General features: G+C 46.2%; 1 protein-coding gene across 1 annotated transcript; it reads left to right on the forward strand.

Annotated features, from left to right (window-relative positions):
• The first annotated feature begins 14,382 nt into the window (after window positions 1–14,382).
• On the forward strand, window positions 14,383–56,676 carry NUP214 (nucleoporin 214). Its single transcript, XM_056538693.1, has 37 exons — window positions 14,383–14,537; window positions 19,045–19,240; window positions 19,719–19,870; window positions 21,436–21,634; window positions 21,716–21,786; window positions 22,752–22,812; window positions 23,009–23,112; window positions 23,261–23,367; window positions 23,460–23,526; window positions 24,775–24,901; window positions 26,310–26,468; window positions 31,265–32,564; window positions 34,334–34,500; window positions 34,633–34,730; window positions 35,380–35,451; window positions 35,529–35,678; window positions 36,254–36,412; window positions 36,490–36,593; window positions 37,175–37,348; window positions 37,536–37,615; window positions 38,034–38,117; window positions 39,016–39,300; window positions 39,390–39,548; window positions 39,627–39,726; window positions 40,895–40,970; window positions 42,470–42,557; window positions 44,085–44,145; window positions 45,781–45,851; window positions 46,127–46,321; window positions 46,919–48,466; window positions 48,547–48,620; window positions 49,103–49,259; window positions 49,341–49,493; window positions 51,812–51,983; window positions 55,908–56,071; window positions 56,152–56,176; window positions 56,438–56,676. The coding sequence occupies exons 1-37, from the start codon at window positions 14,496–14,498 to the stop codon at window positions 56,469–56,471; spliced, it is 7,035 nt and encodes a 2,344-aa protein (XP_056394668.1). The 5' UTR covers window positions 14,383–14,495; the 3' UTR covers window positions 56,472–56,676.
• The last annotated feature ends 10,194 nt before the right edge of the window (window positions 56,677–66,870 follow it).

Raw genomic sequence — 66,870 nt, forward strand, 5'->3', positions numbered from 1 at the left:
ATGCTGGGGATACCTCGGGCCTCCGGCTTCAGGGGATTGAAAGGGTCACGGTTCCAATTAGAGGAGGTAATCTAAAACATAAGATCCTAGACCGTGAGATCTTTTGGATCCTGAAGCTGGGGACTAGATATCCTCACGGTTTGAATAAAAGAATGGACACGATCCTACATTACTGATATAATTTCTTGATTTTTTTTTTTTGCATTTTTTGAGTTTATTACTTTTTTGAGTATTTTTGAGTTTTCTTTTTCCCTCTTTTTCTTTCCTCTTCTCTGGGTCACTCCCCCTTCCCACATTAACCTTTCCCTCCTTCTCCCTTCCCCTCCCCCCCCTGTCCCCCCCCCCCCCTTTTTTTTCCCACTTCCCTCTTTTCCCCCCCCTTCTTATCTGTTTATTCTTCAATGACTATCATGGTTCTAGCTGTTCCACTTTTGTAGTGCGATAGCATAATTCCGCAACACACTCATTTATATAAACCATGAGTGTGAATGCTTCATGGATATGCGGTTTTTCTTTTATTACTATGAGAAATAGATTTCTGTATCTTACAAATGATGTTGATATCTTTCTTCTCTTTTATATTTAAGATATTTTTGTAATAAAGAAATTGCCATATTTATGTATGTTAATATATTATAAGATATTTTAATACTGTTTTCATGTAAAAGCGTCCATATTTGATAAATCTTAGATAAAAAATTATTTTGGTTTATGTTTTGCATGTCTTGCAGTGGCGGTTGCCATTGGTTTCTACATGTGGGTGGTTATACCATCTTGTGTAGGTGTGGCCTTGACGTCACGTCCACCTGTCAGTACAGGTGTGCCTTTACGTCACATCCGCCCACCCACATGTATAAAACCCGGTCTTTTTGTAGTACAATTTGTGTATGACTAAGGCTTTGTTGTAAAGCCGAAACGCGTCACTGTACCCTGTGTTCCTGTATGACCATCTGGTGAATAAATATTTTCCTCCGAGTTTCTGGACGCTGGACTCCTTTTTCTTCTCATATATATATATATATATAGATCTCCTCTCCTCTGTATATATATATAGATCTACTCTCCTCTGTATATATATATATATATATATATAGATCTTCTCTCCTCTGTATATATATATATATATATATATATATAGATCTCCTCTCCTCTGTATATATATATATAGATCTCCTCTCCTCTGTATATATATATATATAGATCTACTCTCCTCTGTATATATATATATATATATATATATATATATAGATCTCCTCTCCTCTGTATATATATATATATATATATATATATATATATATATATAGATCTCCTCTCCTCTGTATATATATATATATATTGCAGTAACACAGGTTTTGCTATACACATGTTTATTCCCTTTGTGTATATATATATATACCGTAGATCTCCTCTCCTCTGTATATATATATATATATATATATATATATATAGATCTCCTCTCCTCTGTATATATATATATATATATATATATATAGATCTCCTCTCCTCTGTATATATATATATTGCAGTAACACAGGTTTTGCTATACACATGTTTATTCCCTTTGTGTATATATATATATATAGATCTCCTCTCCTCTGTATATATATATATATAGATCTCCTCTCCTCTGTATATATATATATATATATATTGCAGTAACACAGGTTTTGCTATACACATGTTTATTCCCTTTGTGTATATATATATATAGATCTCCTCTCCTCTGTATATATATATATATATATATATATATATATATATTGCAGTAACACAGGTTTTGCTATACACATGTTTATTCCCTTTGTGTATATATATATATAGATCTCCTCTCCTCTGTAATATATATATATATATATATATATATATAGATCTCCTCTCCTCTGTATATATATATATAGATCTACTCTCCTCTGTATATATATATATATATATAGATCTCCTCTCCTCTGTATATATATATATTGCAGTAACACAGGTTTTGCTATACACATGTTTATTCCCTTTGTGTATATATATATATATATATATAGATCTCCTCTCCTCTGTATATATATATATATATAGATCTACTCTCCTCTGTATATATATATATATATATAGATCTCCTCTCCTCTGTATATATATATATATATAGATCTACTCTCCTCTGTGTATATATATATATATATATATAGATCTCCTCTCCTCTGTATATATATATATATATAGATCTACTCTCCTCTGTGTATATATATATATATATATATAGATCTCCTCTCCTCTGTATATATATATATATATAGATCTCCTCTCCTCTGTATATATATATATATATTGCAGTAACACAGGTTTTGCTATACACATGTTTATTCCCTTTGTGTATATATATATATATATATATATATAGATCTCCTCTCCTCTGTGTATATATATATATATATATATATATATATATATATATAGAGAGAGAGAGATCTCCTCTCCTCTGTATATATATATATATATAGATCTCCTCTCCTCTGTATATATATATATATATAGATCTCCTCTCCTCTGTATATATATATATATATATAGATCTCCTCTCCTCTGTATATATATATATATAGATCTCCTCTCCTCTGTATATATATATATATTGCAGTAACACAGGTTTTGCTATACACATGTTTATTCCCTTTGTGTGTATATATATATATAGATCTCCTCTCCTCTGTATATATATATATATATTGCAGTAACACAGGTTTTGCTATACACATGTTTATTCCCTTTGTGTATATATATATATAGATCTCCTCTCCTCTGTGTATATATATATATATATATATATATATATATATATATAGATCTCCTCTCCTCTGTATATATATATATAGATCTACTCTCCTCTGTATATATATATATATAGATCTCCTCTCCTCTGTATATATATATATATCTCCTCTCCTCTGTATATATATAGATCTCCTCTCCTCTCTATATATATATAGATCTCCTCTCCTGTGTGTGTATATATATATATATATAGATCTCCTCTCCTCTGTATATATATATATATATATATATATAGATCTCCTCTCCTCTGTATATATATATATATAGATCTCCTCTCCTCTGTATATATATTGCAGTAACACAGGTTTTGCTATACACATGTTTATTCCCTTTGTGTGTATATATATATATATATATATATATAGATCTCCTCTCCTCTGTATATATATATATATATAGATCTACTCTCCTCTGTATATATATATATATATATAGATCTCCTCTCCTCTGTATATATATATATATAGATCTACTCTCCTCTGTATATATATATATATATATATATAGATCTCCTCTCCTCTGTATATATATATATATATAGATCTACTCTCCTCTGTATATATATATATATATATATATATATAGATCTTCTCTCCTCTGTATATATATATATATATATATAGATCTCCTCTCCTCTGTATATATATATATAGATCTCCTCTCCTCTGTATATATATATATATAGATCTCCTCTCCTCTGTATATATATATATATATATATAGATCTCCTCTCCTCTGTATATATATATATATAGATCTCCTCTCCTCTGTATATATATATATATATTGCAGTAACACAGGTTTTGCTATACACATGTTTATTCCCTTTGTGTATATATATATATATAGATCTCCTCTCCTCTGTATATATATATATATATATATAGATCTCCTCTCCTCTGTATATATATATATAGATCTCCTCTCCTCTGTATATATATATATATAGATCTACTCTCCTCTGTATATATATATATATATATAGATCTCCTCTCCTCTGTATATATATATATATATATATATATATATATATAGATCTCCTCTCCTCTGTATATATATATATATATATATTGCAGTAACACAGGTTTTGCTATACACATGTTTATTCCCTTTGTGTATATATATATATATATATATAGATCTCCTCTCCTCTGTGTATATATATATATATATATATATATATATATATAGAGAGAGATCTCCTCTCCTCTGTATATATATATATATATATAGATCTCCTCTCCTCTGTATATATATATATATAGATCTCCTCTCCTCTGTATATATATATATATATCTCCTCTCCTCTGTATATATATATATATATATATATATATATATATAGATCTCCTCTCTCCTCTCCTCTGTATATATATATATATATATATATATATAGATCTCCTCTCCTCTGTATATATATATATATAGATCTCCTCTCCTCTGTATATATATATATATATATATATATAGATCTCCTCTCCTCTGTGTATATATATATATATATAGATCTCCTCTCCTCTGTATATATATATATATATAGATCTCCTCTCCTCTGTATATATATATATAGATCTCCTCTCCTCTGTATATATATATATATATATATATATATATCTCCTCTCCTCTGTATATATATATATATATATATATATATATATATCTCCTCTCCTCTGTATATATATATATATATATATCTCCTCTCCTCTGTATATATATTGCAGTAACACAGGTTTTGCTATACACATGTTTATTCCCTTTGTGTGTATTGGAACTAAACCAAAAAAGGAGGAAAAAAAGCTAATTGGACATAATGTCACCAAACTCCAAAAATGGTCCGGACACAATTATTGTCCCCTTAACTTAATATTTGGTTGCACACCCTTTGGAAGAAATAAGTGAAATCAGTGGCTTCCTATAAGCATCAATAAGCTTCTTACACCTCTCAGCCGGAATGTTGGACCACTCTTCCTATAAGCATCAATAAGCTTCTTACACCTCTCAGCCGGAATGTTGGACCACTCTTCCTATAAGCATCAATAAGCTTCTTACACCTCTCAGCCGGAATGTTGGACCACTCTTCCTATAACCATCAATAAGCTTCTTACACCTCTCAGCCGGAATGTTGGACCACTCTTCCTATAACCATCAATAAGCTTCTTACACCTCTCAGCCGGATTGTTGGACCACTCTTCCTATAAGCATCAATAAGCTTCTTACACCTCTCAGCCGGAATGTTGGACCACTCTTCCTTTACAAACTGCTCCCGGTCTCTTATTGGACGGCGCCTTTTCCCAACAGTAATTATAAGATCTCTCCACAGGTGATCAATGGGATTTAGATCTGGACTCATTGCTGACACTTCAGAACTCTCCAGCGCTTTGTTGTCATCCATTTCTGGGGCTTTTTGACGAATGTTTGTGGTCATTGTCCTGCTGGAAGACCCAAGATCTCGGACACAAACCCAGCTTTCTGACACTGGGCTGTACAGTGCGACCCAAAATCCATTGGTAATCCTCAGATTTCATGATGTCTTGTACACATTCAAGGCCCCCAGTGCCAGAGGCAGCAAAACAACCCAAAACATCACTGACCTCCCCCATATGTCACTGTAGGTTCTGTGTTCTTTTCTTTGTAGGCCTCATTACGTTTTCGGTAAACAGTAGAATGATGGGCTTTACCAAAAAGATCTATCTTGGTCTCATCTGTCCACAAGACGTTTTCCCAGAAGGATTTTGGTTACTCAAGTTCATTTTGGTAAAATGTAGTCTTGCTTTTTTATGTCTCTGTGTCAGCAGTGGGGTCCTCCTGGGTCTCCTCCATAGTGGGGTCCTCCTGGGTCTCCTCCATAGTGGGGTCCTCCTGGGTCTCCTCCATAGTGGGGTCCTCCTGGGTCTCCTCCATAGTGGGGTCCTCCTGGGTCTCCTCCATAGTGGGGGTCCTCCTGGGTCTCCTCCATAGTGGGGTCCTCCTGGGTCTCCTCCATAGTGGGGTCCTCCTGGGTCTCCTCCATAGTGGGGGTCCTCCTGGGTCTCCTCCATAGTGGGGGTCCTCCTGGGTCTCCTCCATAGTGGGGGTCCTCCTGGGTCTCCTCCATAGTGGGGGTCCTCCTGGGTCTCCTCCATAGTGGGGGTCCTCCTGGGTCTCCTCCATAGTGGGGGTCCTCCTGGGTCTCCTCCATAGTGGGGTCCTCCTGGGTCTCCTCCATAGTGGGGTCCTCCTGGGTCTCCTCCATAGTGGGGTCCTCCTGGGTCTCCTCCATAGTGGGGTCCTCTTGGGTCTCCTCCATAGTGAGGTCCTCCGGGGTCTCCTCCATAGTGGGGTCCTCCGGGGTCTCCTCCATAGTGGGGTCCTCCTGGGTCTCCTCCATAGTGGGGTCCTCCTGGGTCTCCTCCATAGTGGGGTCCTCCTGGGTCTCCTCCATAGTGGGGTCCTCCTGGGTCTCCTCCATAGTGGGGTCCTCCTGGGTCTCCTCCATAGTGGGGTCCTACTGGGTCTCCTCCATACTGGGGTCCTCCTGGGTCTCCTCCATAGTGGGGTCCTCCTGGGTCTCCTCCATAGTGGGGTCCTCCTGGATCTCCTCCATAGTGGGGTCCTCCTGGGTCTCCTCCATAGTGGGGTCCTCCTGGGTCTCCTCCATAGCGTTTCATTTCATATAAATGTGGACGGATAGTTCGCGCTGACACTGATGCTCCCTGAGCCTGCAGGACAGCTTGAATATCTTTGGAACTTGTTTGGGGCTGCTTTTCCACCATCCGGACTATCCTGCGGTGACACCTTTCACCAGTTTTTCTCTTCCGTCCACGCCCAGGGAGATTATCTACAGTTCCATGGGTTGTAAACTTCTTGATAATGTTCCTCACTGTGGACAAAGACAAATCTAGATCTCTGGAGATGGACTTGTAACCTGGAGATTGTTGATATTTTTCCACAGTTTTGGTTCTCAAGTCTTGTGTCCTGCAGAACATCGCGCTGACTCTAGAGCTAAGTTCATGTAAAGGGGAAGTGGGATGTTGAGTAACTGGTCACTTCTCCAATCTTATTATTATTATTGCTGACAGGACGACCAGAGCAGGAAGGGGGGGGGGGGGGGGGACACTCACATTTATAGCCTTGACCAGCATTTCCCAACCAGCTGTTGCAAAACTACAACTCCCAGCATGCCCTCACAGACCTACATACACATTAGGGCAGTGATTCCCAACCTGTGTGCCTCCAGCTGTTGCGTAACTGCAACTCCCAGTATGCATGGACAGCCAAAGGCTGTTCAGGTATGCTGGGATTTGTAGTTTTGCAACAGCTGGAAGCACACAGGTTGAGAAACACTGCTCTAGGAATTACACTGCTCAAAAACATAAAGGGAACATAAAGGGAACACAATGTAACTCCAAGTCACTGACACTTGTGTGAGATCCCACTGTCCACTCAGGAAGAACACTGATTGACAATCAATTTCACATGGAACAGACAACACGTGGCAATTAGCAAGACACCCCCAATAAAGGAGTGGTTCTGCAGGTTGTGACCACAGACCACTTCTCTGTTCCTATGCTTCCTGGCTGACGTTTTGGTCACTTTTGAATGCTGGCGGTGCTTTCACTCTAGTGGTAGCATGAGACGGAGTCTACAACCCACACAAGTGGCTCAGGTAGTGCAGCTCATCCAGGATGGCACATCAATGCGAGCTGTGGTAAGAAGGTTTGCTGTGTCTGTCAGCGTAGTGTCCAGAGCATGGAGGCACTACCAGGAGACAGGCCAGTACATCAGGAGACGTGGAGGAGGCCATAGGAGGGCAACAACCCAGCAGCAGGACCACTACCTCCACCTTTATGCAAGGAGGAGCAGGAGAACTGCCAGAGCCCTGCAAAATGACCTCCAGCAGGCCACAAATGTGCATGTGTCCACTCAAATGGTCAGAAACAGCCTCCATGAGGGTGGTATGAGGGCCCGACGCCCACAGGTGTGGGTTGTGCTTACAGCCCAACACCGTGCAGGACGTTTGGCATTTGCCAGAGAACACCAAGATTGGCAAATTCACCACTGGTGCCCTGTGCTCTTCACAGATGAAAGCAGGTTCACACTGGGCACATGTGACAGACGTGACAGTCTGGAGACGCCGGGGAGAACGTTCTGCTGCCTGCAACATCCTCCAGCATGACCGGTTTGGCGGTGGGTCAGTAATGGTGTGGGGGGGCATTTGTTTGGGGGGCCGCACAGCCCTCCATGTGCTTGCCAGAGGTAGCCTGACTGCCATTAGGTACCGAGATGAGATCCTCAGACCCCTTGTGAGACCATATGCTGGTGCGGTTGGGTTCCTCCTAATACAAGACAATGCTAGACCTCATGTGGCTGGAGTGTGTCAGCAGTTCCTACAAGAGGAAGGCATTGATGCTATGGACTGGCCGCCCGTTCCCCTGAATCCAATTGAGCACATCTGGGACGTCTCGCTCCATCCACCACAGACTGTCCAGGAGTTGGCGGATGCTTTAGTCCAGGTCTGGGAGGACATCCCTCAGGAGACCATCCTCCACCTCATCAGGATCATGCCGAGGCGTTGTAGGGAGGTCATACGGGCACGTGGAGGCCACACACACTACTGAGCCTCATTGGGACTTGTATTAAAGGGGTACTCCTGCGCTTAGACATCTTATCCCCTATCCAAAGGACAGCTGTCACGCCCCCTACTATAGGCTTGCATGGAGGGGGCGGAGCGTGACGTCACAATGCTCCGGCCCCGTGATCGACAGTAATCAGACCCGGAGCGAACGCGCTCCAGGGACTGATTTTAAATGGGGTGCGGCGTGCAAGATACCGGGGTGCGGTGGTGGGACCCCCGCAATCAGGCATCTTTTCCCTATCCTTTGGATAAGGGATAAGATGTCTAAGCGCTGGAGTACCCCTTTAAGGACATTACATAAAGTTGGATCAGCCTGTAGTGGGGTTTTCCACTGTGATTTTGAGTGACTCCATATCCAGACCTCCAGGGGTTAATGATTTCCATTGATAATTTTTACCTTTATTCTTTTGTGTATATTGGTATTGCTGAGCATCATGTCTTATACTCCAGTCCCCTCCAGGGCTCCAATCTTCCACACCCAGTATATTAGATTGAGGGAGACTTTTTGTCATTTATAATAAATTGTTCCATTTTATGGTTTCGCCTTTTTTTGCAGAAACTTTTAAAAGCCGTCTAATAAGGTGTAAAATGTCGCTAAGAAGACAAATTTACTACACAGCAGATTCTATCGTTTTATGGCGCATTAATATTTCTCCTCCGTGTAACAACTATAATAAACCAATGAATGGAACAAACTCAGCTCTGCCCAGGAGCGCCATCTGGTGGCAGCAGTGGAGAATTACAGGCTCTAGATGACTGCACTGATTGAGATAGATCATCATAATAATAATAATACTGTATATAACAACACAGAGTGACTATAATAATACTGTATATAACAACACAGAGTGACTATAATAATACTGTATATAACAACACAGAGTGACTATAATAATACTGTATATAACAACACAGAGTGACTATAATAATACTGTATATAACAAGACCCCACAACTATAATAATAATACTGTATATAACAACACAGAGTGACTATAATAATACTGTATATAACAACACAGAGTGACTATAATAATACTGTATATAACAACACAGAGTGACTATAATAATACTGTATATAACAACACAGAGTGACTATAATAATACTGTATATAACAAGACCCCACAACTATAATAATAATACTGTATATAACAAGACAGAGTGACTATAATAATAATACTGTATATAACAAGACAGAGTGACTATAATAATAATACTGTATATAACAACACAGAGTGACTATAATAATACTGTATATAACAAGACCCCGCAACTATAATAATAATAATACTGTATATAACAACACAGAGTGACTATAATAATACTGTATATAACAACACAGAGTGACTATAATAATACTGTATATAACAACACAGAGTGACTATAATAATACTGTATATAACAACACAGAGTGACTATAATAATACTGTATATAACAAGACCCCACAACTATAATAATAATACTGTATATAACAAGACCCCACAACTATAATAATAATACTGTATATAACAAGACAGAGTGACTATAATAATAATACTGTATATAACAACACAGAGTGACTATAATAATACTGTATATAACAAGACCCCACAACTATAATAATAATACTGTATATAACAAGACAGAGTGACTATAATAATAATACTGTATATAACAACACAGAGTGACTATAATAATAATACTGTATATAACAACACAGAGTGACTATAATAATACTGTATATAACAAGACAGAGTGACTATAATAATAATACTGTATATAACAAGACAGAGTGACTATAATAATAATACTGTATATAACAAGACAGAGTGACTATAATAATAATACTGTATATAACAACACAGAGTGACTATAATAATACTGTATATAACAAGACCCCACAACTATAATAATAATACTGTATATAACAAGACAGAGTGACTATAATAATAATACTGAATATAACAACACAGAGTGACTATAATAATAATACTGTATATAACAACACAGAGTGACTATAATAATACTGTATATAACAACACAGAGTGACTATAATAATACTGTATATAACAAGACCCCACAACTATAATAATAATAATACTGTATATAACAAGACCTCTGACTATAATAATAATACTGTATATAACAAGACCCCTGACTATAATAATAATACTGTATATAACAAGACCCCTGACTATAATAATAATAATAATAATACTGTATATAACAAGACCCCACGACTATAATAATAATAATACTGTATATAACAAGACCCCTGACTATAATAATAATAATACTGTATATAACAAGACCCCTGACTATAATAATAATACTGTATATAACAAGACCCCTGACTATAATAATAATAATACTGTATATAACAAGACCCCTGACTATAATAATAATACTGTATATAACAAGACCCCTGACTATAATAATAATAATACTGTATATAACAAGACCTCTAACTATAATAATAATACTGTATATAACAAGACCTCTGACTATAATAATAATACTGTATATAACAAGACCCCTGACTATAATAATACTGTATATAACAAGACCTCTAACTATAATAATAATACTGTATATAACAAGACCCCACAACTATAATAATAATACTGTATATAACAAGACCCCTGACTATAATAATAATAATACTGTATATAACAAGACCCCTGACTATAATAATAATACTGTATATAACAAGACCTCTAACTATAATAATAATACTGTATATAACAAGACCTCTGACTATAATAATAATACTGTATATAACAAGACCCCTGACTATAATAATAATACTGTATATAACAAGACCTCTGACTATAATAATAATACTGTATATAACAAGACCCCTGACTATAATAATAATAATACTGTATATAACAAGACCCCTGACTATAATAATAATAATACTGTATATAACAAGACCCCTGACTATAATAATAATAATACTGTATATAACAAGACCCCTGACTATAATAATAATACTGTATATAACAAGACCCCTGACTATAATAATAATACTGTATATAACAAGACCCCTGACTATAATAATAATAATACTGTATATAACAAGACCCCTGACTATAATAATAATACTGTATATAACAAGACCCCTGACTATAATAATAATAATACTGTATATAACAAGACCCCTGACTATAATAATAATACTGTATATAACAAGACCCCTGACTATAATAATAATACTGTATATAACAAGACCCCTGACTATAATAATAATACTGTATATAACAAGACCCCTGACTATAATAATATTACTGTATATAACAAGACCCCTGACTATAATAATAATACTGTATATAACAAGACCCCACAACTATAATAATAATACTGTATATAACAAGACCCCTGACTATAATAATAATAATACTGTATATAACAAGACCCCTGACTATAATAATAATACTGTATATAACAAGACCTCTGACTATAATAATAATACTGTATATAACAAGACCCCTGACTATAATAATAATAATACTGTATATAACAAGACCCCTGACTATAATAATAATACTGTATATAACAAGACCCCTGACTATAATAATAATACTGTATATAACAAGACCCCTGACTATAATAATAATACTGTATATAACAAGACCTCTGACTATAATAATAATACTGTATATAACAAGACCCCTGACTATAATAATAATACTGTATATAACAAGACCCCTGACTATAATAATAATACTGTATATAACAAGACCCCTGACTATAATAATAATACTGTATATAACAAGACCCCTGACTATAATAATAATACTGTATATAACAAGACCTCTGACTATAATAATAATACTGTATATAACAAGACCTCTGACTATAATAATAATACTGTATATAACAAGACCCCTGACTATAATAATAATACTGTATATAACAAGACCCCTGACTATAATAATAATACTGTATATAACAAGACCCCTGACTATAATAATAATACTGTATATAACAAGACCCCACAACTATAATAATAATACTGTATATAACAAGACCCCTGACTATAATAATAATAATACTGTATATAACAAGACCCCTGACTATAATACTAATACTGTATATAACAAGACCTCTGACTATAATAATAATACTGTATATAACAAGACCCCTGACTATAATAATAATACTGTATATAACAAGACCCCTGACTATAATAATAATACTGTATATAACAAGACCCCACAACTATAATAATAATACTGTATATAACAAGACCTCTGACTATAATAATAATACTGTATATAACAAGACCCCTGACTATAATAAAACTAATTTTGTTTGACATTTTTTGCACACATAGTATTAGTTTTGGTGTTTTTTTTCTATGACATTTTCTCAGTACAAGTCATGTGATTCTGTGCAAATGCTCAAAAACACCACTGCGCCTCCAGCTGTTGCAATACTACAACTCCCAGTATGCCCGGACAGCCAACGGCCAGCGAAGTGATCTCCAGGTCGTAACCGCTGGCAACGGTCTATAAACATTACACTTACTACTGAGGGATTATATAGGCTGGTATTTCCCCACCAGTGTAGGTGGATATAAAAGTAGATCCGGCACGGCTTGGTGCGAAGGCTCCATTACACTATATACTCCATTATACTGCAGGTAGCTGTATTCATGGGTCAAGACTTCAAATTAAAGGGGTTATCCAGGAAAAAACTCAACTGGCTCCAGAAAGTTAAACAGATTTGTAAATTACTTCTATTAAAACATCTTAATCCTTTCAGTACTTATGAGCTGCTGAAGTTGAGTTGTTCTTTTCTGTCTAAGTGCTCTCTGATGACACGTGTCTCGGGAACTGTCCAGAGTAGAAGCAAATCCCCATAGCAAACCTCTTCTACTCTGTGCAGTTCCCGAGACAGACAGAGGTGCCAGCAGAGAGCATTGTGGTCAGACAGAAAAGAACAACTCAACTTCAGCAGCTGATAATTATTGGAAGGATTAATATTTTTTTTTATAGAAATAATTTACGAATCTATTTAACTTTCTGGAGCCAGTTAACAAAAAAAAAAAAAGTTTTTTTCCTGGAATACCCCTTTAAATGTAGAAGTGCAGATAATGATGAAAGAGAATATGAAGTCGCACTCACCCGAATATTTTTTCAGCATCTCAGAAACTTTAATTTCTTAAACATAGCAGTGAAGTAGATGAAGACAAAGTTCCATAGCGGTCAGACGTGGGGTACACCTGACCCCTCACTGGCGCGCCCCACTTCTGAGAACTTGCCGGCTCTCGCTCCCCGCTATAGAAACGTTGTCTTCATATACTTCACTGCTATGTTTAAGAAATTAAAGTTTCTAAGATGCTGAAGAAATATTTGGGTGGGTGCGACTTCATTCATTTTCTCTTTTGTCATTTGCCCACAAGGGTGCCTCCAGCTGTTGCAAAACTACAAATCCCAGCATGCCTGGACAGCCTAGACTAGCGCTTTCCAAACTCTGGATCTCCCAGCTGTTGCAAAACTACAACTCCCATCATGCACGGACAGCCAAAGGCTGTCCGTGCATGCTGGGAGTTGTAGTTTTGCAACAGCTGGAGGTCCACAGTTATCTATGATGTCTCGGCATGCTGGGATTTGTAGTTTTGCAACAGCTGGAGGCACATTGGTTGAGGAAACGCTGATATAGTGTGTAAACTACTGAAAATATTTCATTCCTTTACATTGAGGATTTTTTCTTTTGTAGAAAAACATCCAAGCCTCTCCTCGGTTCTGCCTGCAGCCACCACCAGAGGGCGCTCACTGTATACGGATTTACACAGGCTGCATCATTAATACCCACACATTGGGGTCGGGGCGGCTGTGAAGCTCCAGCAGGGCCCCGGCCTCACCCCTCACACCCCGTTTATTTCCCCGGAGCTCTATACCCGGGAGCCGCTTCTCTCGCCGCAGCAGCCGGCCGCCATGTTTCCGGAGTCCGCACAGCGAGGTCACGTGACGCGGCGCAGTGTGATGACGTCCCCCTCCTTGGCCCCGCCCTCCCATTGATGGCGCTGTCTGGCGGGCGGTGAAGATCACTGTGACTATTCACCAGAGTCCGGAGAATGGAGGACGATACTGACGTGCCGCAGGAGAGGGAAACCAAGGTAACCGGGCGACCCCCGCCATCTCTACCGGCGTCACGTGACCTGCTGGGCTGATATCAGCCTGTAATAGTCTCCTGTCCGCCATGTGTCACATCAGGCCCCTTCACATAACTACTACCCCCATTATCTCTGCTGGCTGTAAGTGAATAGAACACATTGTTTACATCCATACTGACCTAATAGCTCTTACAGCTGAGGGTTCGTTACAGTTGCGCTCTGTTTACACAATCCTCAGCAGCAGCAGCAGCAGCAGCAGTCTCCTTTAGGTTCTCATCGGCCTCCTTCACATATATCAGATGTCTGGCAGCGTCTACCTCCAGCGGGCATCCGAGGAAACTGATTGTAGAACTGATCCCCGGACCAGAAACAATGGACGTCCCCGGACCAGAAACGGTGGACGTCCCCGGACCAGAAACGGCGGACGTCCCCGGACCAGAAACAATGGACGTCCCCGGACCAGAAACGGCGGACGTCCCCGGACCAGAAACGGCGGACGTCCCCGGACCAGAAACGGCGGACGTCCCCGGACCAGAAACGGCGGACGTCCCCGGACCAGGAACGGCGGACGTCCCCGGACCAGGAACGGCGGACGTCCCCGGACCAGGAACGGCGGACGTCCCCGGACCAGGAACGGCGGACGTCCCCGGACCAGGAACGGCGGACGTCCCCGGACCAGAAACGGCGGACGTCCCCGGACCAGAAACGGCGGACGTCCCCGGACCAGAAACGGCGGACGTCCCCGGACCAGAAACGGCGGACGTCCCCGGACCAGAAACGGTGGACGTCCCCAGACATCACTGGACAGAAACAATGGACACCGGACGTCACCGGACCATGAACAATGGACGCCGGATGCTTATAGGAGATATCGGGCTAAAATAAACTCCTCCCCTATCCACAGGACAGGGGATAAGTAGCTGATCACCAGCTCTCAGTGTGGGGCTCATTACATTCTTATGAAAAAGTCCCGAATACAGCTCTCGGGCATCACTGGCGCTCCCATAGAAATGAATGGAGGGCGTGCAGACTACCGGTGGACAACACTCTCCTCTCACAAGAGCCGGGGTCCTGTCCCGGAAATTGGGGAGATCCCGGCGCTCGGACACCTCCCGGGATCAGCTACGTTTAGTTTTGCTGGAGTTCTTTAACAACTGATGTTACCTGATAAATTTTGTCATCAGTAGCGTTGAGATTTAGGCTGAGTTTACCAGCGCCGGACATATGTGAACACAGCCTTACAATGGCGCAGTGTGTCTGTCAGGATAGTTTGGCGCAGGGTGTGGGTCAGGATAGTTTGGCGCAGGGTATGGGTCAGGATAGTTTGGCGCAGTGTATGGGTCAGGATAGTTTGGCGCAGGGTATGGGTCAGGATAGTTTGGCGCAGGGTATGGGTCAGGATAGTTTGGCGCAGGGTATGGGTCAGGATAGTTTGGCGCAGGGTATGGGTCAGGATAGTTTGGCGCAGGGTATGGGTCAGGATAGTTTGGCGCAGTGTATGGGTCAGGATAGTTTGGCGCAGTGTATGGGTCAGGATAGTTTGGCGCAGGGTATGGGTCAGGATAGTTTGGCGCAGGGTATGGGTCAGGATAGTTTGGCGCAGGGTATGGGTCAGGATAGTTTGGCGCAGGGTATGGGTCAGGATAGTTTGGCGCAGGGTATGGGTCAGGATAGTTTGGCGCAGGGTATGGGTCAGGATAGTTTGGCGCAGTGTACGGGTCAGGATAGTTTGGCGCAGGGTATGGGTCAGGATAGTTTGGCGCAGGGTATGGGTCAGGATAGTTTGGCGCAGTGTATGGGTCAGGATAGTTTGGCGCAGTGTATGGGTCAGGATAGTTTGGCGCAGGGTATGGGTCAGGATAGTTTGGCGCAGTGTATGGGTCTGGATAGTTTGGCGCAGGGTATGGGTCAGGATAGTTTGGCGCAGGGTATGGGTCAGGATAGTTTGGCGCAGGGTGTGGGTCAGGATAGTTTGGCGCAGGGTGTGGGTCTGGATAGTTTGGCGCAGGGTATGGGTCTGGATAGTTTGGCGCAGGGTATGGGTCTGGATAGTTTGGCGCAGGGTATGGGTCTGGATAGTTTGGCGCAGGGTATGGGTCAGGATAGTTTGGCGCAGTGTATGGGTCAGGATAGTTTGGCGCAGTGTACGGGTCAGGATAGTTTGGCGCAGGCTATGGGTCTGGATAGTTTGGCGCAGGGTATGGGTCTGGATAGTTTGGCGCAGTGTACGGGTCAGGATAGTTTGGCGCAGGGTATGGGTCAGGATAGTTTGGCGCAGGCTATGGGTCTGGATAGTTTGGCGCAGGGTATGGGTCTGGATAGTTTGGCGCAGGGTATGGGTCAGGATAGTTTGGCGCAGTGTATGGGTCAGGATAGTTTGGCGCAGGGTATGGGTCTGGATAGTTTGGCGCAGGGTATGGGTCAGGATAGTTTGGCGCAGTGTATGGGTCAGGATAGTTTGGCGCAGTGTACGGGTCAGGATAGTTTGGCGCAGGCTATGGGTCAGGATAGTTTGGCGCAGGGTATGGGTCTGGATAGTTTGGCGCAGGGTATGGGTCTGGATAGTTTGGCGCAGGGTATGGGTCTGGATAGTTTGGCGCAGGGTATGGGTCAGGATAGTTTGGCGCAGGGTATGGGTCAGGATAGTTTGGCGCAGGGTATGGGTCAGGATAGTTTGGCGCAGGGTATGGGTCAGGATAGTTTCAAACAAACCGGAAAGGGAAAGACTTACACCAGTCACGCGCACCCGACTATAGAAATTATTGTAACAATAAATCTTTATTAACCCCTTAAATTAGATATATCATGGGGGGAAAAACTCATCCCATATTTAAAGCATAGGGGATAAGTTTTAGATCATGGGGGGTCTGACTGCTGGGACCCCCCACAATCTCTTGTACTGGGCCCCGGCTCTCCAGGGAGCGGCGCACCTCCAGGTGTTGCAAAACTACAACTCCCAGCGTGCCTGGACAGCCGAAGAAGAGTTGTAGTTTTGCAACATCTGGAGGCCCCCTGATTTTGAAACACTGGGATAGAGGATGCATTTTTCCTCATGATACGTTTTTTTGTTTTATACTCCTAGTTTGGTACAGTGTGTCGCTCTCCCTAGTTTGGTGGTACAGTGTGTTGCTCTCCCTAGTTTGGTACAGTGTGTCGCTCTCCCTAGTTTGGTACAGTGTGTTGCTCTCCCTAGTTTGGTACAGTGTGTTGCTCTCCCTAGTTTGGTACAGTGTGTCGCTCTCCCTAGTTTGGTACAGTGTGTTGCTCTCCCTAGTTTGGTACAGTGTGTTGCTCTCCCTAGTTTGGTACAGTGTGTCGCTCTCCCTAGTTTGGTACAGTGTGTCGCTCTCCCTAGTTTGGTACAGTGTGTCGCTCTCCCTAGTTTGGTACAGTGTGTCGCTCTCCCTAGTTTGGTGGTACAGTGTGTCGCTCTCCCTAGTTTGGTGGTACAGTGCGTCGCTCTCCCTAGTTTGGTGGTACAGTGCGTCGCTCTCCCTAGTTTGGTGGTACAGTGTGTCGCTCTCCCTAGTTTGGTACAGTGCGTCGCTCTCCCTAGTTTGGTGGTACAGTGTGTCGCTCTCCCTAGTTTGGTGGTACAGTGCGTCGCTCTCCCTAGTTTGGTGGTACAGTGCGTCGCTCTCCCTAGTTTGGTGGTACAGTGCGTCGCTCTCCCTAGTTTGGTGGTACAGTGCGTCGCTCTCCCTCGTTTGGTGGTACAGTGCGTCGCTCTCCCTAGTTTGGTGGTACAGTGCGTCGCTCTCCCTAGTTTGGTGGTACAGTGCGTCGCTCTCCCTAGTTTGGTGGTACAGTGCGTCGCTCTCCCTAGTTTGGTGGTACAGTGCGTCGCTCTCCCTAGTTTGGTGGTACAGTGCGTCGCTCTCCCTCGTTTGGTGGTACAGTGCGTCGCTCTCCCTAGTTTGGTGGTACAGTGCGTCGCTCTCCCTAGTTTGGTGGTACAGTGCGTCGCTCTCCCTAGTTTGGTGGTACAGTGCGTCGCTCTCCCTAGTTTGGTGGTACAGTGCGTCGCTCTCCCTAGTTTGGTGGTACAGTGCGTCGCTCTCCCTAGTTTGGTGGTACAGTGCGTCGCTCTCCCTAGTTTGGTGGTACAGTGCGTCGCTCTCCCTAGTTTGGTGGTACAGTGTGTCGCTCTCCCTAGTTTGGTGGTACAGTGTGTCGCTCTCCCTCGTTTGGTGGTACAGTGCGTCGCTCTCCCTAGTTTGGTGGTACAGTGCGTCGCTCTCCCTAGTTTGGTGGTACAGTGCGTCGCTCTCCCTAGTTTGGTGGTACAGTGCGTCGCTCTCCCTAGTTTGGTGGTACAGTGCGTCGCTCTCCCTCGTTTGGTGGTACAGTGCGTCGCTCTCCCTAGTTTGGTGGTACAGTGCGTCGCTCTCCCTCGTTTGGTGGTACAGTGCGTCGCTCTCCCTCGTTTGGTGGTACAGTGTGTCGCTCTCCCTAGTTTGGTACAGTGTGTCGGCCTTGACCTGACTGAACTCTTATTACCATTTTACAGGATTTCCAGTTCCGACAGCTGAAAAAGAATCGGATATTCACACCGCCAGCTGATCTCCCCAAGGAGCGTTCAAATCTTCTTGCCGTGTCCAACAAATATGGCTTCCTGGTGGCCGGCGGCCCGGCGGGGCTGAAGATTTTCCGAACTGATGACGTTCTGGTCCCTATAAAACCCGGGGAGGACCCCAATAATATACGTAGGTTGATGAACGTGCGATTGGGGTCTTAAAAGGACAGTAAAAAGACTGCTGCAAAACTGCAACTCCCAGCCGTTGGTTGTTCGGGCATGCTGGGAGTTGTAGTTTTGCAATATTTGGAGGACTACAGTTGGCTACCACTGCTGTAGGCCATGCCGAAAGTTTTTAATTATTTGTAAATGTATTCATTTTATTTATTTATTTTTTGCTTGTGTTTTTTATTTTATTTTATTTTTTTTTTTTTTTTATAAAGCGACAGTTACACTTAGAATTGAAGAAGGATTCGGGGGCCCTTTCAGTGCTTGCAAAAGCAGGTGCTGATATTTTCCTCTAGGGGGCAGTCACTGTGATGGTCTCATTGCTGTTTTGTCTTATCATTGTATAGTGTAGCTTTATACAGAGCCTTTGTTATTACAGTTTGCTCCTTTGGACAGGTTGATTGTTATTGTTAGTTAATAAAGTTTTTCTTGTTGTGCAGAGCCGGGTCCTCCAGGGATCGATGTACCAACAAAGTATCCTGTGCACCATGTGGCGCTGAGCTCAGACAGCCTCACCCTGTCTGTCTGCATGTCATCCAGCTCACAGGGCTCCATCATCTCCTTCTATGATGTCCGGACCCTCGTGGGTGAGGTACGGTTTACGCCCCATTGATAAGAGGAATAGACACCCCCTAAAGGGCCTGACCAAACCTTCATCTAGGGCCGGGCGGGTGCGCATAGTACTGGTGTAGAAGAGTCACATGACACGTTCCTTGTGATCTCCTAAAACAGTGTTTCCCAACGATGGTGCCTCCAGAGGTTGCAAAACTACAACTCCCAGCATGTCCGGACAGCCTTTGGCTGTCCGGGCATGCTGGGAGTTGTAGTTTTGAAACAGCTGGAGTCACCCTAGTTGGGGACTACAACTCCCACCGTTCCTGGACTGCCTTTAGCTGTCCGTGCATGCTGGGAGTTGTAGTTTTGAAACAGCTGGAGTCACCCTGGTTGGGAAGCTACAACTCCCACCATTCCTGGACTGTCTTTGGCTGTCTGGGCATGCTGGGTGTTGTAGTTTTTTCAACTGCTGGGGACACCCTGGTTGGGAAACACTGTTATTGACAAACGGAGAAAAACTTGTAATATTAATATTCTTTAACCCCTTAACGACCAAGGACGTAAATTTACGTCCTGGTGCGGCGGTACTTGGCGTACCAGGACGTATAATTACTTCCTGTACATGGCCGCGAGCATCAGACGATGCTCGGATCATGCGCTGCTGATCGCAGCCAGGGACCCGCCGGTAATGGGCGACATACATGATCGCGCGCATGTCTGCCATTAACCCCTCAGATGCCGTTATCAATACAGATCACAGCATCTGCGGCAGTGCGGTCAGAAATATGGATGATCGGATGCCCGCAGTGCTGCCGCGGCGATCCGGTCGTCCAGAACGGCAGCCGGAGGTCCCCTCACCTTCCTCCGCCGCCTTCCACGGGTCTTCTGCTCTGGTCTGAGATCGAGCAGACCAGAGCAGCCAATGACAGATAACACTGATCAGTGCTATGTCCTATGTATTAGTATTAGTCCCTATGGGGACTATTAAATTGTGAAAATAAAAGTAAAAAAAGTTTTAAAAAATATGAAAAATCCTCTCCCCCAATAAAAATGTAAAATGTCCTTTTTTCCCATTTTACCCCCATAAAGTGTAAAAATAACAATGAAAATAATGAATACACATATTTGGTATCGCTGCGTGCGTAAATGTCCGAACTATTAAAATATAATGTTATTGATCCCGTACGGTGAACGTAACAAAAAACAAACAAACTCGAAAGTGCTGTTTTCTTTGTCACATTTTATTTAAAAAAAAAATTTATAAAAAAAAAATGTATAAAAGTTTTACATACACAAATGAGGTATCAATAAAAAGTACAGATCATAGCGCCAAAAATTACTCTAATGGTCTGTGGATGAAAATATAAGAGTTACGATTTTTAGAAGAGGAGTAGGGGGAAAAAAAATGCAAAAATAAAATTGGCCTGGTCCTTAAGGGGTTATTATCGCCAACTTGTGCCTCTTTAGCCATTGCAGAACTCCATTCGTTCTCTGACAGCATGCTGGGATGTGCAGTTTCTCCCCAGTTCTGGAGCCACAGGATGGGGAGCACTGATGATCTTTTTGGTAATGGAGTTTCTCTCTCTCTCTCTCTCTTTGCAGTCCAGACAACCTAAAGAAGCCTTCTCCTCCCAGCTGCTCTCCAGGGAGGCCGACAGCTTTGTCACCGATCTGAAGTGGAACCCTGTGATGTTCAATCTGGTGGCCGTGTGCCTCAGTAATGGCGGCATCTATGTCTTCAAGGTGACAGACAGCGTGGACCTGTATGCCAACCTACCCCCCTCCCTGGGTGTGACGTGTGGTGAGTGATCATGAAGCTGCGTCCGGTCATATACTGGAGCCATAGAAACCTGCGACTAATGTAATCACCTTGTTACTGTAGTGTGCTGGAGCCCGAAGGGGAAGCAACTGGCTGTAGGCAAACAGAATGGGACAGTGGTGCAGTACATCCCGGTAAGTCCTGTACAACAGCGTTTACTATACTCCAGAGCTGTACTCACTGTTCTGCTGGTGAGATCACTGTGTACATACATTACATTACTTATCCTGTACTGATCCTGAGTTATATCCTGTATTATACTCCAGAGCTGTACTCACTATTCTGCTGGTGAGGTCACTGTGTACATACATTACATTACTTATCCTGTACTGATCCTGAGTTATATCCTGTATTATACTCCAGAGCTGTACTCACTATTCTGCTGGTGAGGTCACTGTGTACATACATTACATTACTTATCCTGTACTGATCCTGAGTTATATCCTGTATTATACTCCAGAGCTGTACTCACTATTCTGCTGGTGAGGTCACTGTGTACATACATTACATTACTTATCCTGTACTGATCCTGAGTTATATCCTGTATTATACTCCAGAGCTGTACTCACTATTCTGCTGGTGAGGTCACTGTGTACATACATTACATTACTTATCCTGTACTGATCCTGAGTTATATCCTGTATTATACTCCAGAGCTGTACTCACTATTCTGCTGGTGAGGTCACTGTGTACATACATTACATTACTTATCCTGTACTGATCCTGAGTTATATCCTGTAGTATACTCCAGAGCTGTACTCACTATTCTGCTGGTGAGGTCACTGTGTACATACATTACATTACTTATCCTGTACTGATCCTGAGTTATATCCTGTATTATACTCCAGAGCTGTACTCACTATTCTGCTGGTGAGATCACTGTGTAGATACATTACATTACTTATCCTGTACTGATCCTGAGTTATATCCTGTATTATACTCCAGAGCTGTACTCACTATTCTGCTGGTGAGATCACTGTGTACATACATTACATTACTTATCCTGTACTGATCCTTAGTTATATACTGTATTATACTCCAGAGCTGTACTCAGTATTCTGCTGGTAGTCACTGTGTGTTCTTTCTTTGCTTTTTGCAGACCCTGGAGGAAAGGAAAGTGATCCCCTGTCCCTCGTTCTATGAATCTGACCCTGTGAAAGGTAAATCTCGTTTCTTCTATTCTTGCAGTGCATTGTGGGTAGGCAATAGATCAGTGATATCTCATAGGTTGTTACATTGTTGCACTAAGGCCATACTTCTTAATCCATGGCATCCTCTGACCTTATATATCTCACAGCTGGGGGTTTGTTACAGTTGTCTCCAGTGCTTAGTTTTACTGTCTTTTTGTGGTTTCAGTGCTGGACATCCTTTGGGTCAGCACCTATGTCTTCGCCGTCGTGTACGCGGCGGCCGATGGATCTTTGGAGACCTCCCCGCAGCTTGTCATGGTCTTGATTCCGGTGAGTTCATTGGCAGATTGGCGCTTAGAGGAGCATCATGGCCGCCTTCACTCCAGTGATTTCACAGGACAGACTGCTGTGTACTGGGCTACAGCGCCCCCTGTGGTTTTGATCTGCACATAACCATATTTGTCTTTTTATGACCCAGAAAAAGGAAGAGAAGCGAGGAGAACGCTTCCTGAACTTCACGGAGACCTGCTACAGCAGCTGCAACGAGAGGCAACATCACTTCTTCATGAACTACATCGAAGACTGGTAAGATGCCAGTGTTATACCCCAGGCTGCCCGCTGCTCAACTGGGCATGAGATTGGCACCAGAAGTCTTCACAATCTCTTCCTTCTCTTAGGGATCTTCTCCTTGGGGCATCAGCAGCCTCCATAGAAGTCAGTGTGATTGCCAGGCCTCCTGATCAGGTAAGTGTCCTACGGCATGGATGTGCCCAGTGAGCGCCCCCCTGCTGAACATATAGTGCCAGCCTAGGGAATGTTGGGAAATAGAAGCAGTGGGGCGTTCGTTGGCATCTAGCTTCCAACTTAGGTAACCCTTTAGAACAGCAGTCTCTAACTTGTAACCTTTGAAGCCGGTGAAAAACGTCAGCTGCTGGGATTTGTAGTTTCCCAACCAGGGTGCCTCCAGCTGTTGCAAAACTACATCTCCCAGCATGTTGACATAACATTGGCTGTCCAGGCATGCTGGGAATTGTAGTTTCAAAACTGGGGTTCCTCCAGCTGTTGCAAAAGTACAACTCGCAGCATGCCCGGACAGCCAACTGGGGTTCCTCCAGCTGTTGCAAAAGTACAACTCCCAGCATGGCCAGACAGCCAACTGGGGTTCCTCCAGCTGTTGCAAAAGTACAACTCCCAGTATGCCCAGACAGCCAACTGGGGTTCCTCCAGCTGTTGCAAAAGTACAACTCCCAGCATGCCCGGACAGCCAGTCATCTTCTGCTCTGGTCTGTGGGAAGGCAGATCAGAGCAGAAGACTCCCAGAAGGCAGCGATCCGATCATCCTGTTAAGTGACCGCGATGCTGCAGATGCCGTGATCTGTATTGATCACGGCACCTGAGGGGTTAATGGCGGACATCCGCGGGATCGCGAGTGTCCGCCATTACCGGCGGGTCCCTGGCTGCGATCCACAGCCGGGACCTGCCGCACATGATGCCGGCATCGCTCCAATGCCTGTGGTTATGCTCAGGACGTAAATGTACGTCCTGGTGCGTTAAGTACCACATCACCAAGACGTACATTTACGTCCTGCGTCGTTAAGGGGTTAGATCTTGGTTGTACCCCTTTCGGTGATGTCCTGTCTGCAGTGCCTGTGCTGAGCGATGTGTCTCCTTGGTCACTACTATGTGCATAGTCGGATCCCGCAGTCATGGGAGCTGAGGACACAAAGTGGATTTTATTATTTTTTCATTTATTTTACTTAGTTAGTTAATTTATTAAAAAAAATGTATTTATCTTTTATTCCTTAAGACTTTTTGCAAAAGTTAAATTTTCTATTCATTGGAGCAATGTCCAGGAAATCAAGTTTTAAAACAATGGTAGAGGGTGTGCAGTGACCCCCCCCCCTGTCATGTGACATCTCGATGGGCGGGGGGGGGGGGGGGGCAGCCATGTGTTGAGATCACTTTGTGTTTCATATATTGTTTCCCCCTCAGAGCCTGTGGGAGTTATGGCTGCTGGAAGACTCGAGCCGAGCAGAGCTGCCGGTGACTGATAACAGCGAGGACACGCTGCCCATGGGGGTTGTGGTCTCCTTCACCAGCCAGCTGAATGTGTTTATCAGTACGTACCATCCATGTGTGCGCTATCCACTGTGTCACAACGCTGCTTATGTAATGGCTAGAAATTAAAGGGGTTGTCTGGGATTAGAAAAATGCAGCTTATATCCTGCAAAAACAGCACCACTCATGTCTACAGGTTGTCTGTGGTATCGCAGCTTGGCTCCATTGCAGGGAATGGGATTGAGCTGCAGTACTGCACACAAACTATGGAAAGGGGTGGCGCTGTTTTTGCAAAATAAGAAGAGGGATGTTCTGATATTGTAGGTGGTTAAACTGAGGGCTGCATAGTGGTAGGAGCAGAATCCCAGCAGTACAGAGTATTTCAGGAGAGGAGTGTGCTGGTCATGTGGAGGTCACAGGGTGAGAGTTATACAGTGGAGGAGCCGGGTCCACAGCAGTACAGAGTATTTCAGGAGAGGAGTGTACTGATCCTGTGGAGGTCACAGGGTCAGAGTTATATAGTGGAGGAGCCGGGTCCACAGCAGTACAGAGTATTTCAGGAGAGGAGTGTACTGATCATGTGGAGGAGCAGGGTCCACAGCAGTACAGAATATTTCAGGAGAGGCTGTACTGATCATGTGGAGGTCACAGGATGAGAGTTATATAGTGGAGGAGCAGGGTCCACAGCAGTACAGAGTATTTCAGGAGAGGAATGTGCTGATAATGTGGAGGTCACAGGGTGAGAGTTATATAGTGGAGGAGCAGGGTCCACAGCAGTACAGAGTATTTCAGGAGAGGAGTGTGCTGATCATGTGGGAGGTCACAGGGTGAGAGTTATATAGTGGAGGAGCAGGGTCCACAGCAGTACAGAGTATTTCAGAAGAGGAGTGCGCTGATCATGTGGAGGTCACAGGGTGAGAGTTAGATAGTGGAGGAGCAGGGTCCACAGCAGTACAGAGTATTTCAGAAGAGGAGTGCGCTGATCATGTGGAGGTCACAGGGTGAGAGTTATATAGTGGAGGAGCAGGGTCCACAGCAGTACAGAGTATTTTAGGAGAGTCGTGTGCTGATCATGTTGGGGGGGGGGGGGGGGTAATTACGTAAAGAAAGGAGCTGGGTTCCCAGCAGACATTCAGGTTAGGAGAGGGCTGATCATGTTGGGGGTTACAAACTGAGTGTTACATAGTGGAGGGATCAGCAGCGCAGAGTATTTCAGGGGAGGGGAGTGCTGATCATGTTGGGGGTTACAGACTGAGTGTTACATAGTGGAGGGATCAGCAGCGCAGAGTATTTCAGGGGAGGGGAGTGCTGATCATGTTGGGGGTTACCTAGTGGAAGGATCAGGATCTCAGCGGCAGAGAAGTGCCACAGTTTTTGTCCCATCTCCATTATACTGCAGCGGCGGCTCTTGTCCCTGACTGACCTCTCCTCCTCTTCGCCATTAACCTCCGTGTCTTTTGCTCCTACAGGTGAAGAGAAGATTCTGCCTCCCACTCCGGTACTGCTGCTGCTCTCCACCGATGGCGTCCTCTGCCCCTTTCACATGATCAACTCAAACCCTGTCAAATCTCTGACCGTGAAACCGGAGCGGCTCCCTATGGAAGGAGAACGGCAGATTAAAACTGCAGGTATCTGTGTGTTCTCTCTTACATACTGTAGTGCCCCCCTCACCCTGAGACAGTGGTCTCAAACTGTGGCCCTTCAGATGTTGCAAAACTACAAATCCCAGCATGCTTTCAGAGAACGTATGGAGTATTGCAATGGCTAAATAGGTACAGTATGGCTATATTAAAGGGGTACTCCGGTGGAAAACTTGCTATTTCTCCTGCTCTGGACAGTTCCTAAAATTGACAGCAGAGGTCAGCAGAGAGCACTGTGGTCGTGACAGAAGAGAAATCCAAAAAGAAAAGCATTTCCTCTGTAGTATACAGCCCCAAAAATGTACTGGAAGGATTAAGATTTTTTAATAGAAGTGATTTACAAATCTGTTTAATTTTCTGACACCAGTTGATTTTAAAAGGAAAAAAAAAGCTTTCCACAGGTGTACCCCTTTAACCCCTTAACGACAAAGGACGTAAATGTACGTCCTGGTGAGGTGGCACTTATTGCACCAGGACGTACATTTACGTCCTATGCATAACCGTGAGCATTGGAGCGATTCTCACGTCATGCACGACAGGTCCCGGATGCAGCCAGGAACCCGCCCGTAATGGCGAAAATCCGCGATCGCGCGGATGTCCGCCATTAACCCCTCAGATGCCGTGATCAATACAGATCACGGCATCTGCAGCATCGCGGTCACTAAAATGGATGATCGGATCGCCCGCAGTGCTGCCGCGGCGATCCGATCATCCAGCATGGCGGCCGGAGGTCCCCTCACCTTGCTGCAGCCGTCTTGTGCTCTGGTCTGCGATTGAGCGAACAGTAATAGAAAAGTATATTTTCATGGGTATCATTTTAATCGTATTGACCCAAAGAATAAAGAACACGTCATTTTTACAGTAAATTGTACGGCGTGAAAAAGAAACCTTCCAAAATTTGCTAAATTGCGGTTTTCTTTTTAATTTCCCCACACAAATAGTATTTTTTTTGCGCCGTACATTTTATGGTAAAGTGAGTGATGGCATTACAACGGACAACTGGTCGCGCAAAAAACAAGCCCTCATACTAGTCTGTGGATGAAAATATAAGAGTTATTTTTTGAAGGCGAGGAGGGAAAAACGAAAACATAAAAATAAAATTGTCTGAGTCCTTAAGGCCCAAATGGGCTGCTTCCTTAAAGGGGTACTCCGGTGAAAACCTTTTTTCTTTTAAATCAACTGGTGGCAGAAAGTTAAACATATTTGTAATTACTTTTATTTAAAAAAATCTTAATCCTTCCTGTACTTATTAGCTGCTGAATACTACAGAGGAAATTCTTTTCTTTTCGGAATGCTCTCTGATGACATCACGAACACAGTTCTCTCTGCTGACGTTATTATAATAAGAATAATAACGCTTTATTTATTGTTGTCCTTAGTGGGATTTGAACCCAAGTCCCCAGCACTGCAAGGCAGCAGTGCTAACCACTGAGCCACCATGCTTCCCTTAGCGTACATCTGCTATGCATGGTTGCTAAAATGGACAGAGATGTCAGCAGAGAGCATTGTGCTCGTGATGTCATTAGTGTTCCAAAAAGATTTGGAACACTAATGCAGCTAATAAGTAGTGGAAGGATTAAGATTTTTTAATAGAAGTAATTTACAAATATGTTTAACTTTCTGCCACCAGTTGATTTAAAAGAAAAAAGGTTTTCACCGGAGTACCCCTTTAAGGGGTTAAATATTGTTATTGGTAGTTTTTCTCTGTCAAGAACAGTGTTTCCCAACCAGCATGCCTCCAGCTGTTGCAAAACTACAACTCCCAGCATGCCCGGACAGCCAAAGGCAGTCTAGGAAAGGTGGGAGTTGTAGTTTCCCAACCAGGGTGTCGCCAGCTGTTGCAAAACTACAACTCCCAGCATGCCCGGACAGCCAACGGCAGTCTAGGAAAGGTGTGAATTGTAGTTTCCCAACCAGGGTGGCACCAGCTGTTGCATAACTACAACTCCCAGCATGCCCAGACAGCCAAAGGCAGTCTAGGAAAGGTGGGAGTTGTAGTTTCCCAACCAGGGTGTCGCCAGCTGTTGCAAAACTACAACTCCCAGCATGCCCGGACAGCCAACGGCAGTCTAGGAAAGGTGTGAATTGTAGTTTCCCAACCAGGGTGGCACCAGCTGTTGCATAACTACAACTCCCAGCATGCCCAGACAGCCAAAGGCAGTCTAGGAAAGGTGGGAGTTGTAGTTTCCCAACCAGGGTGTCGCCAGCGGTTGCAAAACTACAACTCCCAGCATGCCCGGACAGCCAACGGCTGTCCGGGCATGCTGGGAGTTGAAGTTTTGCAACATCTGGAGGGCCACAGTGTGAGACCACTGCCCTAAGACACTTTAGACTTCTGCCCTGATGGGCTGACCCCATAATAAAACAGGCCCTGTATGTAAATAGAGCAGCCATGGGGCCATATTAGAGAAACCACAACCCACAATAGGATCACAAGACCAATCAGTCAGCCATAGTAATAACGTAGATCACCTGTTTGTGTCACCTCAATGCTTGGACTCAAGATGAGCGAATTTACAGTAAATTCGATTCGTCACGAACTTCTCGGCTCGGCAGTTGATGACTTTTCCTGCATAAATTAGTTCAGCTTTCAGGTGCTCCCGTGGGCTAGAAAAGGTGGATACAGTCCTAAGAGACTCTTTCCTAGGAATGTATCCACCTTTTCCAGCCCACCGGAGCACCTGAAAGCTGAACTAATTTATGCAGGATAAGTCATCAACTGCCGAGCCGAGAAGTTCGTGACGAATCGAATTTACTGTAAATTCGCTCATCTCTAGCTTGGACCTTGGATACATGAAGAGGAGCTGCACCAGGATGCTGCAAAAATTAAAATCCAGTGTTTTATTGGTGGAAAATGTAAAGGTCCGTGGTAGAAACCAATGCAAATCGGTTATGATTGAGACATAGTGTAGTGATATCCTGTGTCCTTATAAAGGAGACAAACAAGATGACATCCTCCATCCAAAGGTTAAAGGGGATATCCAGGAAAAAACTTTATATATATATATATATATATATATATATATATATATATATATATATATATATATATCAACTGGCTCCAAAAAGTTAAACAGATTTGTAAATTACTTCTATTAAAAAATCTTAATCCTTTCAGTACTTATGAGCTTCTGAAGTTAAGGTTGTTCTTTTCTGTCTAAGTGCTCTCTGATGACACCTGTCTCGGGAACCGCCCAGTTTAGAAGCAAATCCCCATAGCAAACCTCTTCTAAACTGGGCGTTTCCCGAGACAGGTGTCATCAGAGAGCACTTAGACAGAAAAGAACAACCTTAACTTCAGAAGCTCATAAGTACTGAAAGGATTAAGATTTTTTAATAGAAGTAATTTACAAATCTGTTTAACTTTCTGGAGCCAGTTGATATATAAAAAAAGTTTTTTTTTCCTGGAATACCCCTTTAACCCTTACTCACCCCCATTTGCCAGGGGCGAGGTTTTTGTTTAAAGTCCCATACAAGTCAATGGGAAATATATGTTACTGCATAACTTCCAAACGGCTGGAGATATTTCCATAATACTTGGTCACATGTTACTTATATGTCCAGTTAAAATATAGGATAGTTAATTTAACCCTTAACTACCCCCATTTGTGAGGGTCGGGGTTTTTGTTTAACGTCCCATGCAAATCAATGGGAAATGTATGTTCCCACATAACTTCCGTACGGCTGGAGATATTTCAATACCTGGTCACATATTACGGGTCAGGATGGGAGGTCGGGATGACCGGGCATGCTGGGGGTTTGTAGTTCTGCAATATCTGCAGGCACCCTGGTTGGGAAACACTGCCCTAATGTGTATGGAGGTCTGTCTGGGCATGCTGGAAGTTGTAGTTTTGCAACAGCTGGAGGCACCCTGGTTGGGAAACACTGATCTGTGGACCTCCCAGTTGTTGCAAAACTACAACTTCCTGTATGGCCACACAGCCAAAATCTGTCCCGGCATGCTAAGTTTCAATGTAATCTTCTGTTCTGAAACAGGGATATTGTTTTGCCCATAAGCAAATATGGTTGCCCCCCCCCCCCCCCCCCTCCCCATATAGATACAGTGGGTTTTGTACCATGGATGCTCAATGATACTCACATGTCCCTGCCGCTCCCGCCCGTCATTTCGCCGCTCTGCTGCCGCCCTGCGCCATCGCTCTCCATCGCCGCTCATGCCGCCCCTATTGGACAACAGGCCGGAGCGGCGGGGACATGTATCATTGAGCAGGGCACATGGGTCGCATTAAACTGAAGCAGTCAGCGCTGCCGGAAGCCGTTTTTGCAATGGCCCCGACACACAGAAGCATCGAATGTTGAAACGATTGTATGTCGGGGGATCACTGTACTCATAACCTATATTACAGACATTAAAGGGGATACTACAGTGTGGGACAATTTATATCCTATCCAAAGTATAGCAAAGGATAGGATGGATGGGTCTGACCGCTGGGACCGCCTGTGATTTTCAGCACGGCGACCAGTTCTTCTCGTGCATGGAGCAATCTCCACTCCGTGCAAGGAGACTATGGACGAAGCTGTGGTCAACACTCCCCATCCATCCGGGAGATACATGAACACTGTATCCCATAGAGATGCATGGATAGGGGCATGTGCTGGGGTGCCGAGCCTGAGATCACGGCGGGTCCCCTTGGATAAAGAATTGGCAGACACTGCAGTACTCCTTTAAGTGTTTGCGGGGCTCCCTTTAAATTTTGCTGCAATAAACATTGGATTTAATCTTTCTTGTTGTCACCTAATCCTTTGTTTCCTTGTTGTGTTTGCAGCGCCCGTTGCTACCACCGCAGGACCTGCCGCTTCTTTCGCTAGCCCTCCTCAATATGGTGCAGTTAACAGCAGCGTTACTAACACGCCCCCTACTGGTTTCACTGGGAAAGTGTCTGCTCCAGCCTTCGGTCTCCCAACGTCGTCTCCTGCTGCTGCTTTCGGCGGCCCTGCAAAACCTCAGACGACCGCTCCTGTGTTCACCCTGCCTCCTGCTAGTGGCCCTGCCAGACCTCAGACGACCGCTCCCCCTGTCTTTACCCAGCCTCCTGCTAGTGGCCTTGCCAAACCTCAGACTTCTGCTTCTCCTGCCTTCACCTTTCCTGGTGCTAATGTGTCTGTAAAACCTCAGACTACAGCTGCTCCAACCTTTGGCATGCCAGCCGCCAGTGTCCCTGCTGTATCTGCTCCAACCTTTGGCATGCCAGCCGCCAGTGTCCCTGCTGTATCTGCTCCAACCTTTGGCATGCCAACCGCCAGTGTCCCTGCTGTATCTGCTCCAACCTTTGGCATGCCAGCCGCCAGTGTCCCTGCTGTATCTGCTCCAACCTTTGGCATGCCAGCCGCCAGTGTCCCTGCTGTATCTGCTCCAACCTTTGGCATGCCAGCCGCCAGTGTCCCTGCTGTATCTGCTCCAACCTTTGGCATGCCAGCCGCCAGTGTCCCTGCTGTATCTGCTCCAACCTTCGGCATGCCAGCCGCCAGTGTCCCTGCGGTATCTGCTCCAACCTTCGGCATGCCAGCCGCCGGTGTCCCTGCGGTATCTGCTCCAGCCTTCGGCATGCCAGCCGCCAGTGTCCCTGCGGTATCTGCTCCAACCTTTGGTATACCATCATCTAGTGTGCCGGCAGCTGCCCCCAATTTCAGCTTTACCTCAGCTTCTCTCTCTGGGAAGCCCCAGCCTAGCCCCGCTTTTAGTTCGTCTTCCTCGAGTGTCCCTGGTAACCCTCCAGCCGCTTCCTTTGGTTTCGGCATGCCTGCTTCAAATTTTCCTCTCGGTCCTCAAGACGGTTCTTCATTTGCAGGCAAACCCCAGCCTTCCCCCGCTTTCAGTGTTCCTTCTACTAGCCTTCCTACAGCAACACAAGCCAGCTCTTTTTCTGCCTTATTTGGTACTTCAGCTGGGGCGGCAAGCTTTACCAAGCCAGCGGGTGCACCAGTATCGTCCTTCACCGCGGAGCCAGCCGGAGGAGGAGCTTTTGAGGCTGCAACACCAAAGCCAGAAATCACCAACAGTTCTAACCAAGCTGCAGATCCCGGTGTCCAAGCAGCGTCCTCCATCAGAGTGAACCTAAAAGACAAGTACGTGTAACTAAAAACACCTTGACCGGCTTGTCACTGGGCACTAACATATCTTAGTGTATGTGGTGGGCAGAGCTCTTACTCCTAGTACATTGGCCAGGGGTGGTGGCGTTGCCACATTCACTTTCTTATACACCAAAATTTGCATCTACTGTTATACTGGTCTTACTGGCTTTACACATAATTTATGCTGGATAATTTGTACTTTTCTGAGTAGAATACACACTTATAGACCACCAGGAAAGCCAGCATCAACTCCTCCACTAGCCTAGACCACCAGGAAAGCCATCATCAACTCCTCCACTAGCCTAGACCACCAGGAAAGCCAGCATCAACTCCTCCACTAGCCTAGACCACCAGGAAAGCCAGCATCAACTCCTCCACTAGCCTAGACCACCAGGGAAGTCAGCATCAACTCCTCCACTAGCCTAGACCACCAGGGAAATCAGCATAATCTCCACTAGCCTAGACAACCAGGGAAGTCGGCATCAACTCCTCCACTAGCCTAGACCACCAGGGAAATCAGCATAATCTACACTAGCCTAGACAACCAGGGAAGTCAGCATCAACTACTCCACTAGCCTAGACCACCAGGGAAGTCAGCATCAATTCCTCCACTAGCCTAGACCACCAGGGAAATCAGCATCAACTACTCCACTAGCCTAGACAACCAGGGAAGCCAACATCAACTCCTCTACTAGCCTAGACCACCAGGGAAGCCAGCATCAACTCCTCCACTAGGTTAGACAACCAGGGAAGCCAGCATCAACTCCTCCACTAGCCTAGACCACCAGAGAAGCCAGCATCAACTCCTATACTAGCCTAGACCACCAGGGAAGTCAGCATCAACTCCTCCACTAGCCTAGACCACCAGGGAAATCAGCATCAACTCCTCCACTAGCCTAGACCACCAGGGAAGTCAGCATCAACTCTACTAGCCTAGACAACCAGGGAAGTCAACATCAACTCCTCCACTAGCCTAGACCACCAGGGAAGTCGGCATCAACTCCTCCACTAGCCTAGACCACCAGGGAAGTCGGCATCAACTCCTCCACTAGCCTAGACCACCAGGAAAGCCAGCATCAATTCCTCCACTAGCCTAGACCACCTGGGAAGTCAGCATCAACTCATCCACTAGCCTAGACCACCAGGGAAATCAGCATAATCTCCACTAGCCTAGACAACCAGGGAAGACAGCACCAAATCCTCCACTAGCCTAGACCACCAGGGAAGTCAGCATCAACTCCTCCACTAGCCTAGACCACCAGGGAAGTCAGCATCAACTCCTCCACTAGCCTAGACCACCAGGAAAGCCAGCATCAACTCCTTCACTAGCCTAGACCACCTGGGAAGTCAGCATCAACTCCTCCACTAGCCTAGACCACCAGGGAAATCAGCATAATCTACACTAGCCTAGACAACCAGGGAAGTCAGCATCAACTCCTCCACTAGCCTAGACCACCAGGGAAGTCAGCATCAACTCTTCCACTAGCCTAGACCACCAGGGAAATCAGCATAATCTACACTAGCCTAGACAACCAGGGAAGTCAGCATCAACTACTCCACTAGCCTAGCACTAGCCTAGACCACCAGGAAAGCCAGCATTAACTCCTCCACTAGCCTAGACCACCAGGAAAGCCAGCATTAACTCCTCCACTAGCCTAGACCACCAGGGAATGGGCCTCAGACTGCCAGGAATGTTTATTCATCTGTAGTTTTGCTCTTCCGTGTTCATGTATAAGTTGACTGTTCTTTCATTTCACTCTCAGGTTTGGTGCCGTGGACACTCCTCAGCCTAAGCCCGGCTTCACCGTAAGCGCTCCAGGTTTTTCTTTCGCACCTCCAGCCAAGACCACAACCCCAGCCCCTCCTGGCACCATTGCCATGACCTCTCCATCCCAGCCCATGGGGACGCCCAGCAGACCGTTCTCTGATGGTAATTCTAGCTGATATATAGCTGTATCTCCAGCTGAAGCACCTGTTGTGCCATTATAGGGTCTGTTCTATATATATTACAGCCCATGTACAGTACTCGTATTGTTAATAACCCTTCTTATTGTCCTTGCAGTTTCACAATCCTCGCAGAGCGTTCTCCCGTCCCCAGCTGTGGCCCAGAAGGCGGCCCGTGTCTTACCAGCAGTAGCTAAGCAGGTGGCGCCTCCTCAGGTATTGTCCCCCTTTCTTTTTGGGCTGGAAAACCACAGTGAGCTTAAAGCGGTACTCCGATGCAAAACATCTTATCTCCGGGCCGGCTGCAGCGGTTTCGGAACACGGAAACGTGGAGCTCCCGTGTTCGTGACATCACACCACACCCCTTCCATTCATGTCTGTGGGAGGGGGCGTGACGGCTAGTACGTAGCCTTCACGCCTCCTCCCATAGATCTGAAAGGAGGGGGCGTGGCGGCTGCGGAGCGGAGTTCACTCAATGCACAGATGACCGGGGTTCCGTGGTGGGATCCCTGTGATCTAACATCTTATCCCCTATACCAGTGGTCATCAACCCGCGGACCTCCAGATGTTTCAAAACTACAACTCCCAGCATGCCCGGACAGCCGTTGGCTGTCCGGGCATGCTGGGAGTTGTAGTTTTGCAACATCTAGAGGTCCGCAGGTTGAAGACCACTGCCCTATACATTTGATAGGGGATAAGATGTTTTGCACCGGAGTACCCCTTTAAAGGGGTACTCTGCCCCTAGAGACGTTATCCCCTATCCTTTTGGATAGGGGATAAGATGTCTAGGGACGGAGTACTCCTTTAAAATGGCTGATAACAGAGAACAAAATCCTCATTGTCATCTCCATTTTGTTTTCTGCAGCCTGTAGCAAGTGGAGCATATGACAGAACTGCGGACAACAAAGATCCTATCCACAATGGAATAAAGGAGGAGGTGCGCGAGCTGGAGAAGTAATAGTTAATGTCTCTAGTCTGTGCTGCGCATTTACCTTCTGTCTTTTTTGGCGGCAGATCGCTCATTTTCAGAAGGAGTTGGACGACCTGAAGGAGCGGACGGCTAAGGCTCATTATACTGTAGGAACGGAGGAGGAGATGAGAAAGCTGAGGAAAGACTCTGATGATCTGCAGACATTTGTTCTGGATATCCAGGATACTACAAAGGTAGCGAAGGATATAAAGGAGTGTCAGCTCCGGGGGTTTGGGCGCCGTGTCCCGTGCCCGGTACACATAATACATTCTCCCTGCGGGTTTATTATCAGAGTCGCCTTGTCACGCAAGGGCAGCAGTTCCCATAAGATAAAGTGCAGTGTTTTCCAACCCATGTGTCTCCAACTGTGGCAAAACCATCATGGGGGGGCCCGCCGCTGGGAACCCCACAATCTCGCCTGCCCCACCCCAAACATCTGGCACACGGAGTGAACTTCGCTCCGTGCCAGGTGACTGGTGATGCGGGGCTGAGGCTCGTGATGCCCCCTCCCATAGACTTGCATTGAGGGGGTGTGACCGTGACCTCACGAGATTGTGGGGTTCCCAGCGGCGGGCCCCCCTTGATCAGACATCTTATCCTCCTATCTTTTGGATAGCGATAAGATGTCTAGGGGCAGAGTACCCCTTTAACTCTGTGAGGGCCCCATTGACTTACTAATGTTCAGTCATGTAGTGTCAGACGTTGGTTGACCGTACTCTTCTTTACCTGCACCGACTCTCGTTGACCCCTATATTTCTTTTCGGTTTAGTCGCTCCACGGAGATATTTGCTCCCTGAAAACCCTGATCATGGAAGGCGTGGCCAATGCCGATAACACGCGAGAACAGAAGCAGCGACTTAGTGACCACGCGTATCGCCGTCTCCTGTATAAGAAGCCGCTGGACCCCAGGAGCGAGGCGCAGATGCAGGTAAGACTGGAGGGGTTAACCAGCCGTCACAATACTGCCCCCTGCTGCCCATGTGCTCAGCTCTCATCCTTCTGCAGGAGATCCGCAGACTGGACCAGTACGTAAGGTCGGAGGTTCAGGGGGTCAGCGACGTCCTGGACCTGGAGTGGGACCGCTTCGTGGAGGCCAAGAAAAAACAGAGGTAAGAACTGAGCATCCGGATCATTGCGGACCAGATCTGTGCGGACATTTCTAGATTTTCAATGTCGTGGAAAGTTTTGATGACACCATTATTATTGTTCACTCCTGTATAGAACGGAAATTATTATGGTATTAGTCAGTGGGGAGGGGGGGGTCAGCACCCTCTTTTATTAGACTAGTAAGAGTGTCTCTAGGGTGCCGGACATGTCCCTGCGTTACACTCAGCTCGTTCATATGAATGGACACCGTGTAGTGCTTTATTTCTCCTGTGGTGGCGCTACAGGGAAATTAAAGACGCTGCTCAGTTCCCTTTAGGAAGCACTCCTCCTTACCCTGCACAATCACTATTCCTACAGCACCATTTGTTTTACTCCAGCACAGCTCCAACCATGCGGTTCATTTCTGTGACTGGGTCATGTGATCACCAGTCTAATCACAGAAAATTGTGTAACTTAAAATGTGTCATTTATAAGGCGATTTTGGAAAAACGCATCAAAAACAGGGTGAAATCTTGTTAAACCTTTACGTTATTATCTAAATAATAAAAAAAAAAATCCTAAATCTCTGTTACTGTCTCTATAGGGGATACGCTGTTTCGGACCGCGAGACGCTGTTTAATACCCTCGCCAATAACCAAGAGATCATCAACCAGCAGAGGCAGCGTATTAAACAGTTGATGGACAGCCTGTCCCAGCTGCGGCTCTACAATTGCACTTCGCAGTGGAGCGTGATAGGCGAAGAGTTCAGCAGCCGCAGGTGAGGGGAGCCGAAAACTGCGACAAAAACCTCTAGGACCAAACGCAAGTCTGGTGGTGGTGGGGGGGGGGGGGGGGGCAGGAAATCCTACTTGTGCTAATAAGTTGCTGTTTTTATATAATTATTTATTTTATTTATGGATTGATTTATTGATTTGTTTATTCATTTTATTTTATTTTTTTGTCAGTAATGCTCTGGAGGACCTGCAGGACAATTTGTCAAAGATGATAATAGATACCACAATAAAGCCAACACCAAAGCTTCCACGTAAGTGCAATGCGGCTCCTTGTCAGTGTGAAGAGTTTTTACTGTCCATTTAAAAAAGAAATAAATAAATAAAAAGTTTGACCTGTCCTAGAGAAGGGTTTAAAAGTTTTGATTTGTCAGTGTCTTAATTTTTCATCCCCCCAACCGATAGCTTCATTGAGTGGGGAGAGAAGCATATGTCTAAATGCTTCTCTCCTTGCTCTCTGTGTCGGTGACTGAGACAATCCCATAAACCACGGTTTCCCAACCAGTTTGCCTTCTACTGTTGCAAAACTACAACTCCCAGCCATTGGCTTTCCGGGCATGCAGGGAATTGTCGTTTTGAAACAGCTGGAGGGACCCTGATTGGGAAACACTACCATAGACTTGTGGTCGCACATCGTTGACCTTTATACTAATATTTTATCCTGTTTTGCAGCCAAGTTATCGCCGGTGAAGCAGAATCAGCTAAGAAATTTCCTATCTAAGCGCAAGACCCCACCAGTTAGATCTCTCGCTCCAGGTAACTGACTACATTGACTATGGCACGGTTTCCCAACTAAGGTGCCTCCAGCTGTTGCAAAACTACAACTCCCAGCATGCCTGGATGGATAAAGACAGTCCCCAGAGTGCCAATATTATTGTCATTGTTAATAGTGTTTACAGGGGAGGGGGACCTTACCCGTGCACACGCAAGATCTCCTGGAGTGCCATAGTATTTTATTTACACTAGCAAAACTACAACTCCCAGCATGCCCGGACAGCCTTTGGCTGTCCAGGAATGCTGGGAGTTGTAGTTTTGCAACCGCTGGAGACACCCTGGTTCGGAAAGAATAGTTTATATTGTGTCCTGAGGGTCATTTTGTATGGCAGGGTTGAGGATGGACTAGTGTTTCCCAACCAAGGTGCCTCCAGCTGTTGCAAAACTACAACTCCCAGCATGCCTGGATGGATAAAGACAGTGCCCAGAGTGCCAATATTAATATTATCATTGTTAATATTGTGTTTACGGGGGGGTGCCATAGTATTTTATTTACATTTGCAAAACTACAACTCCCAGCATGCCCGGACAGGCTTTGGCTTTCCGGGCATGCTGGGAGTGGTAGTTTTGCAACCGCTGGAGACATGTTGGTTGGGAAAGACTAGCTTATATTTTGTCCTGAGGGTCATTTTGTATGGCAGGGTTGAGGATGGACAGGTGTTTCCCAACCAGGGTGCCTGCAGCTGTTGCAAAACTACAAGGCCCAGCATGCTCGGACAGCCTTTGGCTGTCTGGTAATGCTGGAAGTTGTAGTTTTGCAACAGCTGCAGGCACCCTGGTTGGCACCCCCTGGCCTATGGTCTGTCCCGGATGATAACATTGGGCGTCTTCTGTTCTTCTCTAGTTTGTGTCTATTTGTTGTGTTTGTATTTTTTTTTAGCCAATCTCTCCCGATCCTCGTTCCTGAATCCGAGTTACATAGAAGACCTGGATGATGTCAGTTCTTCGTCTTCTCTGTCGGAAGCAGCGGATATTCAAGGGAGGCTGTCGGAAGCGCAGCAAGGGGGTCCGGTCAGACAAGAGACCCCACCCCCGGAGCCGTCCCCTGTTCGCCCTGTGCGCCACGTTCCCGTAACCCGCACAGTGTCCATGCAGCCAGGCTTTGGCTCCCCGGCTCCTCCATTTGGAAAGGTTCCGCCCGGCTCTAGACCCATCACCAGCACCCGTAAGTCTTCCCTGCTGACGTAAGCATTGGCCTAATAAATAATACAACCTGCAGACTTACCAAGTGCCGCCTCTCACTCCTGTATCCAGCCGCTGTATCCATGCCGCCAGTGCGGGTGATCCCACCGGGAGCTGACAGCACCATGTTGGCCACCAAGACCGTAAAGCACGGAGCTCCGACCGTCCCTGCAACGCAAGCCGCTGCCGCCGCCGCCGTGAGGAGACAGCAGATCACCACCCTGGCACCAGGTAACCGGAGCCCCGTCTACATACACGCTCACATGTAGCTTCCGCTTTATTGCTGATACCATTTTGCTTCTTTCACAGCCCCGCTTACCGAATCCACTCTGCAAACTGTACCCAAAGTGGTGAACGTGAAAGAGCTGAAGGGAAATGGACCCGGACCGAACATTCACCTAGTCATGGGGTAAGTAACAATTACCATTCCTGCCTCCAGAGGGCAGCACAGCCGTGTCACTGCAACCAGGATTAGATAAGGATCCGGTTCATAGAACATTTCATCCTGTTGTCTATGAAAGCAGCGTTTTCCAAACAGAGTGTCTCCAGCTGTTGCCAACGGCTGTCTGGTCATGCTGGGAGTTTTACTTTTGCGATAGCTAGAGACACTCTGTTCGTAAAACGCTGTATTAAATTTAGCCCATGCCAGCTAGAAATCCTATAAATTACTTGGTTCACCATTTCAAAAACATAGAGCCATCTGTGGCATTATTGGGGCTCAGAGGGACGTATCGGACCACCAGCAGTGTAATTCCAGGGGTCCGATGAGTCCCGCAGGAGATCCCCTCCCTTACCTGCCTTTTGGCTGGCTTCGGTGACCTTTCTTATCTGGTCTGCCCTCTAGCAGACCAGAGAAGATCCTTGAGAATACTGATCTATCAATAGTCCATATGGGAACATAAAAAAAATGTAAAGTAAAAAAAAATATATATATATATGGATTTTATTATTACTATTATAATTATTTATTTATTTTAATAGGCCTTTCCTCAATAAAAATTTAAATTGCCCATTTACAACAAAGGTGTAAAAATAATAAATAATAAACATATTTGATTAAATGTTCAAACTATTTAAATTCATAGTCACCTAAAAGCAAAGGAGGAACCAATATAGATCACAGTGCAAAAAAAAGAAATGAGCCCTCATACTGCCCCGAATAAGTTAAAAATTAGAGTTATATAAGAAAACCTATGTATGTCCGCTCCTTTAATAAGACGTAAATATGGAGTCGGGATCATCTTCTATGGGGCGGGCCGCATGAATATCATCGTTGAACTGCCGGCGCATAAGAGGCCAATCGGGCATCACCGGAGAACCAACCCCCGACACGACACCGGTATCTGGACTAACAGCAGGACAATACAGCACATATACTAGGGGACAGAACCGTTACACCAAACATGGCTTCATGTCCCCCCTGAGCTGCCGGTCAGATATTCACATCGTATCTGTCCTCCGTATCCGAGCAGATCCAGACCCCGTACCCCCAGCCGTCAGCTGTTATGCCCGATCCAGCCTTGTGTACGTTTTATAGTGCCGTTTCTTTTACGTAATTTCTTGTTTAACCCTTTCAGGCCCATCTTACAGCAGTCTGCCGCCCAGGCTAATAACCAATCTCTGACCAAAGCGGCTACAGCTCAAGCTAAACAGGTACCGGACGGTGAAATTCTCTTGGGACTTGTATTAAATTAAAATAAATAAAAATATCTGATAAAAAAAAAAAAAGGGGGGTAAGATGTCTGATCGTGGGGTCTCACCGCTGGGACCCATGTGATCTCTGTGCAGCACCCGGCGTTCATTTAGAATGCTGGGTGCAGGGGTCGTGACGTCAAGACCACTCTCCTCGTGACATCAAGCCACGCCCCCTCAATGCAAGTCTATGGGAGGGGGCGTGGCAGCTGCCCCTCTCCCTCCCATAGACTTGCTTTAAGGGTGTGTGACCGTGACGTCATGACCCCTGCCGCCCCCGCTTTTCAGAATGCTGGGGCAGCGGAGTACCCCTTTAACTTATTTTCTACCCGCTGCTATCTCTGTGACGGGACCCCCGGGCGCTCTGTAAGGAGCGTGTGTTGTCTACTGGTGGATGGCATGCGCCCTCCATTCATGGGGGGGGGGTTGGTATCGCAGAGAGGCGACATCGGGGTTTCGCGCTGGATAGTGCTTCAACGGACCTCGTTGATTTGTAAATGACTTCTGTTTAAAAATCTTAATCCTTTCAGAACTTATCAGCTGCTGTATGATCCAGATAAAGTTCTTTTCTTTTTGAATTTCTTTCCAGTCTGACCACAGTGCTCTCTCCTGACACCTCTGTCCATTTTAGGAACTTTCCAGAGCAGGAGCAAATCCCCATAGCAAACCTCTCCTGCCCTGGGCAGTTCCTGATATGGACAGAGGGGTCAGCAGAGAGAGCACTATGGTCAGACTGGAAAGAAATGTTAAAAAGAAAAGAACTTCCTGTGGAGCATACAGCAGTTGATAAGTACTGGAAGGATTAAGATTTTTAATTAGAAATAATTTACGAATCTGTTTAACTTTCTAGAGCCAGTTGATTTAAAAAAATAAAATAAAATTCCAGTGGAGTACCCCTTTAACAGTGACAGCCCGCTCAGCCAATCACCTGCTGAGGTGGGACGCCACTGTGACTATGATTGGCTGAGCGGGCTGTCACTCCCGATACTAGTGCGTCTCGGAAGATGGAGGCCGTAGCGTTTAGTGGGAAGAGACGGGCCCAGTTCTGGAGATAAGCTGACCGTGTGCCGCTTATCTTTCAGGCTGGGTGCATTCTAGCCTAATACCGACATATTTTTCTGTCCATATTACAGCAGAAAGTGACAGTCTTGGCTGTCCCAAATCCGGCTGCGGTAGTATTTCCTAACCAAGGTGCCTGCAGCTGTTGCAAAACTACAACTCCCAGCATCCCCGGACAGCCGTTGGCTGTCCGGGCATGCTGGGAGTTGTAGTTTTGCAAAAGCTAGAGAGCCTCAGTTTGGAGACTACTGCCCTATACCCTAGTGCTTTCCGACCAGGGTGCCCCCAGCTGTTGCAAAACTACAACTCCCAGCATGTCCAGACAGCCAACAGCACACTGCATGGGTAACGCTGATCCAGAGTTTTGATTTCTGGTCCTCACACTTCTGTTTTGCTTCCAGGTTCCTCCTGCTGATGGGTTGAAAGCTGCTCCTGCTCCGACCAGCGCTCCCCAGCCAGGACCAGTGTTGGTGCCCACCATGGGGACAGGTGAGTTGGCAGCGTGCTCCCTATAAAGGTTATTACTCTATTGGGAAATTAATAAATCTCAGGACTCTGTGAGGCTGTTTGTATATCGTACACCTCCCATACACAGTCGTCTGATCCTGCAGCCTTGTATCACTGACCTATAGATAGAAGAAAAGATGGCGGAGGATAGTATACATGTAATCATGGCGGCCATCACTGCACGGGAGCTGTATACAGAACATCCCCAGACTTTCCATAAGGCTATTTACAGAGTAGATTTTAATTATTTTCTATATATATATTTTTTTCTATATATAAATTATATTTAGAGACGGAGGGAGGGAAAGAGACGGAGGGAGGGAAAGAGACGGAGGGAGGGAAAGAGACGGAGGGAGGGAAAGAGACGGAGGGAGGGAGGGAGGGAAAGAGACGGAGGGAGGGAAAGAGACGGAGGGAGGGAGGGAGGGAAAGAGACGGAGGGAGGGAGGGAGGGAAAGAGACGGAGGGAGGGAGGGAGGGAAAGAGACGGAGGGAGGGAGGGAGGGAAAGAGAGGGAGGGAGGGAAAGAGAGGGAGGGAGGGAGGGAAAGAGAGGGAGGAGGGAGGGAAAGAGAGGGAGGGAGGGAGGGAAAGAGAGGGAGGGAGGGAGGGAAAGAGAGGGAGGGAGGGAGGGAAAGAGAGGGAGGGAGGGAAAGAGAGGGAGGGAGGGAGGGAAAGAGAGGGAGGGAGGGAGGGAGGTAGGGAAAGAGACGGAGGGAGGGAGGGAGGGAGGGAGGGAAAGGGACGGAGGGAGGGAGGGAAAGGGACGGAGGGAGGGAGGGAAAGGGACGGAGGGAGGGAGGGAAAGGGACGGAGGGAGGGAGGGAAAGGGACGGAGGGAGGGAGGGAAAGGGACGGAGGGAGGGAGGGAAAGAGAGGGAGGGAGGGAGGGAAAGAGGGAGGGAGGGAGGGAGGGAAAGGGAGGGAGGGAAAGGGAGGGAAAGGGAGGGAAAGGGAGGGAGGGAAAGGGAGGGAGGGAGGGAAAGGGAGGGAGGGAGGGAGGGAGGGAGAGGGAGGGAGGGAGGGAGGGGGAGGGAGGGAGGGAGAGGGAGGGAGGGAAAGAGACGGAGGGAGGGAGGGAAAGAGACGGAGGGAGGGAGGGAAAGAGACGGAGGGAGAGAGACGGAGGGAGGGACGGAGAGAGACGGAGGGAGGGAGGGACGGAGAGAGACGGAGGGAGGGACGGAGGGAGGGACGGAGGGAGGGACGGAGGGAGAGACGGAGGGAGGGAGAGAGAGAGAGACGGACGGACGGAGGGAGAGAGAGACGGACGGAGGGACGGAGAGAGAGACGGACGGAGGGAGGGAGAGAGAGAGAGAGACGGAGGGAGAGAGAGAGAGACGGAGGGAGAGAGAGAGAGACGGAGGGAGAGAGAGAGAGAGAGACAGAGAGAGAGAGAGAGACACACAGAGAGGGAGAGAAAAAGAGTTATGTTGGATTATGGCTGCTGCAGTACACATGACCAGTACGATGACGCTCTGAAGAATCAAACTCTTGTTATTTCTTACAGGTCCAGTCTCCTCTGCGCCCGGTGCTCCGGCCAACAAGGCCTTCCTGTTCTCTTCTCCCAGGTATGACTGAGACCGCCTGCATTTGTGTGTTTAGCTTTTTTTAGGCTGGGTTCACATTACTGAATCAGTCGGAGCTAGAACAGCGCAGTTATTGCCAGTCCCCATAGACCGCAATCTCTTCCGCCAATAGAATGGGTTCCTTCTGAAGTTTCGTCTTGCGCACTGTACAGCGGAATTTCTGAAGGGAGTTCTGCTTGGCAATACCGTACTGTGAACCCGGCCGTACCCTCCAATTGGGAGTTTGGGCAATATGGCTGGAAATAATCACTGATATCTGCTATTGCTAATGGCCGGGGTGCGATCAAGGTCGTGCAGATGATCATTAACAAGTGCCCTGTATAAAGCTCTACTGTTCCCAAAAACTGTCACCCTGATCACCCACACTAAACCCAATACACTGGGTAACCAGGGATCCAAAGAGGGGTCACTTACTACAATCGGTGCTGTGGTTCCCAAAATATTGGCTGGCGAAGTTCCCCTTCTGAATTCAGGGAGTCGCGTGCAGGAGGCGGGGCCCCGCTGGCTGGCCACCCCTGCTTCTTTCCGTTTTCTCTATCAGTCATCCCCTTAGTTATCATATTCTGTAAGTCCACATCCTAGTGACGTGAGTCGCATGTCATGTGAGCGCTGTTCTCTGTTGGTAGAGCGCATGCGCCTGCAACACTGCGGCTCTCGCGTGACTACGTGACTGCGGCTCTCGCGTGACTACGTGACTGCGGCTCTCGCGTGACTACGTGACTGCGGCTCTCGCGTGACTGCGGCTCTCGCGTGACTACGGCTCTCGTGTGACTACGTGACTGCGGCTCTCGCGTGACTACGTGACTGCGGCTCTCGCGTGACTGCATTCAGCAGTCAGAGCTCAGGACATGAGAGCTGTATGTAAACTGCCGGCGCATGCGCTCACATGACATGCAACTCACGTAACTAGGATTGGTTGAGAAGACGGAAAGAAGCAGGGGTGGCCGGCGGAGCCCCGCCTCCTGCACGCAACTTCCTAAATTCAGAAGGGGAACTTCCCCAGCCAATATTTCGGGAACCACAGCACCGATAATAAGTGAGCCCTCTTTGGATTCCTGGTCGCCCAGTGTATTGGGATTATTATGGGTGATCAGGGTGACCGTTTTCCTTTAAATCTTTTCTATCATTATACAAATACATGTTGCAGGGTTTATTGGTCGCGGAGCCAGGTGAAGCGTGCGGCAGTAGCGGGTCTGACTGCAGGTGACTGGCTCCATATACCATAATAGGAGCGGTCACCTGCAGCCTGATGGATTGGCCACCAAGCTGGGGAGTGAAGTGTTCTGCTGCTGCGCTCTTCACCCGACTATATCGAAGAATTAGAGGGGGTCTAAGAACTGAGACCCCGACCGATCAAAACTTTTGAAAGGTTTTGCATAATCATAGTAACGTTTTAATCTTGAGCGGCCCTCCATCTTGGATAAGACCTTTCTATATTCAATTATCCTGATGTTTATGTTTATATATATATATATATATATATATATATATATATATATATATATATATATATAATCTGTATATACTGTGTGTGTGTGTATGTATATATATATATATATCTCCCCCTGTTACTGCCCCATGTATAATGAATACACTGTGGTCCTTTTTGTTTTCTAGTCTTTTTACTGTGAGTCCGGCCTCCACCGCCGCCTCCGCTCCATCACCAACTTTCGGAAGCCTCGTTTCAGGTAACCTGCACGGTGCCAATAGACTTTTCGGTGATGAATCCTTTCTATTTGTCTCTCCTGTGTCCAGTGGTGGCCAAAAGTATTTGAGGCACAATTTTTTTTTAATTTTTTCAGTGTTTTTAGATTTGTGTTCATCTCAAATCATTTGGCCTCTACTGTAAAAATAAGAATGTTTACACGTATTGTCTCTCCTGTACTTCAGATCTGTAGTTGTATAGCGCCCCCTATTGTATGAATGACCGCAGCTTATGGCGTCTCCTCTTTTTTGATTTCAGGAAAGGATTCTCATCCCCCTTCAAGCTTTCTGACTGGTCCTGGAAACAAGGCCCCATTTTCCTCCGCACCTGAAATGTCTGTCCCCTTCGTGTCTTTTATGCCACCATCCTCATCCTCTGGTGACCCCGGCAGCTCTGGTAAACCAACCAGCACCGGTCAGGCACAAGCTGCCCCATCACCAGCCCCTCTGCTGAGTAAGTCCTGGAGAATTACAGGGTCCTATAGACCAGTGTTTCCCAACCAGGGTGCCTGCAACGGTTTTGCAAAACTACAACTTCCAGCATGCCCGGACAGCCGCTGGCTGTCCGGGCATGCTGGGAGTTGTAGTTTTGCAACAGCTGCAGGCTCTCTGGTTGGGAAACAACACTTTAAACTTTGTTAAATTAAACAGATTTCTAAATTACTTCTATATAAAAATCTCAGTCCTACCAGTACTTATCAGCTGCTGAAGTTGAGTTGTTCTTTTCTGTCTGACAACAGTGCTCTCTGCTGACACCTCTGTCTTGTCTCAGGAACTGTCCAGAACAGGAGCAAAACCCCATAACAAACCTCTCCTGCTCTGGACAGTTCCTGAGACAAGACAGAGGTGTCAGCAGAGAGCACTGTGGTCAGACAGAAAAGAACAACTCAACTTCAGCAGCTAAGTACTGGAAGGATTAAGATTTTTTTTTTATATATATATATATATAAGTAATTTAGAAATCTGTTTAACTTTCTGTAGCCAGTACATATGAAAAAAAAAAGTTTTTTTCCTGGAATTCCCCTTTAATGGCTTGTCTTTGTAATTTCAGCCAAGGATTCCAGCCAGCCTGCAAACTTCATGAGCGGCGCCGGAGTAAAGCAGCAGTTTGGCTCTCCGCCGGATATGTCGGCTTCCTTCGTGTATGTTATGCCACCATCTTCTGCCCCTGCCGATTCCACCGCTGGCGCTAAACCTGCTTCAGCTGCGGCAGCGGTGATCACGTCTGCACCCCCAGCCGTCTCCCCTGCAGGGTTTTCTGGTGGGGAAACTCTAGGAAGCTTCTCTGGACTGAGAGTTGGTCAGGTTGAAGACTCATCCAAAGCCGCCGCCGCACTACAAGTTAAGGCACCAAGTGTTAGTTCCTCGGTCAGCGCTTCAAAGCCTGGAGATCCGGCGTCCACCACCTCTGCACCGGTGCAGTTTACTGCTCCATCATTGGCTGGGATATTCACCCCTGGCGCCAAGTCAAGCTTCTCTCCTACACCGGTCTCCTCAGCGCCTCCCGCCGGCGGTCCAGCCATTCCAGCTTCGGCAGCGTTTGGTTTCATGCCTCCTATAACCCAAGCCCCTGCAGCTTCAGTCCCCGTGACCTCCCCAGCTGTGACCCCCATCATGTTTGGATCAGATGTTAAACAACCGGTGGTACCAGAAAAATCTGCTCCCGATTCTACAGCGTCTTCCCAGTTACAGGCACTTCTGGCTCAGGCGGGTGAGGGTAGAGGAGATCCGAGATCAGCCGTTGGCAGCACCATGCCCGCGCCTCTAGCTGCCCCCCCTACAGCCGCCACATCTCCACCTGCTGCAGAAACTAAGACATTGACTTCTCCTATATCCACATTTTCATCCCCCATAAACTTGGGTCAGAATCCAGCCACCACTTCCACCCCGGTAGCGGTCAGCCCGCTAACATCTCCTGCAAACACAAGTTTACCATCTCAGACTCCGGGATCGGTGACCGTGGCTGCGTCAGGACCCCCGAGCACACAGATCACCTCCGGATCCTCTGCTCCGGGTTCTGCTTTTGCCCAGCCCCCGACAGCTACATCTGCAGGCGCAGCAGCTGCTCCTGTTTTCGGTCAGGCTCCTCCGGCTGCTGGTTTAAGTCCTCTTCTTTTTGGCCAGCAGAGCAGCAGCTCGACCAGCACATCTACTGCTCCTACCGCCGCGTTTGGCTCCTCCGGATATGGGGTGACAGAAGGAAGCGGAGGCTTCGGACAGTCCACATTTGGGCAGACGGGGTCTTTCTGGAAGACGTCTCCTGGCTCTGCCGATAACTTTTCCTTCAAACCCTCCGGCTTCGGGTCACAGTCGTTCTTCGGTCAGACTCCGGCCTCTACTGCTGCGGCTAGTAACAGCGCGGGAGGTATATTCGGGAGCTCTGCCAATACCAGCAGTGCCAGCACCTTCTCCTTTGGGCAGCCATCTGTCAGCAGCACCTCCACGGCTGGAGGAGGAGGCCTCTTTGGACAGATCGCTGCTCCCGTGTTTGGTCAGAGCCCCTCCACCTTCGTTCAGGATACTCCGGCCTTTGGCAGTGCCAGCAATGCAGCTACAACTACCACGTCATCATCGGTGTTTGGCTTTGGGCAGTCTGCAGGTGAGAATGCGCTTACACGTCTGCTCCTTCTTCTGTACATACAGGATGACGTTTATCTCTGGGCTTTTTATTGTTTATAGGAGGATTCCCCACCAGTTCTGCTGGGTCCATGTTTGGTCAGTCACAGAACAACGGCTCAAGCATCTTCAGGCAGGTACAGATTCAATCATTTTGTCTGCTTTAAAATCTTATTTCTTATTTATTTTCCCTTGTAAACTGTAATGTAACTGTGGAACATTGTAGAGTGAATCCTCAGCCCCAGTGACCTGCTGGGGCTCCCACTGTAATACATGGTGGGAAGGGGGGACCCCAGAGTGAATATTGAGAGGGGACCCCGGGATGAATATTGAGAGGGGACCCCAGAGTGAATATTAATAGAGGGGGGACCCCAGAGTGAATATTAATAGAGGGGGGACCCCAGAGTGAATATTAATAGAGGGGGGACCCCAGAGTGAATGAGAGGGGACCCCGGGATGAATATTAAGAGGGGGGACCCCAGAATCGATATAGGTAGGTAGGGCATCCTTGTAATATTATTAGTGGCTTCGTCTCGTTTAGCGGTGGCACTTCTGTAGTGTGAACCTGTTTTCTGCCCCTGGAGTATTATAGACAATGACTTGAGTTGTGTCCCCTCAGTCGTCGTCCTCCTCGGGGGGCCTGTTTGGCGCAAGCATCGGTGGTACCAGCAGCGGAGGCATCTTCAGTGGTCTTGGAGGCAAACCCAGCCAAGAAGCGGCCAACAAGAATCCTTTCAGTTCCTCTGGGGCAGCGTTTGGCCCCTCGGGCTCCTCCAGTAAGTACCTGACTTACCTCTGACGCCCTCTGTGGACCATCCACATCTTATAGTCACTGACTGGTTTGCTCCGTCCCGCAGACCCCAGCAGCCTGTTTGGTAACAGTGGGGCCAAGGCATTTGGATTTGGCGGCCCCTCAACATTTGGCGAGCAGAAGCCTTCCGGAACGTTCAGCACAGCTGCAGGAAGTGTCGCCTCCCAGGGATTTGGGTTTTCCAGCCCCAGCAAAACAGGTAATGGCAAGAACCTACAGAAATAACCTGTATGACAGGTCATGTGACCATCGCCGCACTCATCCAGACACACGGGGGAATAGCTGAACATTGATCCATCTGTTCTTAGAAGATTCTAAAACTCTGCACAGTCGCTGCTCATCAGAGGCGCCAATTGTCCGATCCCACTGACACCTGTTATAAAATATTAGCAGAATTTGGATCCATCTACTGGATTGTGTAAGGGCCTGTTGTCTCTCTCCCTGCTTACTAAGAAGGTGGACTTATAGCTGCACCCCCTCCCCTCCCACAGCATGCTGTGTTAAGTACAATGACGGAGAGGTGCTGCAGCTGCATCCCCCTCCCCTCTCTCAGCATACTGTGTAAATTCCAATAATGGAGAGGTGCTGCAGCTGCATCCCCCTCCCCTCTCTCAGCATGCTGTGTAAATTCCAATAATGGAGAGGTGCTGCAGCTGCACCCCCTCCCCTCCCACAGCATGCTGTGTAAAGTACAATGACGGAGAGGTGCTGCAGCTGCATCCCCCTCCCCTCTCTCAGCATACTGTGTAAATTCCAATAATGGAGAGGTGCTGCAGCTGCATCCCCCTCCCCCCCCCCCCCCCCCACAGCATGCTGTGTAAAGTACAATGACGGAGAGGTGCTGCAGCTGCATCCCCCTCCCCTCTCAGCATGCTGTGTAAAGTACATTGACGGAGAGGTGCTGCAGCTGCATCCCCCTCCCCTCTCTCAGCATACTGTGTAAATTCCAATAATGGAGAGGTGCTGCACCTGCACTCCCTCCCCCCCCACAGCATGCTGTGTAAAGTACAATGACGGAGAGGTGCTGCAGCTGCATCCCCCTTCCTCCCTGTACAGGACAGTTATTTATATATATATACACAGTTCTTTTGATCGGAACCCTTTCAGCTTTCCCCATAGAGGTCACAGGTCAGTGTCTCGGCCCCTCATGATGGTTCCAGCTCTGTGCAGACTTTCTTCAGGATGTAAATGTTGGCTCCACAGCAGCGTCCATGTCTCGGATGTCATTGTGTTATCATTGTGAGGCTGCTGAGGGGCGACCATGACATTGTGAGGGGCCACAGACCATGGACATTGGGTTAAATCTCCATGGTGAGGGTCTGCGGTTGGGTGGACGGTTCCTCCCTATTCCCCAGACTGTGGCACCCATGATTGGCTGTTTTTTGGGGGTTACTTTGTTGTCCCCAATCCTCATACTGTGGGGAGGTCTCCCTGTGTGTTTATTGTCTCATCTCTTCTGTTTTCCCTAAAGAGAAAATTCCCCAATTGTATTAAAACTGAATCAGTATCCCTGTGGTATATCAGTGGGGGGGGGATCTCGATGCGTCCCCTTTCCTGTGGTATATCAGTGGGGGGGGGATCTCGATGCGCCCCTTTCCTCCTGTGGTATATCGGGGGGGGAGATGTGGATGTGCCCCCTTTCCCTGCTGTGTATTGGGGGATCTGGGTGCGCCCCCTTTCCCTGCGGTGTATTGGAGGGAGTCTGTGTGCGCCCCCTTTCCCTACGGTGTATTGGGGGGGATCTGGGTGCGCCCTCTTTCCCTGTGGTATTTCGGGGGGGGGGGGGGGTCTGGGTGCGCCTTCATTCCCTGCAGTATATTGGGGGGGAAAGGGGGGGGGGGGTCTGGGTGCGCCTCCTTTCCCTGTGGTGTATTGGGGGGATCTGGGTGCGCCCTCTTTCCCTGTGGCATTTCGGGGGGGGGGGGGGTCTGGGTGCGCCTTCATTCCCTGCAGTATATTGGGGGGGAAAGGGAGGGGGTCTGGGTGCGCCCCCTTTCCCTGTGGTGTATTGGGGGGGGGGTCTGGGTGCGCCCCCTTTCCCTGTGGTGTATTGGGGGGGGTCTGGGTGCGCCCCCTTTCCCTGTGGTATTTAGGGGGGGGTCTGGGTGCGCCCCATTCCCTGCGGTATATCGGGGGTAGGGGGGTCTGGGTGTGCCCCCTTTCCCTGCGGTGTATGGGGGGGGTCTGGGTGCGCCCCCTTTCCCTGCGGTGTATTGGGGGGATCTGGGTGCGCCCCCTTTCCCTGTGGTATATCTGGAGGGTGGGTCTGGGTGCGCCCCCTTTCCCTGCGGTGTATCTGGGGGGTGGGTCTGGGTGCGCCCCATTTCCCTGTGGTGTATTGGGGGGGTCTGGGTGGACCCGGGGGGGAGACCCTCATTCTGTATGATGTATATTCAGTGTTTCGCCTGCATTGTTCTGCTGCTGATTTTCTGCCATTACCTGCATGTGATGTATATTTCCCTTGTCTCTCCTTCTCCTTTTTTTATTTTCTCTTTTTCTTGCCCCTGTTTCGCTCAGGTGGGTTTGGCGCTGCTCCGGTGTTCGGCAGCCCTCCGACCTTTGGGGGATCCCCTGGTTTTGGAGGGGTGCCAACATTCGGCTCAGCCCAAAGCTTTTCTAGCCCTCTGGGCTCCAATAGTGGCAAAGTGTTTGGGGAAGGTACAGCGGCCGCCAACACTGGAGGATTCGGGTAAGAACTGATTTTATTTACTGTTTCACCTTCTAATAAAACTGCGTAGACCATGTGTAGAGTTGTGTGAAGGTCGGGGGTGGGGGGTGATGGAGTCATAATGCAGGGACCACAATCTGCGGTTACTTAGGACTGCCACCCATAGAGCCCGATATAGGGTCACAGTCTGCAGGTAGCTGTGGTGTTACATAGGACTGCCACCCATAAAGCACAATATACAAGCACAGTCTGCAGTTATATGCGGGTTACATAGGACTGCCAACCATAGAAATAGGTTCACAATATGCTGTTATCTCAGGACTGCCACCTATAGAAATAGAATGCAATATAGGGCGGTTTTTCCCAACCAGGGAGCCTCCAGCTGTTGCAAAACTACGACTCCCAGCATGCCCGGACAGCCGTTGGCTGTCTGGGCATGCTGGGAGTTGTAGTTTTGCAACCGCTGGAGGCACCCTGGTTGGGAAACATTGATAAAGGGTCAAAGTCTGCAGCTATCTGTGGTGTTGCATAGGACTGCCATCTATAGAAACAGCGCCCAATATAGGGTCACAGTCTGCAGGTATCTGGTGTTACATAGGACTGCCACCTGTAGAATAGAGTGTAATATAGGGTCACAGTCTGCAGGTATCTGGTGTTACATAGGACTGCCACCTGTAGAATAGAGTGTAATATAGGATCACAGTCTGCAGGTATCTGGTGTTACATAGGACTGCCACCTGTAGAATAGTGTAATATAGGGTCACAGTCTGCAGGTATCTGGTGTTACATAGGACTGCCACCTGTAGAATAGTGTAATATAGGGTCACAGTCTGCAGGTATCTGGTGTTACATAGGACTGCCACCTGTAGAATAGAGTGTAATATAGGGTCACAGTCTGCAGGTATCTGGTGTTACATAGGACTGCCACCTGTAGAATAGTGTAATATAGGGTCACAGTCTGCAGGTATCTGGTGTTACATAGGACTGCCACCTGTAGAATAGAGTGTAATATAGGGTCACAGTCTGCAGGTATCTGGTGTTACATAGGACTGCCACCTGTAGAATAGTGTAATATAGGGTCACAGTCTGCAGGTATCTGGTGTTACATAGGACTGCCACCTGTAGAATAGTGTAATATAGGGTCACAGTCTGCAGGTATCTGGTGTTACATAGGACTGCCACCTGTAGAATAGTGTAATATAGGGTCACAGTCTGCAGGTATCTGGTGTTACATAGGACTGCCACCTGTAGAATAGTGTAATATAGGGTCACAGTCTGCAGGTATCTGGTGTTACATAGGACTGCCACCTGTAGAATAGAGTGTAATATAGGGTCACAGTCTGCAGGTATCTGGTGTTACATAGGACTGCCACCTGTAGAATAGAGTGTAATATAGGGTCACAGTCTGCAGGTATCTGGTGTTACATAGGACTGCCACCTGTAGAATAGAGTGTAATATAGGGTCACAGTCTGCAGGTATCTGGTGTTACATAGGACTGCCACCTGTAGAATAGTGTAATATAGGGTCACAGTCTGCAGGTATCTGGTGTTACATAGGACTGCCACCTGTAGAATAGTGTAATATAGGGTCACAGTCTGCAGGTATCTGGTGTTACATAGGACTGCCACCTGTAGAATAGTGTAATATAGGGTCACAGTCTGCAGGTATCTGGTGTTACATAGGACTGCCACCTGTAGAATAGTGTAATATAGGGTCACAGTCTGCAGGTATCTGGTGTTACATAGGACTGCCACCTGTAGAATAGTGTAATATAGGGTCACAGTCTGCAGGTATCTGGTGTTACATAGGACTGCCACCTGTAGAATAGTGTAATATAGGGTCACAGTCTGCAGGTATCTGGTGTTACATAGGACTGCCACCTGTAGAATAGTGTAATATAGGGTCACAGTCTGCAGGTATCTGGTGTTACATAGGACTGCCACCTGTAGAATAGAGTGTAATATAGGGTCACAGTCTGCAGGTATCTGGTGTTACATAGGACTGCCACCTGTAGAATAGAGTGTAATATAGGGTCACAGTCTGCAGGTATCTGGTGTTACATAGGACTGCCACCTGTAGAATAGAGTGTAATATAGGGTCACAGTCTGCAGGTATCTGGTGTTACATAGGACTGCCACCTGTAGAATAGTGTAATATAGGGTCACAGTCTGCAGGTATCTGGTGTTACATAGGACTGCCACCTGTAGAATAGAGTGTAATATAGGGTCACAGTCTGCAGGTATCTGGTGTTACATAGGACTGCCACCTGTAGAATAGAGTGTAATATAGGGTCACAGTCTGCAGGTATCTGGTGTTACATAGGACTGCCACCTGTAGAATAGAGTGTAATATAGGGTCACAGTCTGCAGATATCTGGTGTTACATAGGACTGCCACCTGTAGAATAGTGTAATATAGGGTCACAGTCTGCAGGTATCTGGTGTTACATAGGACTGCCACCTGTAGAATAGAGTGTAATATAGGGTCACAGTCTGCAGGTATCTGGTGTTACATAGGACTGCCACCTGTAGAATAGTGTAATATAGGGTCACAGTCTGCAGGTATCTGGTGTTACATAGGACTGCCACCTGTAGAATAGAGTGTAATATAGGGTCACAGTCTACAGGTATCTGGTGTTACATAGGACTGCCACCTGTAGAATAGTGTAATATAGGGTCACAGTCTGCAGGTATCTGGTGTTACATAGGACTGCCACCTGTAGAATAGTGTAATATAGGGTCACAGTCTGCAGGTATCTGGTGTTACATAGGACTGCCACCTGTAGAATAGTGTAATATAGGGTCACAGTCTGCAGGTATCTGGTGTTACATAGGACTGCCACCTGTAGAATAGAGTGTAATATAGGGTCACAGTCTGCAGGTATCTGGTGTTACATAGGACTGCCACCTGTAGAATAGAGTGTAATATAGGGTCACAGTCTGCAGGTATCTGGTGTTACATAGGACTGCCACCTGTAGAATAGAGTGTAATATAGGGTCACAGTCTGCAGGTATCTGGTGTTACATAGGACTGCCACCTGTAGAATAGAGTGTAATATAGGGTCACAGTCTGCAGGTATCTGTGGTGTTACATAGGACTGCCACCTGTAGAATAGTGTAATATAGGGTCACAGTCTGCAGGTATCTGTGGTGTTACATAGGACTGCCACCTGTAGAATAGTGTAATATAGGGTCACAGTCTGCAGGTATCTGGTGTTACATAGGACTGCCACCTGTAGAATAGTGTAATATAGGGTCACAGTCTGCAGGTATCTGGTGTTACATAGGACTGCCACCTGTAGAATAGTGTAATATAGGGTCACAGTCTACAGGTATCTGGTGTTACATAGGACTGCCACCTGTAGAATAGTGTAATATAGGGTCACAGTCTGCAGGTATCTGTGGTGTTACATAGGACTGCCACCTGTAGAATAGTGTAATATAGGGTCACAGTCTGCAGGTATCTGGTGTAACATAGGACTGCCACCTGTAGAATAGTGTAATATAGGGTCACAGTCTGCAGGTATCTGGTGTTACATAGGACTGCCACCTGTAGAATAGTGTAATATAGGGTCACAGTCTACAGGTATCTGGTGTTACATAGGACTGCCACCTGTAGAATAGAGTGTAATATAGGGTCACAGTCTACAGGTATCTGGTGTTACATAGGACTGCCACCTGTAGAATAGTGTAATATAGGGTCACAGTCTGCAGGTATCTGGTGTTACATAGGACTGCCACCTGTAGAATAGTGTAATATAGGGTCACAGTCTGCAGGTATCTGGTGTTACATAGGACTGCCACCTGTAGAATAGTGTAATATAGGGTCACAGCCTGCAGGTGATATAAGAGCTGATGGTCCGGTCTCTTCTTGTGGTCCAGACGCTGATAATACTGGTTATAATGGCCGCTGGTTATTCTCCGTTTTTCTCTCCCCCCTCTACAGGTTTGGAGCCGGTGCCAGCAGTGGAGCCACATTTGACAGCCTGGCCAATCAGAATGCCCCGTCCTTTGGTGCCCTCTCCCAGCCCACCGGTGGCTTTGGAGGCCAGAGTGGGGGCTTCGTATTTGGTTCCTCCAGCAGCGGCGCGGCGCCTGGCACTAGCGGTGGTACGTTGTTTATTGGGGGTAGAACCTTCTGTCTGGAGTGACGCAGGATGATGGTGATCGGTGTCCTGTTTGTTTTGCAGGTTTCCCATTTGGATCTAATAACCAGTAGGTATCCCCAGATAACGTGCCGCGTGAATCCCCCCATAGATCTGGTGTCTGAATCGTGGCCCCCGGGGGTTTATTGTCTGATCATGTGAACATTTATCTCTAGGACCAGTGTTCACATTCGCTGTGGTGCTCCCTGCATGTACTTTATTGTGCAGAGGGGAATTCAGACTGAAGCCTTTTCTTTTCTTTTGGCTGTTTACCGCCTGTCGCGGCCGCTCTTCTCACCCCCGTGTTGTCTGCGTGTTGTCTGTCTCGCAGGTCTTCACCAGGATTCGGAGGCTGGAGGGGCTGAGGGAAAGAAGAGGCAGATGATGATGATGATTCATTTCCTTCACTCTCTGTTTTTGCTTCTTAAGATCCTAACAGCTTTATACCGCCATGTAGATATGTACCATCTATGGAGACCCCGCACCCCATCCGCCACAACTCATTTTTTACAACATGTTACATCAGAATTCCCCTTGTCCATCAATAAATTGCTTTTGTTTTGAAACTTTCTTGAGCGAATTTTACTCTTTCAAAAACGTACAAGAATATAACTACTATAATACTGCCTCCTATATACAAGAATATAACTACTATAATACTGCTCCTATATACAAGAATATAACTACTATAATACTGCTCCTATATACAAGAATATAACTACTATAATACTGCTCCTATATACAAGAATATAACTACTATAATACTGCTCCAATATACAAGAATATAACTACTATAATACTGCTCCTATATACAAGAATATAACTACTATAATACTGCCTCCTATATACAAGAATATAACTACTATAATACTGCTCCTATATACAAGAATATAACTATAATACTGCCCCCTATATACAAGAATATAACTACTATAATACTGCCCCCTATATACAAGAATATAACTACTATAATACTGCTCCTATATACAAGAATATAACTACTATAATACTGCCTCCTATATACAAGAATATAACTACTATAATACTGCTCCTATATACAAGAATATAACTACTATAATACTGCTCCTATATACAAGAATATAACTACTATAATACTGCTCCTATATACAAGAATATAACTACTATAATACTGCTCCTATATACAAGAATATAACTATTATAATACTGCCTCCTATATACAAGAATATAACTACTATAATACTGCTCCTATATACAAGAATATAACTACTATAATACTGCTCCTATATACAAGAATATAACTACTATAATACTGCTCCTATATACAAGAATATAACTACTATAATACTGCCTCCTATATACAAGAATATAACTACTATAATACTGCTCCTATATACAAGAATATAACTACTATAATACTGCTCCTATATACAAGAATATAACTACTATAATACTGCTCCTATATACAAGAATATAACTACTATAATACTGCTCCTATATACAAGAATATAACTACTATAATACTGCCTCCTATATACAAGAATATAACTACTGTAATACTGCTCCTATATACAAGAATATAAATACTATAATACTGCCTCCTATATACAAGAATATAACTACTATAATACTGCTCCTATATACAAGAATATAACTACTATAATACTGCCCCATATATACAAGAATATAACTACTGTAATACTGCTCCTATATACAAGAATATAACTACTATAATACTGCTCCTATATACAAGAATATAACTACTATAATACTGCTCCTATATACAAGAATATAACTACTATAATACTGCTCCTATATACAAGAATATAACTACTATAATACTGCTCCTATATACAAGAATATAACTACTATAATACTGCTCCTATATACAAGGATATCACTACTATAATACTGCTCCTATATACAAGAATATAACTACTATAATACTGCTCCTATATACAAGAATATAACTACTATAATACTGCTCCTATATACAAGAATATAACTACTATAATACTGCTCCTATATACAAGAATATAACTACTATAATACTGCTCCTATATACAAGGATATCACTACTATAATACTGCTCCTATATACAAGAATATAACTAGTATAATACTGCTCCTATATACAAGAATATATCTACTATAATACTGCTCCTATATACAAGAATATAACTACTATAATACTGCTCCTATATACAAGAATATAACTACTATAATACTGCCCCTATATACAAGAATATAACTACTATAATACTGCTCCTATATACAAGAATATAACTACTATAATACTGCCTCCTATATACAAGAATATAACTACTATAATACTGCTCCTATATACAAGAATATAACTACTATAATACTGCTCCTATATACAAGAATATAACTAGTATAATACTGCCTCCTATATACAAGAATATAACTACTATAATACTGCTCCTATATACAAGGATATCACTACTATAATACTGCTCCTATATGCAAGAATATAACTACTATAATACTGCTCCTATATACAAGGATATCACTACTATAATACTGCTCCTATATACAAGAATATAACTACTATAATACTGCCTCCTATATACAAGAATATAACTACTATAATACTGCCCCTATATACAAGAATATAACTACTATAATACTGCTCCTATATACAAGAATATAACTACTATAATACTGCCTCCTATATACAAGAATATAACTACTATAATACTGCTCCTATATACAAGAATGTAACTACTATAATACTGCCCCTATATACAAGAATATAACTACTATAATACTGCTCCTATATACAAGAATATAACTAGTATAATACTGCCCCCTATATACAAGAATATAATAGATTCCAGATCGTGGAGTACCATAGTATTTCAGATGGCGGTATTATATATTACATTGTATTCAGTTAGTTGTCATGTTCCTGGATACCTCAGACCTGTATGTGATCTGCACCAGACGTTGGTCCCTTTCAGCCATCATGCTCTGGTGTCAGCACAGGGCGGTATTAACTATAACCTCATCTCTGTGTTCAGCCAGATAAGGGTCTATTTTTATGCCCCCGATATGTTCCCCTCCCTACGTTCAGGCTGAGGCCTCCTGTTCCATGTCAGTTCTGGAGACTATCCAGCAGGCTAGTATTCGGCGGTAGTATACCTTACCGTGGCCATACAGTCACTTGTATACAGTATAAATCTGCACAGCAATAATTCACGGAATAAACCCGCACAATGGTGTGTTCAGACGTACGGTATTTGCTGCTGTGTGAAGGAATAGTGGAACAGTACGTGTGAACATACGCAAATGGGGGCGTCCAGGAACAGGACAAACATGGCTGCCTTCTTCAAGACCTGTGTTTCCCAACCATTGCGCCTCCAGCTGTTGCAAAACTACAACTTCCAGCATGCCCGGACAGCCAATGGCTGTCCGGGCATGCTAGGAGTTGTAGTTTTGCAACAGCTGGAGGCTCACTGGTTGGGAAATGCTGTTCTAGACCCAGTTCCTCATCTGTCCTTTGGCTGTGTCTGGTATTGCACCTTAGCCTCCTTGAAGTGATTTGGAGCTGCAATACCACACACAACCTGTGGAGAGATGTGGCGCTGTTTTTGGAGGAAAGCAGTAGTATTTTTCTAATCCCCTGTAGCAGTCTTACCCCAATAGTTAAGGGATAATTTATTAAAATTTTCCCTCTAAAAAGTGATCTTAACTAATGTCAGCCATTGCTGAACCAAAAGCTTGAGACAGTGCCCCCTAAGGGGAATGTCTGTATATGCAGGGATATACACAGCTGCCCGTTTCTTATGGGTTATGTGTATGAGAGTGTATGTAGCGGCTGTACTTGGCTGTCAGTCCTATAGAGTGTGTATGGAGCGGCTGTACTTGGCTGTCAGTCCTATAGAGTGTGTATGGAGCGGCTGTACTTGGCTGTCAGTCCTATAGAGAGTGAATGGAGCGGCTGTACTTGGCTGTCAGTCCTATAGAGAGTGAATGTAGCGGCTGTACTTGGCTGTCAGTCCTATAGAGTGTGAATGTATCGTCTGTACTTGGCTGTCAGTCCTATAGAGAGTGTATGGAGCGGCTGTACTTGGCTGTCAGTCCTATAGAGAGTGAATGTAGCGGCTGTACTTGGCTGTCAGTCCTATAGAGAGTATATGGAGCGGCTGTACTTGCTGTCAGTCCTATAGAGTGTGAATGTATCGTCTGTACTTGGCTGTCAGTCCTATAGAGAGTGTATGGAGCGGCTGTACTTGGCTGTCAGTTCTATAGAGAGTGAATGGAGCGGCTGTACTTGGCTGTCAGTCCTGTAGAGAGTGAATGTAGCGACTGTACTTGGCTGTCAGTCCTATAGAGAGTGTATGTAGCGGCTGTACTTGGCTGTCAGTCCTATAGAGAGTGAATGTAGCGGCTGTACTTGGCTGTCAGTCCTATAGAGTGTGAATGTATCGGCTGTACTTGCTGTCAGTCCTATAGAGAGTGTATGGAGTGGCTGTACTTGGCTGTCAGTCCTATAGAGAGTGAATGTAGCGGCTGTACTTGGCTGTCAGTCCTATAGAGAGTGAATGTAGCGGCTGTACTTGGCTGTCAGTCCTATAGAGAGTGTATGGAGCGGCTGTACTTGGCTGTCAGTCCTATAGAGAGTGTATGGAGCGGCTGTACTTGGCTGTCAGTCCTATAGAGAGTGAATGGAGCGGCTGTACTTGCTGTCAGTCCTATAGAGAGTGAATGTAGCGGCTGTACTTGGCTCTCAGTCCTATAGAGAGTGTATGTAGCGGCTGTACTTGGCTTTCAGTCCTATAGAGAGTATATGGAGCGGCTGTACTTGTTGTCAGTCCTATAGAGAGTGTATGGAGCAGCTGTACTTGGCTGTCAGTCCTATAGAGAGTGTATGGAGCGGCTGTACTTGGCTTTCAGTCCTATAGAGAGTATATGGAGCGGCTGTACTTGTTGTCAGTCCTATAGAGAGTGTATGGAGCGGCTGTACTTGGCTGTCAGTCCTATAGCGTGTGAATGTAGCGGCTGTACTTGTCTGTCAGTCCTATAGAGAGTGAATGTAGCGGCTGTACTTGTCTGTCAGTCCTATAGAGAGTATATGGAGCGGCTGTACTTGCTGTCAGTCCTATAGAGAGTGTATGGAGCGGCTGTACTTGGCTGTCGGTCCTATAGAGAGTGTATGGAGCGGCTGTACTTGCTGTCAGTCCTATAGAGAGTGAATGGAGCGGCTGTACTTGCTGTCAGTCCTATAGAGAGTGTATGGAGCGGCTGTACTTGGCTGTCGGTCCTATAGAGAGTGTATGGAGCGGCTGTACTTGCTGTCAGTCCTATAGAGAGTGTATGGAGCGGCTGTACTTGGCTGTCAGTCCTATAGCGTGTGAATGTAGCGGCTGTACTTGGCTGTCAGTCCTATAGAGAGTGAATGGAGCGGCTGTACTTGCTGTCAGTCCTATAGAGAGTGTATGGAGCAGCTGTACTTGGCTGTCAGTCCTATAGCGTGTGAATGTAGTGGCTGTACTTGGCTTTCAGTCCTATAGAGAGTATATGGAGCGGCTGTACTTGTTGTCAGTCCTATAGAGAGTGTATGGAGCGGCTGTACTTGCTGTCAGTCCTATAGAGAGTGTATGGAGCAGCTGTACTTGGCTGTCAGTCCTATAGCGTGTGAATGTAGCGTCTGTACTTGGCTGTCAGTCCTATAGAGAGTATATGGAGCGGCTGTACTTGTCTGTCAGTCCTATAGAGAGTGAATGTAGCGGCTGTACTTGTCTGTCAGTCCTATAGAGAGTATATGGAGCGGCTGTACTTGCTGTCAGTCCTATAGAGTGTGTTGAGCGGCTGTACTTGGCTGTCAGTCCTATAGAGAGTGTATGGAGCAGCTGTACTTGGCTGTCAATCCTATAGAGAGTGTATGGAGCGGCTGTACTTGGCTGTCAGTCCTATAGAGAGTGTATGGAGCGGCTGTACTTGCTGTCAGTCCTATAGAGAGTGTATGGAGCGGCTGTACTTGGCTGTCAGTCCTATAGCGTGTGAATGTAGCGGCTGTACTTGCTGTCAGTCCTATAGAGAGTGAATGTATCGGCTGTACTTGGCTGTCAGTCCTACAGAGAGTGAATGTAGCTGCTGTACTTGGCTTTCAGTCCTATAGAGTGTACGGAGCGGCTGTACTTGGCTGTCAGTCCTATAGAGAGTGTATGGAGCGGCTGTACTTGGTTGTCAGTCCTATGGAGAGTGTATGGAGCGGCTGTACTTGGCTGTCAGTCCTATAGAGAGTGAATGGAGCGGCTGTACTTGGCTGTCAGTCCTATAGAGAGTGTATGGAGCGGCTGTACTTGGTTGTCAGTCCTATGGAGAGTGTATGGAGCGGCTGTACTTGGCTGTCAGTCCTATGGAGAGTGTATGGAGCGGCTGTACTTGGCTGTCAGTCCTATAGCGTGTGAATGTAGCGGCTGTACTTGCTGTCAGTCCTATAGAGAGTGTATGGAGCGGCTGTACTTGGCTTTCAGTCCTATAGAGAGTGTACGGAGCGGCTGTACTTGGCTGTCAGTCCTATAGAGAGTGAATGGAGCGGCTGTACTTGCTGTCAGTCCTATAGAGAGTGAATGTAGCGGCTGTACTTGTCTGTCAGTCCTATAGAGAGTGTATGGAGCAGCTGTACTTGGCTGTCAGTCCTATAGCGTGTGAATGTAGTGGCTGTACTTGGCTTTCAGTCCTATAGAGAGTATATGGAGCGGCTGTACTTGTTGTCAGTCCTATAGAGAGTGTATGGAGCGGCTGTACTTGGCTGTCAGTCCTATAGCGTGTGAATGTAGCGTCTGTACTTGGCTGTCAGTCCTATAGAGAGTATATGGAGCGGCTGTACTTGTCTGTCAGTCCTATAGAGAGTGAATGTAGCGGCTGTACTTGTCTGTCAGTCCTATAGAGAGTATATGGAGCGGCTGTACTTGCTGTCAGTCCTATAGAGTGTATGGAGCGGCTGTACTTGGCTGTCAGTCCTATAGAGAGTGTATGGAGCGGCTGTACTTGTCTGTCAGTCCTATAGAGAGTGAATGTAGCGGCTGTACTTGTCTGTCAGTCCTATAGAGAGTATATGGAGCGGCTGTACTTGCTGTCAGTCCTATAGAGAGTGTATGGAGCGGCTGTACTTGGCTGTCAGTCCTATAGAGAGTGTATGGAGCGGCTGTACTTGGCTGTCAGTCCTATAGAGAGTGTACGGAGCGGCTGTACTTGGCTATCAGTTCTATAGAGAGTGAATGGAGCGGCTGTACTTGGCTGTCAGTCCTGTAGAGAGTGTATGGAGCGGCTGTACTTGGCTGTCAGTCCTATAGAGAGTGTATGGAGCGGCTGTACTTGGCTGTCAGTCCTATAGAGAGTGTATGGAGCGGCTGTACTTGGCTGTCAGTCCTATAGAGAGTGTACGGAGCGGCTGTACTTGGCTGTCAGTCCTATAGAGAGTGTATGGAGCGGCTGTACTTGGCTATCAGTTCTATAGAGAGTGAATGGAGCGGCTGTACTTGGCTGTCAGTCCTGTAGAGAGTGTATGGAGCGGCTGTACTTGGCTGTCAGTCCTATAGAGAGTGAATGGAGCGGCTGTACTTGGCTGTCAGTCCTATAGAGAGTGTATGGAGCGGCTGTACTTGGCTGTCAGTCCTGTAGAGAGTGTATGGAGCGGCTGTACTTGGCTGTCAGTCCTATAGAGAGTGAATGGAGCGGCTGTACTTGGCTGTCAGTCCTATAGAGAGTGTATGGAGCGGCTGTACTTGGCTGTCAGTCCTATAGAGAGTGTATGGAGCGGCTGTACTTGGCTGTCAGTCCTATAGAGAGTGTATGGAGCGGCTGTACTTGGCTGTCAGTCCTATAGAGAGTGTATGGAGCGGCTGTACTTGGCTTTCAGTCCTATAGAGAGTATATGGAGCGGCTGTACTTGCTGTCAGTCCTATAGAGAGTGTATGGAGCGGCTGTACTTGCTGTCAGTCCTATAGAGAGTGTATGGAGCGGCTGTACTTGGCTGTCAGTCCTATAGAGAGTGTATGGAGCGGCTGTACTTGCTGTCAGTCCTATAGAGAGTGTATGGAGCGGCTGTACTTGTCTGTCAGTCCTATAGCGTGTGAATGTAGCGGCTGTACATCTCTACATGCCGCTTATCACAACTGCAGACCCTCTACTGCTCCACCTGAACCCCCCCCATTCAGTCATTCACAATGGGTCAAAATGCATGGAGTGCCCCTTTTGGCTTAGTAAGGGAGAAGGGGTTAACAGCGCTGCTGCCAGGGAAATGTGTGTCATCCCAGCCCGGAGATGTGAAGTGACGCCCGCTCGCTCGATATCTGTTTATTGGCGGTGTCCTCGGATTACTTATCGGGTTTAATCAGCGCGGTCTGCGCTGCAGGACAAGGACGGTGCGGTGCCCTTGCAGCGGTGTCTGGGGCTGCGGAGTTATTATTATGCAGAGGGGAACGTTGTGTGTCTGGATTCCCAGCAGCTGCAGAATCCCTGCACATCCACTCCGTGATGAGATGCAGCAGAGCTGAGTGAGCGCTGGCCTGCCAGGTGACAGTTGGCATGCTGGGAGTTGTGGTTTTGCAACAGCTGGAGGCACCCTGGTTGGGAAACACTGCCTTAAGGTCACACACTGCAGAAAATCTGCAGTGTTGCCTCACAAAAATCCACACTGTGTGAACAAGATGCAGCAGAGCTGACCGCGCTGGCGTGCCCGGTGACAGTGCACCAACAAACTACCTAAAAACAGCACTATGTCTCCTGCTGTTGCAAAACTACAACTCCCAGCATGCCCGGACAGCCGTTGCTGGGAGTTATAATTTTGCAACAGTTGGATGCACGCTGGTTGGGAACCACTGCCTTAAGGTCATGTTCACACACTGCAGAACAGTCCACAGCCGACCATGCTTTCCTGCCAGGTGACAGTCCTGCACTGAACAATACTTTTCGGCAGCGTTTCCCAACCACTAAGCCTCCAGCTGTTGCAAAACTACAACTCCCAACATGGCTTGGCTGTCTGGGCATGCTGGAAGTTGTAATTTTGCAACAGCTGGAGGCACACTGGTTGGTAAACACTGCTCTATGGTATGTCATACCCTGCACACACTAAAGACTAAATATCCTTCACTACTTGGTCTTTATACAAACGCTAAGAAGCAGCAGCAGCGTAGAGGACATTATAAAGCAGTACTAAGCAGTCTAAGTTGTGAATAGAACCCTGGCTTGCTGGGAGTTGTAGTTTTGCAACAGCTAGAGGCACCCTGGTTGGGAAACATTGGGTGTATAAGGCAGTGGTGTCTAAACTGTGGGCTGATGGCTGTCTGGGCATGCTGGGAGTTGTAGTCTTGCAACGGTTGGTAAATATTCCCTTATGGTTATGTTCACACGCTGCAAAAAATCTGTTGCTGCGCAAAAATCCTGAACACGTCCTGAAAAAATGTTTGCAAAAAATAAATAAATCCGTGTTTAAAATGACTCGCACTTGATGCGCAAATTTGCAGTTTTTCCGTCCATCACATTTGTCCCTTGTTTTCGCGCGCGCCGGTCACCAGATTGTGATAGCAGAACACGAAGCCACAACATCTCTCAAGGACGATTTCGCTTCCTTATTTTTCATGTTTCTGACGTTGGCGTTATCTATTTTCGGGTTTTATTCGTTGCGCAAGTCGTCGGCCGCAGGTGCGGATCGGGGGGGGGGCAAAAAGAAGAGAGAAAATCTCAGGTCAGATCTGGAACCATTGAGCACGAGATGGCAGAGCTGTGTTTGTCAGCCAGGTTGTCTCCAGCTGTTGGAAAACTACAACTCCAAACATGCACGGACAGCCGTTGGCTGTCCGTGCATGCTGGGAGTTGTAGTTTTCCAACAGCTGGAGGCAACCTGATTGGGATAAAGTAAAACAGCGGCTTTCTTCCAGAAACAGCGCCACACTTGTACTCAGTCTGTGTGTGGTATTACAACTTGGCTCTATTCACTTTAATACGGTTGAGCTGCAATACCGCACACAACCTGAGGACAGGGGCGGCGCTGTTTCTGGGAGAATCAGCTATATTTTACTAAGGGATAACCCCTAGCATGCTTTATATATGACTCCCCTCAATGTACGTCCAGAGCTGAGATACAGGGGCCGCTCGGTTATCCGCGACGCCGGCCGCAGCCGGAATATAAATAGTCTTTCTAATTTTATGGCGGTCAGTAACCGGAGAATCTGCTCCGACACCCAGGGGGCCGCACCGTGCCCTTCACACCTAACTCCTCATAAAGGAGGAACCAGGGCTTAGATACAGGGATACAAGCTCAGCAGGCAGTACCACATAAAGGAGGATTAGATACAGCAGCTCTGCAGGGTGTATGTCACATGATAGGATTAGATACAGCAGCTCTGCAGGGTGTATGTCACATGATTAGATTAGATACAGCAGCTTGGCAAACAGTATCACAGATGAGAGGATTAGATACATGAGCTAAGCAGACAGTGTCAGCTATGAGATTAGATACAGCAGCTCAGCAGATAGTATCACATATGGGAGGATTAGATACAGCATCTTTTTATTATCTATACACTAGTGTCCCCCATGATGTCGAGAGCAGCCAATAGGATTGAATAAATAAATAAAAGCAGAGCTCTGATTGGTTGGGGCCCCACCTATGGACGCCTGTGGGGGTTTTTGGCCCCTGTATCTCAGCCCCTTAGCTCCAGTGCAGATGTTATTCGGATACATCCTGTGTGACTTCCTCCTCTTCATCGGGTAATAATAACCACAGCCGGCGAAAGTGGGAAGTGTAGATCAA

This window comes from Hyla sarda, chromosome 9 (genome assembly GCF_029499605.1).
Source record: "Hyla sarda isolate aHylSar1 chromosome 9, aHylSar1.hap1, whole genome shotgun sequence".
NCBI classification, from domain to species: Eukaryota; Metazoa; Chordata; class Amphibia; order Anura; family Hylidae; genus Hyla; species Hyla sarda.

Coding starts and splice junctions, on each gene's coding strand:
- NUP214 (XM_056538693.1), top strand. CDS start 14,496: ATGGAGGACGATACTGACGTGCCGCAGGAGAGGGAAACCAAG. Junction 19,871..21,435: donor TCCGGACCCTCGTGGGTGAG/GTACGGTTTACG, acceptor CTCTCTTTGCAG/TCCAGACAACCTAAAGAAGC. Junction 56,177..56,437: donor CCATTTGGATCTAATAACCA/GTAGGTATCCCC, acceptor TCTGTCTCGCAG/GTCTTCACCAGGATTCGGAG.